The 72,089-nt window shown below is 38.0% G+C and overlaps 2 protein-coding genes across 2 annotated transcripts; both read left to right on the top strand.

The window, feature by feature from the left end:
* The first annotated feature begins 7,987 nt into the window (after window positions 1-7,987).
* On the top strand, window positions 7,988-9,004 carry LOC121740537. Its single transcript, XM_042133276.1, has 2 exons — window positions 7,988-8,132; window positions 8,205-9,004. Exons 1-2 carry the CDS (start codon window positions 8,039-8,041, stop codon window positions 9,002-9,004), a joined length of 894 nt encoding a protein of 297 aa, XP_041989210.1. The 5' UTR covers window positions 7,988-8,038.
* Window positions 9,005-31,442: 22,438 nt separating this feature from the next.
* LOC121740535 (E3 SUMO-protein ligase ZBED1-like) lies at window positions 31,443-42,901 on the top strand. The gene is made up of 4 exons (XM_042133273.1): window positions 31,443-31,545; window positions 31,939-33,892; window positions 39,836-39,930; window positions 42,861-42,901. The coding sequence occupies exons 2-4, from the start codon at window positions 31,944-31,946 to the stop codon at window positions 42,899-42,901; spliced, it is 2,085 nt and encodes a 694-aa protein (XP_041989207.1). The 5' UTR covers window positions 31,443-31,545; window positions 31,939-31,943.
* The last annotated feature ends 29,188 nt before the right edge of the window (window positions 42,902-72,089 follow it).

Here is a 72,089-nt window from a genome sequence, read left to right as displayed (position 1 = left end):
GGCATACAAGCCGGGCAGTAAGTTGATTGCCGCTTGTGGCACAGGACGCATGAGTGCCGAATCCTTTCGTTCCGTGTTGTATTCGGCACGAGCCCATATTATTTCAGAAAGTGACTGAGTACTTCCTGAGACAATAGTGGCCCGCGCTTCGGCAACGTACGGGGCACAATGTCAATGGATGCGTCCTGGCGGTGGTGTTGCTGCAGCAACTGCGACACCAACTCTTTTCTGAACGCCTGGTGTTGTCGGATGTGCTGTGTCCTGTCCCTTTGAAATAAACGCATTTAAAATACTGGCATTTAAAAGACGCTTAAAAATTTTTTTGTACCAAAAATTGTTTGTTTGTTTGAACGCGCTAATCTCAGGAACTGTAGGTCCGATTTGAAAAATTCTTTCAGTGTCTGATACCCCTATAGGCTATATTACAGACCTAACGATAAAGAATGCAAAAATGTAAAAATTAACCAGTTTCGGTTTAGATGAGATGCTAAGATGCAATTTTTTTTTGCAAAATTAAAAAAATATTTATTTATTAAAAAACAATAGGCAACCTAACAAAAATTAATGTGGACCTATATAGACCTAACGCAGACCTATCGATTAAGGTCATTTTGATTTCAAAAAACCTTCGACGGGGTGCAAAATTTGTGCAGGTAGCCATAGCCGAATATAATATGGTGGAAGAGTTGCACCTTTGAATGTAATATGTACTACTTCGCCCGCTGACCCTCCGACGATAATCTATTCAATCTTTTAACATTTATTATTTCTAAGTCGCTTTGAAAAATGCTCATCAGTTCTGTTTCAGTTAATTCTAAATCAACAATTTTAACTACTCCATAAATCGCATTCAATTGGTCTGTGCGTTGACATCTATAATCCTAATTCCTTAAATTTCTGATACTCAATCATTAGATCAGCATCTTGTAAACTTTCAAAGAAAAAAATGAATTTTAAATTGGCTTTTATATGTAATCTTAATAATATTTTTAATATTCTGCGATTTTAGTAACTTCGGCATAGCTATCATTTTAGGAAGTGCAGGTTTAGATGTAAACTGACCTCGTAATATTCCGTAATACCCGATACTAGAAATAACGGTAAAAATTGGAATTAATACCGGTAAATGTTATAACGGTAAATAGGAATTATAACGGTAAATATATATTCTTTGATAACGTTACTTTTTGTAAAATAAGTACTTAATTTGATCAGTCAGTTCAGTATGCAGTATGCACTATAGACGTGTCTGGTGACCAGTTGACCAGACACGTCTATAGTGCATACCACAGACCAGTATATTATAATATATATTATAGGAAAAATGGCGTCTAATGAGAATGGCATGGTCAGTAGTTCAGTAGGTACTCAGTGTATTTGTTCAAATATTACTAATTTATGGTTTGTATAGTAAATTATTGTACTGCTAGCACGTGCGCCGTGCGCTGGCTGTCGGGCGGACTCTGTTGTTTTGCAGACGACGGGGCGGGGCGGGCTTTTTGTCCACGAAAGAATAAAGACCGCGTCTGCCCGTCGATGTCTGCAGCCGCCCTCCCCGCGTAGGTACACAATGCACACGACGGGTGGAGGCAGTTGGTTCAGGACGTTCGTTCTAGTGGAGATAGAGAGAATAGAGCTAGCTGCCGCCCGCCCTGCGCCGCCGCGCCGTCTGCGTTACTGCATGTAAACTGGTTTGTGTGATCCACGGCGGGCAATGGGCATTCCCTTCCTTTCCCTTTCTGCTATCGTTCGCGGCGAAATTGATCGGTCCACCCCGCCCCGTCGTGAGCAAAGCGCCTCCGATCCGACGGGCTACGTTCCTTAAAATATTCTCCGTGTACCTACCTACTCGTACATATTTTGTAAATGCTATCATATAATTTTGTGCTTCCTTTTTTAAATGTGTTGATATTTTTAACTACAGTGTATAGTCATAAAATATATATTATGTATTAAACTTAGAATTCTGGTAATCTATAGACTATAATATGATAATAACATTTATATAAGGTGTGATAACAAGGGTTTACTTTATTCAGATCGATCCTGAAGATGAGAACCAATCTCAATCGATACTGGCACCATATAAAATAAAGAAAAAGAAACTCGACAATTCAGTTGAGGCAAAACCAACAAATAAGTAGATCACGTGTAGGCTTCGATCAAATATTCTGTAATAGTACAGACCGTGCATAGGCACGGTCCCATACAAAACACATTCAGTGCCTTTAACACACCATGTGTGTCCACAATAATCTTCATAGCCATGCCGCGAGCACACCGTGCGTGCTCTCCGTTTTTTCATCAATATCTCAAAGATAATCAGTTTTTTCATCGAAACTCTCAGAGCATAAACTTTGTGCCGTAAGCTAATGAATTTTTAAGTGGTTCCATGATCTGATGGTTTTTTATGTTATCGAAAATAATTTATTATGTAATGCCGCGAACATGCCAGGTGTGTTCATCTACACGAGTTCTCAACCTTTTATATCTGGGTGCACGGTATCTTTATTGCTTGGTCAATTTACTTTAAAAAAGAGGGGCATTTTGTACCCACTTATGTAGCACTTTAAGACATAATATACCAAATGAATGGGCTTGAAAAATTGAACATTTTATTGTATGACGAAAAATTTTTAATAGTTAGGGAGGGAAAGAGGGGATTTTTTGACAAGCTCGAGCGTGTCAGATTAAGCTTGTATAATAGGCTACCGACATGTGTTGGACACAATTTCCGACAAATTATCATGGTATAGAAATTAGATTTCTTACATGGTGGGACCGTGGGTTAAATTGTTTTTAACCGAATTCCAAACAGGAGAAGGTTATACGTTCGGCCGTATAATTTTTTTTGTATGTTCAACTATTACTCAGCCGTTTGTGGTCCGATTTTCAAAATTATTTTTTTTTGCATAGGGTCTAATTAGAATTTGGTATCATGTTCACAAAAAGTGGTGACCTGATGATGGAATCAATGAGTAATCGAGGAAACTCCTCAAAATTTATATGGAAACATATTATATTGGTTTTGGTTTTATGTGAAGTACACTAAGCATATACTACAAAAAGTAAGATTTTGCATCAAGGTATACCGTTGTTGCAAAGGTGCTGACGGAACTCCTGACTCCTTAAATTTACAATCAGTCGCATCATCATCATATTCCCCCTGTTTCTAGCTCACATTTTGTATTGTCTAAAAAAATCATAAATAAGTAACCAAAGGTTGATAGTCATTGATCAAATTACGACAAATACTTACCTCGGAATCTATTTACTGCCATAATTAAACCTTCAAAACCACAAACACTTCAGAAAACAAAATATATCTTTAGTAACACAAAAAGGACTAATGAATAAGCACGTTTTGAAGTCTAAATAACGCTTTTTATGATTTTACCTCTTTACAGTGCCAGTGAACACACCTAGTGTACCGTGTACGCCGGCGTAATTCAGCCTAGTGTGTTAAGAGCCAAAAGTATAGAAAAAAAATTCCCAAAGTATTTAACAATTTTATCTAATTTAAACCTTAAACAGTTGACAAAAGTATGAAATTAAACCATCTGAAAGTCCGTACATAATGTTATCTTCTGGTCGAAAGGAAACAAAACGACATATATCCCAATGAAAGTGTATTGAAAAAATAAACTTAACCTAATTAAATAAAGCTCACAATCGTACAAAAAATTATGAGAATTACATTCTACCGACATTGAACGTAAGGTACTTAGCATGAACATTCCTAGGCGGGACTCACGCGAGTGTGAAAGGGACAGATGCGCACGATACATAAACCGTAAATTGCAAATATTATTATAATATACAGGTATTTATAGACAGTTATTCGCCAACCAGACACTAAAATACGTGTGATCCAGCAAAACATGGCAAACAGTATTACTAAAAAACTATATTTATCGTCACATAACCTAAGATTTGATGACTTACAACAGAATTTGGGTCCAAAGGTCAACAATAATAGTAAAGGAACACAAATCTAACATCAACATTGATGACTGATCGATCGTTCTAGTTCACGCATATATCGCTAGATGGCGCTCAACATTGATGACTGATCGATAATAGTTCACGCTTACACCGTTAGAGGGCGCATACTGACCTAAACAGAGAAAAAGTAATTTATAAACATGGAGGAAGTATTGAAGGCGCTAAAAACTATTAAGATTGACCTAGACGATCAAAGGCGGGAAATAAGGGAAATCGGCTTAACTATTACAGAACAAGTAAGTAACCAAAAATATTAACAGTATTTTAGAAGAAAAAATTTCAGTGTGGGAACAAAAACATGAAAAACTCAATGAAATCGTGGAAAGCCAGGAAAAAAGAATCTACTTTCTGGAAAAACAAGAATTTTGTGTTTTTTGGTATAGAGGAGACACAAACATCATATGAAAGTCTAGAAAATTTTATCATTGAATAGATATAATAATATTTCTCTGTTAAACTTACCTGTAACGATATTGAAGAGGTTAAACGAATAGGGAAGAAGTCCGACAGACAACGCCCAATAGTTGTAACCTTCTCTACTTGGAGTAAAAATTAAAATAATGAAACAAAAAGATGAGCTAAGAAATACACATTATTATTACAAAGAAGACTATCCTAAGGAAGTAGTAGTAGAGAAGAGAAGAGAATTACAAGAGCAAGCCAAATTAGAAAAGGAAAAAGGAAACATAGTAAAAATAAAGTATGATAAACTAGTTATAATAAAACCTAGCCAGAAAAGACAGCTCCACTCTTCGCCTACAAACGATTCCAACCCACAAAATGAAGCAAAACAAGCTTCTAAAAAGAACAAAATGTTAAAAACTCATTCCTCGACGCAAAAATCGAACAGCCTCTCTGAAGGACTACTCAAGCCAAGTATGTTAAATTTTGTTGTAAGCAAAAAGCCACAATCCAATACATTAGATTATGAGACCGTGAGTATGAGCAACAACTTATAACAATCAAGGCCCCGGGTCTCGCACAGACTATATATAGAAACAATCAAACTGTAACAACTAACAAAAACCATCTTCCAACCCGGCTGGTCACCGTGGAAGATTACGACCAAAACCCTCCAAGGAAGACAAGTAACGCATCTGACCCTACATGTAGAGCCACAAAACTCTACATCCTGACATATAATGATAGGACCTTATCTTCTTATGGACACATGCTGGAGCTAATAGAATCACTTAAAAATATAAAGTATGATGTAATCGGACTTGCAGAAACAGGACGGCAGGATACAAAAATAGAAGAATATGATAATTGTATACTTTGCTACACCGGTCATACACAAGGGCAATATGGCATTGGATTCTTGATCAATATACGCCTAAAGAAAAACATTGAAAGCTTTATTGGAATTTCTGATAGGGTAGCACTTCTGAATCTTAATTTACACAATACCAAAATGTCACTAGTACAGGTCTATGCTCCTACAGAAGCAGCAAAGGAAGAAGATATAAAACTATTTTACTCAAAGACGATGGCCCAAAAATGACCCAGAGTCGACAGAAACTTCTTATATGCGGTCTGAGTTGTCTTATAGTGTACATAAAAAAATGTTTTTTTTTACTCCAAGAACCTTGGGGTTTCGATTTTTTATCGTTTATATTTTCTTAGTTATTTATGGACATTTGACATAAGCGTACACTTTTAATCATGAAAATAGCAATGCACCTATATGCTATTGTTATTGTTAAAGCTAGAAAGAGATAGTCTGCCCCGCCGGCAGATAAAGCTAGAAAGAGATAGATAGCCTGCCCCGCCCGGCCGGCGTGGGCGCAGCGGCAGACAAAGCCCCCGGCGAGTCGCGAACTTGCCCACCGACCGGCTTGTACTTGTAGTCTAGTTGAAGCAGTCGACGCAACGCAGTTCGTTTGTTATCGTTGTTATTTGTGTTTTTTTTTTGTTATTATCCGTGAATATCTTCGTTTTCTCTATACTGGACTCCCGATTTCCCTTACCGATTTGATACTGTGGCGTGTTATACTGGACAAAGTGTTGTTATATGATTGGGTATCGTTTGAAATGGCTGAAAATAACCGTTGTGTGACATGTAACCGTTCGGTTCTACGAAGGAGACGCCATGTTTTGTCTCTCGAGTTTTTGGAATCACATCGAGATTTCGTCGAGTACATGTTTACCACTTTGCAAGATCAACAAGAAGTAAGTTGTATTTTTGTAGATACCTAGTTACATCTTAATATCTATACATATAAATACGGTACCATACAGTAAAAAAAACTAGTAGGTAGCTTAGATGGCACTCTCAACGACCAGTTTCATTCCATAGTAAGGAATACTGCTTCTTCAGTTTTGATTCCCACACAGTAGTGTGCATTAACCTCTCGATCTTGACACTTTTGACAAGCAAACAAACGGCAGACTGTGCACCTGTCAAGATGGCGGCACGAGGCCGATTTTCAAATGACTCAATTCTCAAACAATGGTCGCCCATAGAGTCCACCGAGTAAAGTATTATTTTTCGTTCAGAATGTGGCCCATGTATCAAAGATCGTAACTAATCAAACATCGTCATGCAAAAATAATCTCTAACTCAGCGAAATACGTTACATAATCGCGTGGAACCCGGGTTCCGTTTAACGTTTGACGGAATGTCGCAGTTTAAATAACCCGAAACCCGGGAAGGCTTAACCGTACTTCCGCGTGGCGCCGCGGCGCGTTGTGTTATTTGTGAGGAGAGGCGCGGCGCACTGCGACGCGGAAGTACGGTTTAGCCTTTATAGCTCCTGATTAATAGTTGATAATGAGAATCAGGAAGTCATCCTGATTATAAGGAGTAGGTTACAAAGACTTAGGAGGTACTTACATGCGAGATGATAGTATCAATCATTTTCGTTTTTCGTTTATTTCAGATTGCACTTAACGGATCCAGATCAATATGTCATCCATGCTGGCAGCGTATTGATTACGCCTTGACGAATCCGCCTGCACCACCGGCGCTACCAGTAGATAATTCGTTTACTGTATCAGGCTTGACGCGCGCGGCAAACTCATCAAGACGGTGTATGATAAACAATTGTCATAACTTAGACCTTCGTTCGGTATCACATACTATCAAGGCGTATCTATTGAGCTACTATCATTTGTATATGTCGTAGGATGATTTGATAAATCCGTGTTTTCGCGAAATCCCTAGAATTTTCGCGAAAATTCGATTTATCAAATCATCCTACGACATCGTAGGATGATTTGATAAATCGAATTTTCGCGAAAATTCTAGGGATTTCGCGAAAACACGGATTTATCAAATCATCCTACGACATATATACCACCTCTCGCCCGTATCTGTCAACACCATTTGAGGAACGTGACTTCGGAGGATTTTTCGGATAATGTTACCGTACGCCAAGAGAGTTTCAGGGGCGAGAACATACTTGATATGATAGAAATATATACGAAAGCCTTCGAAAATAAAGGGCAGCTTGATTTTGAAAAACTGGACGAGATAAGTCCAGATACCCTTCACTTTTGGACTGGCTTTAGTCATCAGCAGTTCAACCTCATATTCAATGAAACACCTTCTTTACGCGAATATTCGGATGGAAAAACGATGTTGGGAATGTATCTATGTAAACTGAGAACCGGTGAACCTGACCGAAGACTTTCATCAGTTTTTGGTTTGCCTAAGTCAACTATCCAACGTAAAATAAAAGAAGCGAGAGAATGTTTGAAGAATGACTTTCTTCCACAACACCTCGGACTCGACCATATAACTCGCGCCGAAGTTATAGTGAGAAACAGGATTTTGCCCAATCATATTTATGGAACACCAGACCAAACGAGAGCAATAATTATTTTAGATGGCACCTATTTATTTATTCAAAAAAGCTCAAACTTCCTATTTCAGCGCATGAGCTACAGTCTACACAAATACGCTAATCTCGTCAAGCCATTTATGATTGTATGTGGAGATGGCTACATTTTAGATGTGACTGGACCCTACAACGCTCGATCGTCAGATGCTGATATATTACGACAGATTTTGGATAACCACAATGACTACATGGAAGATGCACCAATACGATGGTTTCTTGAACCTGATGACGTGATGATCTTAGACAGAGGATTTAGAGATGCATTGGGATATACCGAAGAACATTCTTCGGTATATCCCAATGCATCGTATATCCCAATGCAATGCATCCAATGCGTACAGACCGTAAATCCACATGGATTTACGGTCTGTACGCCACAGTCGCTTGGCAGGCACGAAAGACAACTGTCCACTGAAGCTGCAAACAAATCTAGATTGGTAACTTTGGTCAGATGGGTAGTAGAAACCGTCAATGGGAGAATGAAGCAGAGCTTTAAGATATTCCGACACAAATATTTTAATATTGCTTTGCCCAATGCAATGATAGATTTTAAAATAGCAGCAGCGTTGATCAACGCAACCATAGAGAGCTACGGTGATAATCCGCTGACTGAAATCTTTATAGAAAAGATAGATCAAAATGTAACTAGGCCAAACCTACTGGCTGATTACGTTGATGAACAACGTCTAAACGCACAAAAAAACGTTGCGTTTCAGAGGATAGAGGCAACCTCAATAGAAGATTTTCCTAGAATGACCCACGATGAGTTGCTTATTTTTTCTATTGGAACATACCATGTAAAGCTGGCAAGGTCTTACTGCTTCCAACATGTACGAGAAACCGGCGTGTATACTATGGAAGTCTATAGACATCCCGATACAGTAAACATCAATGACGAAGAGGGAAACATGTTAATAAGGTGTCGAATTCAATCGAGACACGTTCAAGCAAGAATTTATTATTGCTATATACTCTACAATCGCAATGCAATCACAGAATATTGTTGTAGTTGCATTCATGGCCGCCGTACATTAGGTAGTTGTGCCCACATTATTTCGATAGTATATTACTTGTCCTGGGGCAGATATCAAGGTGACTTAGATGAACCTGCAGGATTTTTAGACTCGGTGTGCATTGAATTAGAAGAATACTAAAAATAAAATATTTAAAAGATATACATGCATTTTCTTTTTTCCCAAGACAGCCGTAGCATGACAACGAAACAACAATAACCCACAATTACACACATGTTTATTTTTTATTTATAATGTATATATAGCTCCTATATCCCACGGATTTCATAGTTGTCTTCTTAGGTACCTTCAAATGTCTATTATAACACAACAAAAACAAACAATTATTACACACAATCACGATATTATATATACATGTAGTACTCGGTCGAGTTAACTCCGTACCTGGCAGCCATAATATATATATTATGGCCGCCAGGTACGGAGTTAACTCGACCGTGTTGTATATATATATTTTTTTTACATATTTATTATTTTATTTATAATGTATATAGCTCCTATAATGCCACGGATTTCATGGTAGTCCCTGTGGTACCTTCAAATGTCTATTATAACAACAAAAACCAACAATTACGACATTATTGTTATTTTTATTGTTATGTATATAGCTCCTATATCCCATGGATTTCAGGGTTGTCCTTTTGGTAACTTCAATTGTCTATTATAGTCAACCCATTGGTATATGTATCATTGCTGTCGATTCTGGGTTTTGAATGTATGAAATCTGGGCCAAGCCCTTTACTAGGAAAAAAATATGAAAAATAAAAAATAAGAGGAAAGATAGTTTCAGCATGGAAGAAGAATGGATACAATCTGGAGACAACGTGGATAATATTTCATATGCATGTAGTTACTATGATGAAGTAAATGAAATCTTAAAAAAAAACGGCAAATAAAGATCTAATAATAGGAAAAATATAAAATGTAATGTAATGTTCTATGTCAACTATTAGTTCATACTGGTGTCTACTATTAGTGATGTTTGTTTTTTGTGATGTTATCTATTAGTTGTTATGACTAAATTTACAAAAAGACCAACAATATATATTTTTTATTGATTTGTCAGAGAATAATTATAATAGTTTTATTTTGTAAGAGTTACTAAAGACATGGAAGAAGTTATCAATCCTCTTTTTTCATAAATATATATTTTATAACATTCAAATGTTTTATGTTTCCTTAAAGCGTCTGCCATTAGTACTTTTACCTTAACAGCATAAAAAATACTATTTCAATAGACGATGATGATGATGCAACCAAGTACATATATTTAGGCAAAGAAATTAGCTTCGATAAAGACAGTAATAACTCTGAAGTTGAGAGGAGAATTCAAAATACTTGGAATAAATACTGGAGCTTAAAAGAAATCTTTAAAAGTAATATGCCAACAAATTTAAAAACTAAAGTCATGTCAAGTTGTCTCCTACCATGTATTACCTACGCCTGCCAGACATGGAAGTACACAAGTAGAGTAAAAAGAAAAAATATTACTTGTCAACGAGGACTAAAACGTAGTATGCTCAATATAAGAAAAACTAAAAGAGTTCGTCATACGAAAATTAGAAGCATAACTAAAGCTCCTGATGCTCTATTACATGCTCAAAACCAAAAGTGGAAATGGGCGGGACACTTAGCAAGATTAAAAGACGATCGCTGGACAGTAAGAGTGACAAAGTGGAACGGTCCATGTGGTAAACGACACAGGGGGAGACCACTAACAAGATGGGCGGACGAGTTGGTAAAAACGGCTGGACCAAACTGGATGAAAATAGCTAAAGATAGAGATAAGTGGCAATCCTTGGAGGAGACCTTCACCTGCGGAGGGGTCCTTTCAAACCACACAAGAGAGAACTAGATGCTAAACTCAAAACTTACTTTATAATAAATAATACTTTAAAAAAAATGTACTATATGTTAGAATTGTTATTTTGTTTAGTTTATTCTTCTACATTAGATAATAATAAATAGTCGTAGTCTCATTATTATGTGTAAAGTTAACCTAAAAAAGTTGTAAGGAATAAAGGCTTTTTTTTTTAATTTTTAATCGTATTATACGTAACACAGATTTTGGTTCCTTTTAAATATTTTTAAAATTAAAATCTATCAAATAACAAAATATTCATAATAAATATACTTATTTAAACCTATAAGATTGAAGGTCTTGAATAGCCCATTCTTTTAAATTATTAATTGTACTCTTATTACTTATCACTCATAATAAAAGTTAATAATAAAACTTATGTATTGTATGTGTTTATTATTTTTTATTTAAACATATTAAGGGGCTGGGTGCTATCGAATCTACCTACGTAATAACAATATCATATTCTCATACGAAAATATGTGACCCAGCAAAGGACGAGACAATATTCCACCTGCTAATTGAATGCCCAAGGTTTGGTAGTTACAGATCTTACTTAGAAATACAACTAGAAATGGTGTTAAGTCAGGCAACCCTCCCTAGAAGAACAAGCCACCAGAGAACTGTTGATGGTATTCATTAGCAAAGTCGTCTCCAGTGCAGCCGCAGCAAATGGCTCAACGTTATACACAGGTCACAACAAATATACTATACACCGAGGCGCGTAATTTCACATACATCAACACAACATACACGAAATCAAACACAACTCACACGAGCACAAACCTCAACGTCCATACAGACACACTTCACATCAACCCATATGCCAGGAGAAACACACGCGCAAATACAATCACAGGTGCACACAGAAATACAACAGGCAGTTTCAACCACAATAATCGTAACACAGAGGACCCTAACACAAACCCAACAATTACTAGGCCGTGGAAAAAACGGAGAACTGAAAATCAAATTGAGGCTGATCCCTCTTTTCATGTCAAATCCAACGGAAACATTAGGCATAACATACAGCCGTCTTTACACACCCAACCACGTCAACATGTCACCGGGACTAGCAGCAATCCTAAACGGGAGTACATCAAAGACGAGCATGAAAATGAGCAAATATCTAGCTCTCCCATCATCTTCGCTGGCCAACCCTGCAAAATACTGCAATCGGGCACCAAAACGATAATAGTATTTGAATGGGACGCGCAAACAGCCTTTGAACGTGTATGTTCGTCTTTGAAGGAGTTGGGAGCAATAAGAACAAGACACAGTACCACTTGTCAACAGTACAGTTGTTTCGGGCGGTTACAATTATTTAGAATTACTTTTGTTTTGCGACTTGACTGCAAAAGCTAGGACGTGTGCCGTTGCTTACTGGCGCTGGATGTCTAATAATATACGCGTTGCGTTAATTGCCAGTAAGTATCGGCTTAGTAATTTTCAGTTTTAACGTCGATAGCAAGTGGTTCCTTGGCCCGAATTTTTGTTTAGTGATGAGTCGTTATGGCCAGCGCATTTCTTGGTACCGAATGTCAATAAGGTAGACCTAGAGTTTGTAAATACAGTCCACATAGTAGAAATCAATCTGCCAGCTGTGCCCGATCCGCTGCGATTCTCATCGTGGCTACGGTTACTAATAGTTCTACTCGTCTACTTATTTGTTTGTAAATATTAAATGTAATAATTTTATTGATTAATAAAAATATTTCGGAAGTCTCTAATTTTAAGTCCTAAGTCCTAACAAATTACAGCCGACCGCGATTAATTACGGCATAACCTGGACCTTTATACCTGGAGGGAGTCCAGTGCGCACTGGGGTGGGGCATGGGAGCGCCTCATTCGAACTGTCAAAAGTTCACTTAAAGTCATATTAAATGAGCGCAACCCCCCCGTGAGGAAGTTCTACTCACACTGATGGCTGAGGTCGAACAGATAGTGAACGGTCGTCCGTTAACACAATATGTGAGCGTGGAGCCAGGGTAAAAGGAGGCCCTCACGCCTACTCATTTTCTTTTAGGTTCGTCGTCAAATTTACCGGTGTTCGACAACTCCGATTTATTTTTACGTAAGCAATGGCGTATAGCGCAACGCCTTGCCGATATGTTTTGGTCTCGCTGGGTAAAGGAGATGCTGCCGCAGCTGATCCCTAGGAGCAAATGGACCCAGGAAGAGACACCTCAGAAAGTAGGGGATTTCGTTTTTATCGTGGACCCGAATTCTCCACGAAACAGTTGGTTGCGGGGAACAGTAGAGGCGGTCATGCCAGGGAAAGATGAGCGCGTCAGAGTGGCGGACATTTGCACTAGGGCTGGAATTCTAAGACGCTCTACGGTCCGCGTCGCACGTGTGCCAATGGGCTAGGAGTGCTGTTCCAGCACTGGGGTGGGGAATGTTGGCGATGCGACCGCCACCGTACTGCACCTTGCCATATTTTAGAAATGTAAAAAAAAAGGTTACTTAGGAAAAGGAAGTTTAAAAGAGAATTGTCGTCGGATAATTTCAGTCTATTTTAGTTTTTTCTGAAAAGTGTATATGTGTTCTTCCGTTAATATACTGTGACTTAACTCGTACATCTAGAATTTTATTCTAAATTCCTCCTCCCGTAGCCTACATATATATATATATATATATATATATATATATATATATATATATATATATATATATATATATATATATATATATATATATATATATATATAAATTTGTCTTATAAAACTTTTTTTTTCAATATTTATAGACGCAACACAGTGGAAAGTTAAGACATTTAGAACATCATCACAAAGATCAATATAATGATGTAATGGAAATAAATAAAAGTAGAAGGGAGCTAATGAATACCAGCAAATAGAACAGCATTTCTGAAAATGTATTAAAAGAATGCACCAACTTGGTGACAGTACATGGGCGTCCTTTTTCTCTGTTCAAAGATAAGGCCTTTAAAAATTTAATATCATTGATCCCGGGAAATGCAGCCACTGTAAATGCCATGAACATAAGGGAAAATGTCAAGCTTCTAAATTGAGGTATGAAATTGGTAATGAACTAAAGGATAAAATGATTTTCCTTAAAATTGATATAGCTTCATTGGGTACAAGAAGTTTTATGGGGATTAACTGTCAATATGTCACAAATGGGCAAATTATTAAAAAAAAATTAGGAACTGTAGAGATATTTGAACGTCATACATCTGAACACATCAAAGACTTGCTAATTTTTAATCTTAATCGTTTCACTATAGAACTTAAACATAATAAGCACATTTATTGTATTACGTACCGATAACGGAAGCAATTTGATAAAAATGAGTAAATTAATTAATATACGCTTGTCTCAATGTTCAATAATATCAAACGTAGTTAATGATAATGAAGTAGCCGGTCCTAGTAGTGAAGATTTTACTGAAATAAGAGATATAGAAAATTTATCCGATTTATCCAATACAGAAGTTATCATGGAGATGGATATGGAAGTTATCATGGAGATGGATAATTTAGAAACTGATATTGATGCGACTGAGCAAGCGTTTACACACCGTATCACAGATGTTTTAAATGCTCATTTTGAGGTAGGTATAGTGAGATGTGCTGCTCACACGCTCCAGCTAGCATTACAAGATCTTGTAATCATCTTGTAATATGCGTGGCTAAATATCGTGAGGCTGTACGAAAACTAAGAACACCTAAGTTTGTAAGAATTTTAAGAGAAAATAAAAAAATATCCCCAAATTAGATTGCGCCACAAGGTGGCATTCGGCTGTTGACATGGCAGTCTTTTAGCACTGAAATAAATTTGTTCGTCACATTATGAGCTTTATTTGCCAAGTTCTACCTGGGATGAAATAGAGACATTTATTCAATGTTTATTGCCAGGTAAGAACCTGACAAAAAAGTTGCAAGAAGAGCAACTAACGGTAGGAGATTTTTATTTGTCTTGGTTGATTTGTAAATTTCAATTGAATAAATTAAATTGCGAATTAGCCCCGAACATCCTTGACTGTATGAATTGGTTTTTGTAAAAGTTGTATATTTTATTGCTGAAATGATTGTTGGAAATTATATAATTTGAAGTCTGAAATGTAGAAGTTATAACATTAGAAATTATTATACTACATAGGCTATCTAACATAATGTAAAATAAGAAAACAAAAGAATATTGTATGTATTGTAAAAGACAATGCGATATAATAGCCATGTAAGAAAGTAGTAAAAGATAAATTACATAAAAAAGAAACGAAAAAGATATGAATAAAAGATAAAAAGCAGCCCTGATCATGTTAGGGAAAAAAAGAACCCTCTGAAGGATCAATCACCGTTACAGCCCATACATCGGCTGAAAACCCTATACTCGAGATCCCATTTACTGACGAACCACTTAACAAATTTCATAGGCAGGTCTGTCTCACGATAGTAGGTGACATAAAACGACGACCGAGTGTACCTAAGCCATTCGACACACACACGTATCCATATTCAATATCCGAGTCAAACTTGGAACAGGATGTAGTAGATGCAATAAAAGAGTATGTTAACCCCAAGATAAAGACAGCCCTTAAAATTACACCTCCCCTAGGTATGTACTCTATCATACCGACACTACAAAATAAATTTAAGTCGTCCTCCATGCATATTGTTTTAGCTAAAACGGAGCTGGAAGACGTGAAAGACTATTTATTATACAACAGGATATTATTATAAGACACTATCACGAAGGAAAGACGAATCATAGTAGTGGAGGAGGGTACTATTTTTGTAGTCACTCGAGCGTCATGGAGACCTAGTAGGTTTTGTACCATTGAGGAAGATGATTCCTATGAAATTGACAGACCAACGTTATTTGGTCGAATATGTCAATTCAATGTTAATTGTGATCTGTCAAACTACTTAGGTCCCAGATTTGAATAGGAATCAACTTCTCTGATAGTACAATAGGTAAAGCTGATAAAAAAATAATAACAGCGTTTGTTTATTTTAGCGGTGGGTTCAGAAACTGCAGCCATTTTAAAGTTTAGAAAAAGAAAATATATTCAGAAAATTGCTTATTTAGGTAAATTATAAATATATTTTAGACAACAAGGACAAAATCATTTAGTTTAGAGCAAAATAAAATATCTGCGAAGCTTAGTTAAGAAAATATGAAGCTTTATTTTTTTTATATTTTAAAATGTCCCTACAGGCTTACCTAACCTTTGAATCGTCAGTGCTTTATATGGAAGCTTCTTTGGGGTGTACTAAAGGCCTGTTTCCCCACTTCCTGATAAGTTTATCCACCAATTAATTTGATAGATCAAGTATGGAAAATCTGTCAAAAAAGTTGTGAATAGCCTATTAGGCGCTTTATCAGAAAGTGGTGAAACTGGCCCTAAACATCCCCTATCTTAATCTGACAGATCCGACGACATTTCAATATAAAAAAATTACCCACCACGTGAGAAATCAGGTTTCTATACCATGATAACTAGACACATGTCGGAAGCCTATGCAAGCTTAATCTATCACGCTCGAGCTACTCCTGAAATCCCCTCTTCCCCTCTCCAACTATAGAGGTATAAATGAGTGCTATTTAGCTTTATCTCGCAAATATTATTGGCCAAAAATGCGCGAAGAAATAACGAAGTATATTAATGTACTATCAGTGAACAATGCTAATATGATATATAAACCCCAACTATTTATAGTATAGTAAGTGCATACCTCGGACAATGTAATACTAGCAATCCGCTATGTATTTAAAACTTAATCCCATAAATAACAATGTTGTTAACTTATAAATCTGATATTATTCCCAGATTATAAATACATATAAAGCAATTTTAAACTTGATATTTAACTTGATATTTTAATATTTCCTAGTAAATAGTATCGATTTGTACTAACTACCAAATACTTGTATCACAACTATTGTTAGTAGTATATTCATGCTACTTAAAGTGAAACATACTATAACTATATTTTTAACCGTTTTGCATGCATGTCTGCATATTGCATTACATATTAACACATTAACTTGGTCGCATGTAAATATTTTATTTTTTATTTTTATTTCTTTTATTGTGACTGTTGTCAATTAGGACTTCTCTTTTTATTGTCTGGTGCAAATGTGCAATACCCTCGGAGGAGTGAAAGGGTGAAATTTAAGTCAACAACTAACATTTATATATTCTCGATACTTAATAATTACACCCGACACTCCGCACCCACAGTCACTCATAAAACTGGTTACAGATTTTATTATCTATATATTAATACGTGAGCCAAAAACTTTGTATCCCTTTTGACGAAAAATGGGGAAACGTAGGTGAATGAAATTTTGCACAGTTATAGTCTATATAGTGAAGGAGTGCATCGAGCTAATATTATTTTGAAATTAAGATTTTATCATTCGTATTTTTAAAAAATAAAACATTACACACACTAGGAAAATGACAGATTTTTGAGTGACAAGCCTATACATACGAATTACAGTCTTTTATTTATGGTTGAAGTCTGTTGACAACAAGGTGACAAATTGAATGGATTATAGTTTTTTTTTATTGAATCTTAGATACTATTAGACAATGCTTACACGGCCAGTCGGAGATCAGTTGAGTCCCAGAGACAAGTGTTGAACTAAATATGATTAAGTCAATATTTTTTTTTACAAAATATAGGTAGTTGTCCTAATGTCGTTGAAAGTAAGGTCGAATTTCGACCACTGGGCGATCTCTAGTTTTATTAATCATTGTCTTCTCACATATTTACACATATTCTTTTAGTTCCCGAAAATCTCTGTCCTCCCATCGGCTTTTACATAAATAAATAAAATGGCCGAAGAATTGCAATACCTCCGGGCACAGTTAGCTACCCTAAAAGCCCAAATGAAAACGGATAATAGACCAAGCATTACAAAGGTCTCTGTAAAATTACCATCTTTTTGTCTGTCCAAAAAGCCCTTTTTGGACAGACAGGCCAGCCGTATGGTACGCGCAGGCGGAGGCCACAAAATTTAGCCATGTCATATCAATTCTGGACCAAGGGTTATCGGTGAGGTTGAAAACTTAGTACTTAACCCCCCAGAAATAGAAAGGTACACTAAACTGAAAAAGCAACTCATTAAAAGACTTTCAGTGTCGGAAGAGCAACGGGTCCGAAAACTTCTTAGTGATGAAGAGCTCGGAGACAGAAAGCCATCTACATTTCTCAAGCACCTTCTCTCTCTCTCTCTCTCTAGCAGGAACACAAAGGACGAAAGCTTGCTACGCCAGCTCTGGATCAGGAGACTACCTCCTAATGTCCAAGCTATCTTGGCAACGCAAGTGGACATTAATCTAGAAAAAGTAGCCGAACTAGCAGACAAAATAATGGAGGTCAGCCAGCCATAGCCGTTCTGTTTCCAGGTCCAGAAGATCATTCGCCTCGGCACAGATGTGTTGGTACCACAGAAGATTTAGAGCCAAGGCACTGAAATGCATCCCGCCGTGTCACTTCATACAAGCGGAAAACCTGAGCAGCAGTCAGTAAAGGAGGACCCCGACTGCTGCTCCATTGACACCTCCAGCCGTCGTTTATTTGTTACCGACAAGGTTGCCAAACGACAGTTCCTGATAGACACTGGATCTGACCTATCGTGTTTTCCCCATCTCTGGCTACCCAAAAAAAGTCAACCCACCAGTTAAAAACTCAGCGCAGCGAATGGCAGTAGCATAAAAACTTTCGGAACTGTCCTGAAATTAGACTTAAGTTTACGGAGAGATTTTACCTGGTCTTTCGTCGTTGCAGACGTCAACTCGGCGATCATCAGATCTGACTTCCTGTCATACTTTCATGTCCCTGACTGCACGAACAAGCGGTTGCTGGATGGAAAAACAGGCCTTGCTTATGTAGCCGCCATCGCATCATCCGAACAAGTAAGTGTGCGAGCAGTGAGGGACGATTTGCCGTATTCGCAAATTCTCCAAGAATTCCCGGACATCACTCGTCCCCCAGGTACTTCCAGAGGCAAGAAACACGACAGGGTGCATCACATTTTGACAACAGATGGCCCGCCAGTACCAAGTCGACCACGACGACTCGCTCCTCACAAGCTCGCCGCTGCAAAGAAGGAATTTGCTGTCATGTTGGAAAGTGGTGTAGCCAGACCGTCCAAAAGCCCGTTAGCGTCCTCCCTGCATGGCCGAAAAAAAAGATCACTCCTGGCGGCCTTGCGGTGATTACCGTGGCCTTAACGCCAGGACGATCTCCGACAAATATCCTGTCCCGCACATCATCGATTTTACTCACCACCTGTCCGGATGCTCCGTGTTCAGCACCCTAGACCTGGTCAAGGCGTATCAGCAGATTCGAGTGGCCGAAGCGGACATTTGCAAGACGGCAATAACAACTCCTTTCGGCCTATTCGAGCTCCATAACGCTGGGCAGACCTTCCAGCGGTTCATCGACGAGGTAGTACAGGGACTTGACTTCTGCTACTGCTACTTCGATGACATCCTGGTCTGCTCGCGCGACGCTGCTGAGCACGCTGACCATCTGCGCCAAATCTTCTCACGTTTCCAGAAGTATGGAGTTACTTTGAACCTTCTCCATCTGCACCTCTTTCACCAGCACCTTCTCCACCTGCATCTTCTCCTCCTACACCTTCCCCATCCGCAACGACCACGCCTATATCTAATCAAGCTGCAAGTCCTCCTCCTTTACCCACTACACGTATACCTCCTACACCCACTTTTAGTTTATTTTTAAATTAAAAACCTCCTTTTGGGGTGCAAATATCTGGTTATCCTTCAAAAGTCCCTCTTTTTACATTCTGCAATGCACGTCACACCACCCCCCACGGAAGAAGACGGCCTGTCATGAGTGACAGCCGGTTTTCCCCCGCGCTCTTGACAGAAGATATTGCGAATTATACTAGTAATCTGTGTTGCGACTCAACTCTGTAGTAGGCAGTAGCTACTGTGTAAATATTTCTCCTTACCAGCTGTTAAAACTAAGGTGCATGTATATTGTATACTGTGGCTGTGTGCAGTAATATATGTGGTACATTCAACTACCAACAAGTTTCATTTGGGGCGACTCCGGTCAACCTATACCTCCGTCGACCTGCTCCCAAAAATCTTTAATCGCGTATCTAATAATATACTCAAGGAAATATTAAAATCTTATTTTTGTAGCCTTAGCCTAAATCTGACTTAATAATTATTAAATAATAAATTTTTATTCGTCATTGTGCTTAGTGTCAATTTCAGGAATTTTAATAAACAATAAAATGTCTGTAAAATCAGATAAATCGGAAACTAAGGTAACAACACCGTAACAACGGAACAATATCCTATCAAAATTTTATGTGATTTTTTTAACAGTTAGGTTCAGATTGCTTGTGCGAATAAAGTTTTTCGGGGATATCGATAGTTTAATGAATTTTCTTCAACAAAATTTTGGAGAAAAAACATCATAATCATCTTTTGTTAGAATTACAGTCATGCAGACAGTCCTCAGATGAGCCTGTAGCACAATATGCGTTACGCATTGAAACTTGTCTCACTTCCCTACAATCAGAAATAATTAATTCCAATTGTTCAAAAATGAAATTCCGGGGCGTATTGCCATGACGGAAGATCTAGCTTTATTTTCATTTTGCATAGGGCTTCGGCCTTCACTTATAGCGCTGTTCGTAATAGAGAGCCTAAAACTCTCAAAAATGCCGTAAATATTGCTATCGAGGAAGAAAAGATACAGAATCATATTTTTTTTAACAGGTAAAAGGCCCACCACACATTCTCACCACTGCAACTCTTGTGCCGCCAGGATCAACAGTGGTAACCAACCACGAAAACCCTTTGATATGAACCCTTTGATGGCGGGATACAGCCAAATTGTAATGACATTGATGTCCGAACAAAGGGGAAGCACCACGGGAAAAAATTAAATTATACTTATACAATATGCCTACTTCATAAAAATGACATTTATATTTTATAGTGGCAAACTTGTGTTCGATTGTTTCCAATAGTATTTATGACAAAAACGTTTGAAAGCACGGAAATTCTTTGCGCCGTCTACGAGGTCATCGTAATATACGAAACACATTGGAGGCTGTTTAACAAATCATATTTCTAAAATAAATTCAATTAAATTATGTTCGTCGTGAAACCGATCAGGACACGCAGAAAAGGACTGTCCGCGTAAAATTAAAATAAGACCATTCTTATCTAGAAATCCTACGACTTCCACTATGTCACAAAATCAAAATGTTTCTAAAGTCATAATTTGCCGGTATTGTAAGAAACCGGGGCACGACATTTCGCAATGCTTTAGACGGAAACAGAACTCTCAGGGTCCTTCCCGCGATAACAATATTCCAGCCAGCATCATGTTATTGCTGAGTCACCGCTCGCCGCTATTTACGAGCGCGGTGAAAATTGTGAACAATGCGAGGTAGATTCGTTCGGACAAAATTTAAACTAAATAATCGGGTATCATCATCGTGCCGCCGATCACCCGATAGTAAGATAGGCACAAATAATACGAATATTTCTTTTAATAATGCTAGTGACGACCCTCAGCCTACTCCTTCTGGAGTCTCTTATTCGCTGAGCCGCGTTCGACCGATATCTTCGAGATGTCACCTGCTAACTCGGACGGTCTCCTGTCATGTTAATAAAAGCATTAAAAACTCCTCGCATCGTAATGATGTTATTAAAGACCCTCAGCAAACTCCCTCTGGAGTCTCTAATTCGCTGAGCCGCGTTCGACCGATCTCTTCGAGATATCTCCTGTCGACTCGGACGGTCTCCTGTCACGTTAATAAAAGCAGTAATAACTGCCCGCATCGTAATGATGTTATTAAAAACCCTCAGCAAACTCCCTCTGGAGGCTCTGATTCGCTGAGCCGTGTTCGATCGATAACTTCGGTATCTCCTTTGTCGAAACCGACGGTTTCTTATCAAACTCAACTCACTCCGCCAGTAGTCACTAATTTGTTGAGTCCTATTAAAAATAAAACTCCTATTTATAAGACGGACACTCCTTCTAATAAAAAAAGAAACAAAATATTTCTAATATGGAAAATACTCCTATTTATGAGTTATTCCCATGCAAAAGTATCCTTGCCTCATGTAATTTTAAAAACTAATTACTCTTACGTCAATCAAATTTAGAACGTAAACCTATTTTAGTAGCTGAAAAAATTAAAATAAAGGGTTTTAGCGATAATGGCTCGTATTATGAAACGTTAGGGTCGATGAATATTGCTTTTAATTATAATTTGGCATCTCGGTGCTGAGAATATTCCTCGGCATTTGTTAAAATGTTGAAGAACTTTCGGTATTAGGAAAGGCGGTGAGAACACCCAGGCGAGTTGGTAGTTCCAGATCAAAAGTATCGAGAAAAATTGCGACTCGGTCTCGGAGATCTAGTGTGCAATAGTCTGGGACTACATGAGCGCGAGAAGAGGCGAATAGGTCTATTTGGGGAGTCCCACATTTTTTGAAGATCTTTTGTGTCAATTGTGGGAGCAGATGCCATTCCGGTAGGTTGCGAAGTCTTGACAATCTGTCGGCTTCGACGTTGTAAATGCCTGGAATGTGATGAATCGTAAACTGAATTTGGTAGGAATCGAAAACATTCAGAACTTCGTATGTTAGTTCTAAAAGTGCCGGGGAGACTGTTCCCCCTTCATTTCTCAGGTACGACACCACAGTTTTGTTGTCGCTTTGAATGTGCAGAATAGCTTTGAATAGGTTCCTGGAGTAATGCTGTACTGCTTTCAAAATGGCAAGCATTTCTTTTTGATTGCAATGATGTAATTTTTCTGCCTCTATCTATATCCCTGAAATATAGACATTGTTTATTTAAGTGCCCCAAGCTATGTCGGAGGCGTCCGTCACTATGAATGCCGTTGGAGAAGGCATGTGAATATCGGATTTGATCTCGAGGTGGTCTTTCCACCATTTGACATTTTCCAGAGCTTCTGCGATGTCTGGTCGGAGGATGGTCGACTTCTCGTGTAGTCGGCTGATACATAGGCCTTGTAAATGACGGTAATTCAACCTGCCGCGTGGGATAACGTAGTTCGCAAAGTTCATTATTCCTACTAAATCTGAAGATCTTTCAGGGAAGCAGTCTGTTTGGTTAAGGTCAAGACGGTTGTGAGCCGATCTTTCAGCTTTATTAGCTTCATTACTGGAAGAGATTTTTGATTGGTTGCAGTGTTCCAACAGATTCCAAGATACTCAACAATTTGACTTGGCTGTAAAATTGACTATTCCGTGTTTATTGCCCAGCTTATTATTAGGTATTTGAGTAGGTTTACAGTGATCTCGGTGTGACGGATCAACTCTGTGATATCCTGATTTGCTAGTAAAAATCGCCTAGGTAGACAACCACCCGTATTCCGCGCTCTCGTAACTTTTGTGCAATCCAATTGCTTAGGGATGCAAAAGTTCTTGGTGCCGAACTGATACCGAAGGGCAGGCAGTTTTATTCTGAATAAAAAAAAATTGAGTTTGAGTTAAGTTTGAGTTTGAGCGATCTCGATTAAATTGTCCACGTGACACCTTATGACACCTACGTGACTTAAGCCTAAGTTACAACTCACAAGTGACTTTCGGAATTGTTTACCATTTATACCATGTGTCAAGTTAACTGATAAAATTATTCTTCTGGTTAAAAAACAAAAGTCATTTTATGGATTTAAGACTTAAATTGATACTCAAAAGTATCTATCTTTGATTTTTAATTCATTTGAAAACTTTGAATGTCAATAATAAATAAATGAGTTTAATTAGTATGAACCATTTTAAATAAGTACATACATACAACTCAAACTAAACACCTTCGGTCGCAAACCACTTAAAACAATTAAATTAAAAAGCGTCAACCCCGGCTGACGTGTACCAAGCGAGTGTATAGCAGCTTGGTATCGCTACCGCGCCTCTATCACCCCGCACGGCCCGCACGATTGCTCTGTCTAGACGTGTGCGTTGGACTACTGTATCTATTTACACTGTGGTAGAACTGTCACAGTGAATTATTAGTGCAGTTTAAAGTAACTATACATAAAGTGTTGTGAAGAATTTGGAAGTGAGTAATTAAAAGGTGATTTATTATAATTAGAGTGTTTGATTTTATCACAATGATTACACGATCAGTCTGGCATCAGTTCAGTATATCAGCCTGATCCATACTGACGAAAGAATATCGTGTAACCGTGAGATTGACAGACTGATATTTTTTTTTATTTTACCTATTGAAAATACCTCCTCAACCTTAACAAACATTATTACAACTGAACAAACTACCAATACTACTTCTCGTACCGTACTACGTCTGCTGATTTTGCTACACCTAAGCCAGTCTTTTCTCAACCAGCTGCTAAAAAGAAAAGAAAAAAAAGGACGATGCCGACAAAGTATTAATAGACTTCTTGTCTCAGCGAGAAGATAGACACTTGTCATTTCTTCGTGGAATTTAACCTTCATTGCAAAACTTTGATGAAGCAAAAACTAGAAAATTTCAAACAGCATTTCTCCAAATTATCGACTATCTTGATGATAATCTACCAGCATTTTCGTAACATCAATTTGCAACATATTATGATCACAGTGAAGAAAATAACCGGAATAAATATTCTCCAGCTACCGTAGCACTTGTTACCGTATACTCCTGAAACTGAAAGTAATACCCAAAGTCCAAAAAATCTTCCATCGGTGTCTTCAGCTTATAATAATTTGACAGATAATGTGTATTTTGAATAAATAAATAATATAACAAATATTATTACTTGTTTTTTTAAATATGCATTCATACCTCAATATTACTGCCAACGTTTCCTCCGGTGATATAGGATCTCGCATATTAGTGTTTTTTTGAAAAGAAGATTTCATTTTTAAAAAGTTCTAATTACTAGTTATGGACATTCTAAAATAATTAAAGATTTTTTTTCGTCCTTTAATTTACTAATAACTAATAAGAGTAACAAATAATCCTCAACGATCTCTATTCTGAATCAGTGGATGCACCCAGAACCTTTTGAATCTTTTTTCTTTATTCTTCTGTAAAGTAAGTATACCGCACCATCTCGTTTTTGGTGTGTCCATGGCGGCCTGGATCTCAACTGATCGTGTCTGCCCGCCTTGCAACCGCCCGTCTTGTGATTATCGCCCGCCGAGTTTGCGTTCGTTGACCGCAACCGCGGCGGCTGCGGGCCCGCACAAATCAGCGGTCTCGTGAGTTCTGAAATAAAACCGCCGCACCGCAACCGCGGCGGGCGCGGGCGAAAACCGCGCCATGAGTTCGGTCCCGTAAGCTTCGCATTTGAATTTTCAACAGCCATAACTATACTGCTTATCACACTCTAAGGCAGTTAAATCAAAATGACGGAGTGGTGACTATTTACGGTGACGGTAAAAAATTGTATTGAAGTTCGAGTAGAAAAGATAAAATTAAATCCGCATGATTTAATTTTATCTTTTCAACTCTTACTTCGATACAAATAATTGCTTCTAACTTTAACATACTTCGAATATATAGATCGCCATCTCAAAAAAACGGGGAATTGTTTATTAATTCTCTAGAAGCCTACCTTCATAAAAGTCAATCTCAGAAAAATATTATTATTAAAATTGATATTTAAACAATAACCTTTTTTAAAAATTCAACAATTCCCTTGATCGACAAAATAGATTGAGCTATTTGAGCCTATTACACATGCATGGGTTTTAGGTTCATGGGTAAGGAATAGTATAAGCTTTATGAAAGATAGGCTCTGCCCCAGGTTTTAGCTTTTGATTTGCTTTCAAATTTAATATATGGGAGGACCGATCCTTCTCAAACATTTTCTTTAAATTATTTCTTACCTCATTGTTATATATGGACAATGCGGGTAGTGACTTGTTTATGTGTAAAAAGTGAGGTAGTTGAAGAAAGCAGTCTGTCATCGCGATTCCAGCTCATCAACTAGGCTAGGACTCTCCAATCGTAAGATATATTACTCATCAATCAATTTCTTAATTAAATGTTTTTCATTTTCATCCCCTACAATTTTCTTAATTTCAAAATACTTTTGCCAACTTGGAAAAATAATCTTTAGCCAATTTCTACCAATAAGAGGTTGAAAATACTTATCACAATCTATAACTGTCAAATACAATTATTTCCCGTCACTCTAACTTGATAGATCCCATAACCCTTAATGGCTCTCCTGATACAGGTTTTAACTTATAATTACATTTCCTGAGCACATTTTTATCAAAATACTTTTCAAAATCACTTTAATGTATGACTGTTTTGCAGGCACCAGTATCCACTTGTAGTTTGATAGATTTTCCATTTTTGAGTCATAATGTTACCCAGGCAGCCTCTTCTTCAACCATAATATGCTGAATACTGCCCAGAACTACATTCTCCTCCTCAGGTTGCTCTATTTCCAAATTCTTCACCACATTTCTGTCCTTCGGACGAAAATAACATTTTGCTGCTACATGTCCCTGCCTTTTGCAAGTGTAACAAGTGTAACACGTCCACGTTTTCTTATAACATTTGTCAGCAACATGGTTTCCCACGCATCGACTGCATTCAGCCTTTTCCTGTCTAGATGGGGAACGCCTCTGCCATGTAACTGTGGCATTAGTCCTTTTTTTCTGTACTATCTGAATTTCGCGCTCTGCTACCTCTGGCTGCATATTTTTTGATTCTCTTTCGGCACTCTCATATGCTGTGGCTATTTTTACCGCTTCCACAAAAGAAAGAGTGTCGCCCTCCGCCAATAACTTTTTTATAACTTTTTCATCAGACAATCCACAAACCAGTCTGTCCCTTAAGGCTTCGTCCAAAAATGATCCAAAATTACACAACGCCGACTTCTTTTTTATTTCGACGATGAAGTCATTTATACTTTGATTTTGCCTTCTTTTACAATTGTAAACCTCGTATCGACCCGCAATGGCTAGTTTCCTCACAGTGTAGTGCTTTGATAGAACTGATATAATTACAGTGTAACTTTTCTTCGCAGGTGTTTTCGGCGACACTAAATTTTTCGTTATAATATTATGTTTCCGGCCAGATTAACGTGAGGAACATCGGTACTTTCATTTTCTCTTCGACAGCATTCACGATAAAGAATTGTTCCATTCTTTCACTGTAATCATTGAAATCCTGTTTGTCTGGATTAAATAGTTCCATTTGCCCAATTGGAGCCATTTAGTCATTGCCGTTTTTCTCGTCGCCAGTAAAATATAATGTGTTAGTAATAAAACCAATGTAAAATCTTCTGTTCTTTATTTTATAACCATTTTCTGTCCACGTGCCACAATTTATCTAAGCGTGATCTAAACCACAGATTACAACTATTGACAACGTGACTTAAAACCAAAAAGTTGCCATACACAACACTTCCAAGCAAATGTGACGAAGATAATCCCATTCCTTAGGGCCGTTTTGTAAAAATTCCTCACAGTATTTTTTTAGCATGCCATCCATTTTGTTTTTTTCTGCCGTAAAACGCAAAGTTACATTTTTGGCAATTATAACGCCCATCGATAGTTTGCTTTTTTACATAATATTATTATCTGTTTTCTTTTCCGGGTACTTTTTGGTCCGTTTTAATGGGTTCTTTCACAATAATAATAATAATTGTCATCACGTCTATATTATCTTCAACTAGCTGTTGCCCGCGACTTCGTCCGCGTGGACTTTTGTTTATAGTTGTTACTTGTACCCGTACATCGATTGAATCGTTTACGCGCAAATCAGAAAAGTATATTGTGTGGGAACCGCACATTTTTCCGGGACAAAAACATTCCTTGTCCCAGATTCAAACTAGTATCTCCATACGCCATGCCAAATTTCATCAAAATAGATTAAATAGTTTAGGCGAGAATCATAAAAGTTTATTGTGCGGGAACCGTACTATATTTTCCGGGATATAAAGTATCCCTTGTCCATTCCCGAGACTGAAAATTTTCATCAAAATAGATTGAATAGTTTATGCGCAAATCATAAAAGTATATTGTGCAGTAACCGTACATTTTTCCGGGACAAAATGTATCCTTTGTTCTTTTTCGGGACTCAAAGTATCTTTATACCAAATTTCAGCAAAATGGGTCCAACCGCTTACGCGGGATGTCGTTACCACGCGTTAAATACGTTCAGCGCGGCTTCCCCCCGTAAATGAGATATTTCACAGACAATATATAATAGCCTATGGTCCTTCACGTGGTCTATTTCTTATCTGTGCCAAATAACAGAAAAATTGCTCCAGTAGTTCGTGGGATAAGCCCTTTCAAATAATTTCCTCAGTTTTTTTCAACATTTTCCTCTATTTCTTCACTCCTGTTAGTTTTAGCGTGATAAAATATAGCCTATAGCCTTCCTCGATAAATGTGCTATCTAACACTGAAAGAATTTTTCAAATCGGACCAAGCCCTTTCAAATAATTTCCCCCGTTTTTACACATTTTCCTCTATTTCTTCGTTCCTTTTAGTCTTATGTTGATAAAATATAGCTTATAGCCTTCCTCAATAAACGCATTTTTATAAAAAAAAGGGACTTTGGGTTGATGCTGTAATAGAAACACATGTAAAGTATCTTTTAGGAAGAACGAATGTTGTGAATTCCGAAGTAGAAAAGTGTTTTTCTCCAAAAGAGTGTTGGGATAATGAAGATAATAAAGAAAAAAATTATAAAAACGATACCGATAAAGCGATAATGATAATTATTCCAGCCCTTACCAAGAAAAATGTGTTTACTGTAAAACTAATTTAAAATACGTTGAATCACACTCAGTGGATGATAGTGATGATATAGAGTCGAATAACAGAGAAAAGCTTCACGCTATTGTTTTGGATAATCAATATATAACATTGACGAACACCTGTCCATTCGACAGCTCATTTCAATTATTGTTGCTTGTTGCTGCATGTGATTTCCCTCACATTCATGAAAAGGTATTTAAGACAACTTTTTTATAATACAATATTCATAAAATTGCTTATTTACGTATATAATAACAAGTACACATTGTTTAGGGTGGTTGCACCAACTTACTCTAACTATAACTTTAACTGTAACAAAATGTCAAAATATGAATTGTCAAGTCTCTGGTTAAAGTTAATAAAGGACGATTATATAACGATAACCCCATTGCGATAACCCTAACCGCTCAATTTTCCTCGGTTAAAGGCACATTGTTGGCATATCAAATTATTTTCTCCTCTAAATTTATGGATAATTTATTTTTTATACTCTCAACCCCATTAACTTGAGCAATTGACATCTACCAAATTTTATGGTCATAGTTATTGTTAAGGTTAGCTTGGTGGAGAGGAGGAAGAAGAAGCCCGCCGCCCGCAACCATCGCGGCACCGCACTATATGTACCTGAGCTGCGTCTGCGGAGCGACGTCCCTGTGACGCCTCTGTACATATCCCGCCTGCACTGGTCCATGGAGGTCGAGGACGTCGTGGACTACATCCAGAAGAAGACGACACTGCGCCTGAGGGTCGAGCGTCTGCAGTCTCGCCACAATGTTAACTTTAGCTCCTTTGTGGTGAGAGTAACGACGAATCTTCTGTCGACTTTCGAGGCGCCGGAGTTCTGGCTGATGGATGTAGTCTACCGGAGGTTCCGGGGGAGTCTCCGGAACAAAGCGAATCGTGTCGCCTGCAAAATGTGACAGTGTTAGTTTTTTAAGTATATATAAAATATGTATGTTAGTTTTAAGGTATTTATTATATAATTAATATGCTGTAACGGAACGTTACTTACACTCATTTGTTATTATTATATTTTACTTAATACTAATATATTAATTACATTTTTAATAATTCATAATAATATTTTATTCGAAAAAGGTATACTTTTAGTTGTAAAGAAGAACTAACGTTCGATTTGCCTTTACCAATTTCTGTTCTGTTTAAAAAAACAAAAATTTAAAAATAAGAATTGTATTAATTCATTTTTTTTATTTGAAATATTGGTTCTCAGGCTTACTGCTTTGATTTCGGGAGATAAAAAGAAAAACGACTCGAGGCCGTTGCCAATGCTTAAATAAATTATTTTATTTAATAATGTACGCATAATATTTTGCTACCTGTCTAATAGTTCATATTAATCTAGTTGAGATAATTTAATTGGAGAAATCCCCGTCTTAGGGTAAGTTTTGTTAGCACACATTTAGCTAGTACTATTTTATAACAAAACTCTTGTATATACATTTCAAAATTGTATTTAACTTGATTTCCTGACGGCCTACCACGGCAACACCGCTACCGCTGTAGATAGAGGGCGCTCTTCTCGGTCACTGAGACGGAGTTAATATGGATTCCAGGTATCACTGCTCCGAATTTATTTGACTGCGTCGGCAGTCGCACGCTCCTTCCTGGCTGTTGGGTACGCGCCGTATGCGCATTAACTATAGATAGGTAACATTTTGTACTTCGCGATCGCTCCGTGCGAATGCATACAGTCTAATAAATCAGTTCGTTAACCGCCGCCCTTGTTTCACTACGTATCTAACTCTGGCCAACTTCAATGCAACGCTGCGGCTGTGAGGAAGAACAGTACCTCCAGCGTCCCAGCTTCACACGAATATTCCAGGCGAGTAGCCCTACGGTCCACAAGTGACAGTCGAGTAGGCACTTTACCACGACCTTATAAATTTTGTGTCTCACCTACCGGGTATGTTTAATTTATATTTTTTTAATATACCTAGTCTTGCCATAAATACTGATACAAAGAAAAACATTTTTTTTCTATTGCAAATAAATTTTATTACTTTTACAGTTTAATACATAAATATAAAACAATTTAAAATATTAAAAGCTAATTCAAATTGGCCTTCATTAGCTACAATAACGTCCTTTAAACATTGTGGCCAGTTATCATTAGAAACACGGACTCTTTCCATGAATTCTTCACTGCCAGTCGTATGGATTGTTTTAGTGACTCCAAATTATCACGGCATTTACAGCCATACTCTCTAAAATAGAGATGGACGATATACATCGATTTATTTAAAACACTCGATGTATAGTAACGATGCATCGTATAAACCGATGTATTGTTAATACTTCAACATCGAATATATATCGATGTTTTTCATTCGATACATCGACCAAGCAAATTAGGAATGAGTATACTATGAGTGAAACGAAACGTTATAATCAGTGCTGCCAATATAACAAACGCGCCTATCAGTTATTATAGGCTGAATCGGCTATGTTTCCATTGCCGCGGAGCCGGTATAGCAAAATTAAAAGTATTTAAATTAAACCAACAAAACAAAACAACAATATGGCCGAGTTTTTGGAAGAACGTGAAAGAGTGATGTTGTGTTTTTATATTATTTTCCTAAAATTGTGTTATCTGGGTTTTTAATGTGTAATATTGGTAGGACATTAACCATTAAATATTCATTATCGTGCACAAGTGTGGGAAAGTGATGTAATAACCAGAAACGTGCTTTTTTGTGTTCCCTCCAAAACTCCATCAAAAGTTTCAGTAAAGCGTCCTACCACTTTACTGAATCGACCGACTTGACTTCTTGACTGTATTGACTTTATACTTAGACTTTGACTAGACTTTAGACCTGACTGACCTGACGATAATATAGAAAAAATTGTATAAAGAATATTGTTTTCCCGCCATAATATTATACTCGACACTGGCCATGGTTATAGCCGAAGTGCCATTATATGAAAAAAAAAAAAAAAAACAATATGGCCGACCGAGTCTCTGCTGTGGAAACGTGTGTTGTGTTTTAATACGATACAAGTGTTTGCTTTGTTTGAAACTAAAAAGAAACTTTGATTTATCAACAGGTATGTGTATTAATAAACAGAATAATGTATTTAGTGATAATGGGTTCGAAATTTTACTGGTAATATCACATTGTTTTGTTGTCAAAAAGTAGAAAGTAATTACTTATGTTGAAAATATTTTACGTTTTACTGCGCGTGCATATAACTAATTAACATATAAAAGAGAAGATTACGTTACGAAGTTTGCATTAATTTCGCAATGTAATACGATTTGATTGGAAGGTTATATTTTTACCCTGAAATACTACCTACCGTAGTGATTCCAAGTTATCGATACTATATTATCGATTATGATGCGGCATAAACATATTTGTATTTTACTAGGCAGTTAATAGGTATTATTATAAATACCACGTAAACCGTGCTATAAAGTATTATTTTTTTAACTTTCAGTTATAATGGGACCCAAGAAAAAAAGTTCAGTTTGGCAGTTCTTTAACAAAATTGATGATAAGAAAACGAAATGCAAACTATGTCAAAAGGAAATTAAGTCTGCTGGAAATACTACGAACTTAATTGGGCACGTTCGTAATGTTCATAAGGCTGCTTATCTTGAAATTCAGCCAAAACAAAATACATTAAATGCAGAAGAAATATCGAATCCTCTAAATACCAAGGTAACGCCTAACGATAACATTGATGATGGTTTACTTCAATCTGAACCGATTCCTAGTACAAGTGGCAGTGGCAATAAAAGATCCTGTGAGCCGTTACCGAAAACCGTAAATGAAACTATTGATTTAGACTTAGAAGAAAACGTTACCCCTTTAAAACGCCAAAAAACAATACAGGCCGCCTTTAAAGATATTTCTTCTTACTCAGAATCTGGACAGAAGACAAGGAAACTGAACAACTGTTTATTATTCATGATTTGCAAAGACCATCAGCCTTTCTCAATTGTTGAAAACGAAGGCTTCAGAACTCTAATGAAAACAGTTGCTCCTCAATATAAACTCCCGAGTAGAACAACTCTAAGACGCTGGCTGGACGATAAATATGAAGTAATTTCAGAGACAATTAAAAAAATGCTATCCTCTATAGAAGATATAACCCTAACAACGGATATTTGGTCGGATACCTTAAATATGAAAAGTTTTTTGGGCATCACAGCGCATTTCGGAATAGACATTGAACTATACTCAATCACTTTAGGCGTGTACGAATTGGATGAAAGACATACATCAGATTATCTTTCTGAAATTCTCTTAAAGGTATGCCAAGACTGGAAAATAGACCAAGAGAATGTAACGGCTGTTGTTACTGACAACGCAGCCAATATAGTAAAGGCGATCGAATTAGCGTTCGGTAGAAGGAAACATATCCCATGTTTTGCCCATACTTTGAATTTGGTAGCTGAAGGCACAATGATGTGTACTGAGTGGAGAAACATTGTTTCTAAAGTAAAAACAATAGTGACTTGGTTTAAACAGAGTTGCGTAGCTAGTGACGAGTTACGTAAAGCCACTGCTGCGGCTATGGAGTCTCCTGCTGGGGTAAAATTAATACAAAGCGTGGATACTCGTTGGAACAGTACATACTATATGTTACAAAGATTTCTAGAACTCCGCAGTGTCATAAATGATATTCTCTTCCGCCACCCCAGAGCACCTGCAATGCTCAGTGCATCGGATATATCTACTGTATCGTCTGTCATCGTGGTGTTGCGACCCTTGGAAGCGGCTACAAAAGAAATTTCGGGTGATAAATACTGCACAAGTAGTAAAATTATTCCCTTAGTTCGTTGCATGCTCTCTAAAATAACTTCAGCTGTTATAGAAGATCCCGTAGCGAAGGAGGTGCAAAAACTTGCTATTAATGAAATAAATAAAAGAATGGGTTCTATAGAACATGTGAGTGCTCTTGCTATCGCAAGTATTCTAGATCCACGGTTCAAAAGAATACATTTCAATGATGCAATAGCTTGTTCGAATGCTGTTTCGAAAATTAAGGATATAATGAAGAAGAATTTGCAAAGCAATGAAGAACCTGAGTCAGATTCTGATAAATCTGATAAAAATGAAGAGGTCTTTTCATTATGGACTGATCACCATAAGTTAGTGCATCGTAACTGGAAAATTAACAAATCTGAAGATGTTTTGTCTGACGAACTTTCAGTTTATCTCAGAAGTCCTGTTGGAAGACTGAACGAAAATCCGTTAGAAATCTGGAGGGATTATAAAATACAATTCCCGAAGCTGTACAAAATAGCTTTCAAGTATTTGACAATAGTTGGCACGTCAGTACCTTCAGAAAGACTTTTTTCACAGGCAGGGCTAGTTTTGACTGAACGAAGGAACCGATTGAAGGGGAAAAGATTAAGTAAACTTTTATTTTTACATAGCATTGACAAAAAATATTGGAATATGTAAAAAAAAATGTGTTGGCTGTGTGATTTTGAATTTGAATAAATATATTTCCTGCTTTTATTAATACATATTTTTGTTTTAATTAAGGCCTAACCTAACCTAAAATACGTCATGGCGAAAACAATCGATGTTTAAGAAACATCGATGTATTTCTCAATACATCGTATTACCATCGATGTGACCGGTCGATGCATTACATCGAAAAAAACATCGATGTATATTTTAAATGTCCATCCCTACTCTAAAACCGACCAAAAATCATAATCCGGTGGATTAAGTTCGGGACTACACGACGACCAGTCAGCTCTGATGAAGTCCGAAACGTTCGTTTCCGACCAAAACCAAACCGACCGAGCTTTATGAAGGACCATTCTTGATTATTGAACTTGATGTTGAACCTTAGAACTTAAAGCATAAATAAAACCATTTTGTTTGTTAAAATATTTATTTATTTAAATTAAGGACACCAAACAGTACATGCATTAAAACCTTGTTAAACACAATAATAGTAATCTGTACCGATGCATGTACCTTAACAGGCGACACAGCATTCACGATTATAGCTCTACAAATACAATATAAAAATCGATTTCTTAACAAAACACAATTAAAACAATAAAATATGATTAATAATGATTATGAATTAAATAAAATTAAAATTTCATGCAAATTAATTATAACAGTAATAACAAGCTACATTTCATAATAATAACAATAAATAACTTAAAACTACGACAATACACCTAAATCGCAACTAAGATCAGTTAAAATAAAATAAAATAAAATTAGAAAATACAAACACAATTTTAAAAGAAGATCAAATGGGCCACATCAGTAAAATTATTTAAAATTTTAAACAATATTAATAAATTTTTCTTAACAATAATTAATAAATTAATACTAATGATATTATATTAAAAAAAGGGAAGAATCTATGAAAATTTAAATTACTTAAAGCAAATAACATCACAGTTTACGTAACTTAATCGATATAGAGTTCATTAAAAGGAATAAATAATAATAATTATTTGATAGAGTCATTGTGATATATTATATACATTCATTATTATCGTCTTTCGATGTCATTTACCACATATAAGTGCTTGCAAATTTTGTTTTTTAACTGGCTAAATGTATCATGAAAGATATCGATATCGGTTAATGCGTTGTTGATCGTACAATATTCACTACACATTTTGGAGATAGGAGCATTTGACCCTAGATTGGTTTTGGAATTAGGACCCCGTAGGATTTTAGTAATAGGTTTACGTGGTAAGTTGTAATGTACGGTCAGCGATTTATGATGTAGGAGTTCGGTACAACCTGTATGGATATTGACAATTTTGTGGAGAAGTAAAAGACAGTGAGCAGTTCTCCGCATCTTAAGGCAAATAATTTTGAAGAACCCGAGACGTTGGATATACGGTGCCCTGTGAGATATAGCGCTGCTTGTGAAGGCTAAATGCCTTGTAAACGACCTTTGTATTGCTTCAATTCGCTGCGACAGAACCGCGGTAGCAGGGTTCCAGATGGAGCTAGCGTATTCGAGATTACTCTTTACTAGTGAGTTATATAGATATATAAAAATCCCATCATCTGCGACGCCTTTTTAACGATATTATTCACGTGAGAGTTGAAGGTGAGCTTCGTGTCCAGAGTGACACCGAGGTCACGTATTTCATTGACTTCCTCGAGAGTACACCCATCCAACAAATACTTGGAGGGATATGGTAACTTTTTTCTAGTAAATTTAACATGAAAGCACCTTTTAGGATTCAATGTCATTTTATTGTCAGAGCACCATTTGCTAATACTGTCTAGATCCTTTTGCAGAAGTAGCGACTCCCTTGGTACAATCATATACAATTTGAGATCGTCGGCGAACATTGAACGCATACAGTATTTTATCACCTGAAAAATATCGTTTATGAATACTGAGAATAGTAAGGGACCTAGATGGGATCCCTGGGGAACTCCAGATAGAGCAGTGATTCAAAACCATCTATACAAACGAAATGTATTCTGTCTTTAAGGTATGAAGTAAACCAGGCTAGTAGAGCACCGAAGATACCACATGTCTCCAGTTTACAAATCAATAACGCGTGATCCACTCTGTCAAATGCGGAGGAAAAGTCGGTATATATTGCGTCAACCTGCAACCTCGAGTCGAGGTTAATTGTAAAAAAATCTCATCCCTAAACAATCATTTTTTGTGACCTCCCTTTGCGTACCGCTTCAATTTTTTTTTCCCAACTTTTGAAAAAAAAAATCTCTGGATTCATACTAATCTGAACGATATACCTTATCATAAGAAAATCGTTATAACTTCTAAACTATCTGACTTAAAACATTGAAGAAAAATAATTTTAGAAGATAAAATCTTTCTCTATCTTTTAAAAATAAAAAAGAACCAGTTTAATGTGCTAGATTTTTCACAAAAAGCCATTAATAAAAAATACACATTTTTTTTCTCAAATTTGGGTTTTCTATGTTTAACTCCACGAAATTTATAATATATTGCCTGTGTAAGCGTAGTCCACAAAAGCTATCAAACGAGATCTTTTTTATCTTCATAGGATATTTACAAGAGCATTTCTAGTCAGATTAGTGTGAAAGCCCGAGAAAAACTAAAATGGCCACCATTTTACAACCTTGAGAGAGAAAAAAAATTTGAGCGCCAATTTGTCGACAAAATATGCCATAAATAACAACATTAAAGGATCAGACACCGGTGTCGGGACACATTGTATAACTTGTTTACTAATTTATGCATCATTTTTAGGAGATTTCGTGTTCTTTGAACCTTATAACGGATCGAAGTTCAGACAGCGATTGCATGCTATACCGCTTTAATTTACTCGGCCAACAGACAGTGAAAAAATGAAACTTGTCGGAGTCGTACAGTACTTACCTCCGACGATTTTAGAAATAAAAAAAATTAGCATAAAAAATTGCGATGACCTACTGGATAAAGAAACCGAAGTAAAACGAAATTCGGAAGCGCAAGTGACATTGATGTTGTACGTCGTAAAAAAATGAGAAAACAAAATATTATGTTGTCGTTGTCACGCCGAAAGCGTAAATGAACGCTTGAAATATACAAAAGGAGTGATTTTAAGTGTTAATAATGTCTAATTTGGTAAAATGTTCAAACTGTAACATTGTGATAAATGAAGTGCTTGCCTACATTTGTAATACAATTAATATCATGGATGAAGAAAGTATTAGTCGTGTTTGCATTACCGCTTTCTCGGAAAATGACATCAGTAATGCAAAAAGGTTATTGTACGAGTCAATATCAAAGACTATGAAGACCCGAAGACGTGATGGGAAGAAGCTTCGTGACATAGATGATGTTATTTCTACCTTAAAAGAACATGACCCAGAAGCGCTGCCAATATTTGTAGCGAGGGAATTACAAAAACTCTCTCCTATACTTTTTTATCATTTCGCTGTTACACAAATTCTTAAAAATCAAGTGCTAATGTGTGAGGAGATTAATCTTCTTGCTAATATTTAGGCTACTAAAAATCAGTTGGACCTTGTTCAAAACGAGCTGAAGAACCCAACACAATGCTTCACGATAATTTTACAGGATATGTAAACACAGCGAGGTGCATGTCAGCTTGATGACATAGAATGTCACAGTGGTCCTATGGGATTGCCTCCTGTTAACAATTATATGATGTCAAGTAGCCGTTGTTTCGTAAGAACATTTTCAACTCCGATCCGATTTTCAACAAATAACGTCTCACGTCTGTTGAGGGTAGTGAGAAAATACAAACACCTGAGCCCCCGACCTTTAAAAGCTGTTAATAGATTGCCCGTGCGGCCGATAACGCCGGAACCGGTTTGCGGCTGCCGCACTCGACGTAATATACCACAGATAAGCATAGCTAATGTGACCAGACGTCCCGGCTTGAATGGGATTGTCCCGTTTTATAGCTACGTGTCCCGGTGTCCCGGAAATGGTCTCTGGGACGCCAAATTGTCCCGTTTTCTGAAGCCGCGTTAAAATTTGAGTAGTCGAGCCGGCTGGACGCGAGCGGTGAGCGAGAAGAGCGAGACGGCGTCGTCGGTCGATGCGACGCGACGATAGCCGGGAGCGGCGAAGACATCATCACTCATCGGCCATCACTCGCGCGCTTTGTTTACTAATCGTTTAACAGATTTTTCGTTCGCCCACTTCTAGATATTTGTTTTGTTGTTGTTTGATGCTCGTGTGCCCTGTAACATAAAATGCCGAAACGCAAGTGTACGTTCAATTTTAACTTACAAGCAAAATATCCGTTTATCATCAAACAAATACTCCCTCAGATGTCAGATGTGAAAAGTATCGTGCAGAATTAAGCGTTTGCCATAGTGGTGCCAGTGATATTGAACAGCATTTGAAGTCTGAAAAACATAAAAATGCCGATCGCGCCGCTGCTTCGAGTTCTTCGGTGTCAACCTTTTTCATAAAATCGGATACACCAACTTTACAGATCTGGATATCGCCGCGGCAGAAGGTGTCTGGGCTTATAACACGATACAAGAAAACCTCAGTTTTCGCTCTTCGCTCTTGTGCGTCGAAATTAATTCAATCATGTTTTGATCCCAAATTTACTTGCGCGCGCACGAAATCAAAAGCTATTGTAGTGAATGTTTTGACGCCTGCAGCGATGAATGAATTAAAAGACGATCTTGATATGTCCAATTGTATTACAATACTAAACGATGCTTCAAACCACGGTAACAAAAAAAACCCTATTCTAGTACGCTTTTTTCAACCTTAAGTAGGTGTGCAAGTAAACATTTTAGAACCAGGTGAGACTTCTGACATCATTGTCAATTTTTAAACCAAGTGTTGACAGACAATAATTTTACAACAATTATCGTGGCATTTTGCGGAGACAATGCCAACGTTAATTTCGGAGGCGCGGCTAGGCGAGGAAACTAACAATGTGTTAACGAAATTACAATCATCTCTGAATAAACCATTGATAGTGAACTTAATGAATGAATGAACATTGATAGTGAACTTAATGAATGACATCGACGACATTCTTTCCATTAACTGCTGTTCTGTAGACAAACTTGAAGATTGTGGAACAGCTCTCGCAGGGTATAACTTTAGAATTTTATCGTGCAATGTGAGAAGTCTGAGCCACAAGGAGCCACAGGTCAACTCGATGTTATTCTGAAGCGACTCGATATTTGCTTCGACGCTCTGGTTTTTACAGAATGCTGGTTTAATACTCCGGATCCTCATATCCCAACAATTTATGGATATACTGCTTTCCACACTAAAAAGGTAATAAATAAGTGTGGTGGAGTAGCGATATACGTCAGAAACCGCTGGTCTGCGAACGCACATGAGCCGATTTTAGACGATGCTAATTGCCTCACCGTCAATATCGAAAAACTCGTAAATATTATAGGCATCTACCGATCCCCGTCGACCAAACCCCAGAATTTTATAACTTCCCTAGACCTAATACTAGAATCTAACAAAGAGACAAGTAACACCGTAATTGCAGGGGACATAAACATTAATCTTGTAGATGATACATCAGATACTGTAGACTCATACCTTAGCACGTTGACCGAATTTGGCTTCCTCCCTGCTATCTCCATTCCAACTCGTATCAATTCATGCCTCGATCATATCTTTATAAAACCGTACAAAAAAGCGTTGGATATCGTATGTAACTCGTCTGTAACCGATCACAGCTTGAAAATGGCTGGTATTAGTCTTAGAGAAACTGAGCTGAGACAAGCGAATAAGTCCAAGCCTAGGGTTAAGCTGAAAACAGACTTCAACGGAATCCTTGATTCTCTAAAATCAATTGACTGGAGTGATGTACTCAACGCTAACAACGTAAATGACGCAACAATGACTCTAAATAAAACTCTTACAACACTAGTTAACAAATTTTCCACAGAGGTAAAAATCAGCCGAAAGAAACACAATCTAAAGCCATGGATCACACCCGGCCTCATGCGCTGTATGCGGCACAGAGACCTTCTGCACCTAAAGGTAAAAAAAGACCCAAAGAACGAAATTGCTAAAACGACGTACACGAGATACCGGAACTTTTGTAACCAGCTACTGCACAAACTTAAAATAAATTATGAAAACAACATACTAGCGAAGAACCATCGAGACCCGAAAAGACTATGGCGCGCTATAAAAGAATTTAGCGACATACCCCACTCCAAACCGGACTCACAGGTATTAATTAAGAATCACACATGTCCCCAACAAGCAGTAAATTCTTATAATACTTTTTTTGCTCAAGCAGCTTCCAAATTAGCTTCAAATATTCTGGAAAAAATGTCCAACAGCGAAGAAACTCTTCTTAAAACCTTAAAAGTAAACACTATTTCCCCCGATTCAATCTTCCTGAGTCCGGCAGATCCGACTGAAATTGAAAATCTTCTAGCTGAAATAAAACCCCAAGGCGCTCCGGGTTCAGACTTACTATCACCATTCCTGCTGAGGTACATTAAATCTAGCATCGTATCACCACTGACACATATCTGCAACCTTAGTATAGAAACTGGCACATTTCCCGACTGCTGGAAAACCGCTATAGTATGCCCAATTCACAAATCTAGCCCAAAAGACAAAATTGAAAATTACCGTCCAATCTCACTCCTACCTATACTTTCCAAAATTTTAAAAAAAGGTGGTAAACAAAAGACTCGTAAGCTACCTGGAAAAAAAGGGATTAATATCTGACCGACAATTCGGTTTCAGAAAAGGTCGTTGCACGGAGGATGCCGTGGGAATGTTGACTTCCACTGTAGCCGGAACTCTAGACGAGGGGAACAAGAATATTGGTGTATTCCTGGACCTCGCAAAGGCCTTTGACACAATGTCGATCCCACTGCTACTTCGCAATCTTGAAGGCTTCGGCATACGAGGCAACGCCCTCTCTTGGCTTAAAAGCTACCTCAGCAATAGACGTCAAAGGCTGAAACTCGGGAACTATTTGAGTGAGGAAGAAAATAACACTTTCGGTGTCCCACAAGACAGCATCCTCTCCCCAACCCTGTTTCTCCTTTATATAAATGGAATCCTAGATAATTCCTAATGCAGAAATTCCTAATGCAGAAATAATTTGCTACGCAGATGACACAGTTGCAATTTTTCGAGGTAAATATTGGCGTAGTACTATTTGTGCGGCAGAAAGAGGTATGGTTTTAATAAATAAGTGGCTCAACCAAAATCTCCTCTCTCTTAACACAGCGAAATCAAAGGTTCTATTTTTCCACATCACTGAAGCTACCAAACCTATAGGTGAACCCATTAGATTACATTGTGAAAATTGTCCAACCGTATTTTTCCCTCTCCTGCAAAAGTGCAGCTGTGAGTGTATTGCTCGTGCCACGTCAGTCAAATATCTAGGTGTCGAGGTGGACGAGAAACTCACGTTTAACCCCCACATACTATCCGTAGCAAAGAAAACCCGCAAAATAATATTTATAATGAAATCCCTTAGACCGATTGCTAGCTTTCACGTCAATAAAATAGTTTACTCAGCGCTCTGCCAATCTCTCTTACAGTACTGCATCGGTATTTGGGGCGGTGCTGCCAAATCTCACATGATTACGCTAGAAAGAGCCCAACGCGCTGTAATTAAGTCTTGGTAAGCCCCGTCGTTATCCAACTGCTTTATTGCTCCAAGAGTTTAACGTCCTTAGCGTAAGACAACTCTTCGTCCTCCGTAGGATAAAAAAATATGCAGGAATGGGCTCTGAAGCAATTTTGCCAAGATTACCGCCCTATATCTACGATATCGTTCTTTCGTCGGTAGCATCAGACCGAAATATCACGATCGAATCTTTAGTTAAGAATTCACCACACGCAAGTAAATTATGGCTTCTGTCCAAAAATTGTCGAAGTCCATAATTTGAAGAGATAAACACATACACAGAGACACACACACATACACACATACACACACACACACACACACACACACACACACACACACACACACCCACACACACACACACACACACACACATACATACACACACACATATTATATTATTAATAAGTACTTACCATCCTACCTATCCATTGAATTTACCATTACTGCTAAGAAATATTAATGATTGTTTATTATTGTAATTTACTATCGTAATTTTGATTTGTTATTTGTAATTTATATGTAACTAATTGTAATTTTAAATACACTTTGACAATTTTCTATCCTATCCACTATTGTACTCATAAAAAATAATAATAATAATTGGTAACTTCCCAAAATTGCATGTTAAATTGGTAGTATGTATTTAGTCTAAACGCTTTGTTTAATTGTAGATGAAACCTCGATTTCTGTCCTTTGTCCGAAAGCGCGTCTAATAGTTGTTTGTGAAATTGATTGTGTATAATACTAGGACCACCAAGATACAGGCTTTGCCTAGTTTGAGGTCCACAGATAAATCCTGTACAATGTTTTATTTCGCAAATAATTGTCATGTTATTAAGATAAGTCTAGTGTGCTATTAATTCTACATTAATCTTGACTGTAAGTTTGTTTTGAAATGTATTGTTGTGATGGGTAACAAATAAATAAATTGAAATTAAATTGAAAATTGAACAGGCTAAAGGAAGTTATATTAGAAAAAAGTTTGTCGTGGGAAGGGAAAGTTAAAACCTGTGTTCAGTTTATTTTTGAAGAGGTTGTGTCATATATTTTGAAGTATGTTTCAGAGTTTCCGTGTTTAAGCTTTTTAAACAAACATGGATAGTACAGCATTTTACAGACCTACAAATTGTGGCACTACAGCTTTTTCGACAGTCAATATATTACAATGGAATGCCCATAGTTTACGCTCTAAATCTGCTATCTTTGAAGCTCTGTTACACCAAGAAAAGATACATGTGGCAATCGTGAGCGAAACTTGGCTTGAGCCTGGAAGCACTTTTCGTATCCCCGGATATAATATTTTTAGGTGTGATCGCGAGGATGGCTGGGGTGGAGCAGCTATACTAACGCATTGGTCAATGTTAGTTCCGACGACTGGGACCAAATTTTTTCGCACCTAGATCAAAAAACTCTTATTGCCGTAGACCTTAATACCCATCACCTGAACTGGTCAACATATTTGAATGCACGTGGCAATCAAATTATTGAGTCAATTTTGGACAATAATTTTATTCTGTTAAATGATACTCGCTTAAAGTTAGTCGACGGGGTTATTCAAAAAACTTCACCAGACATATCGCTGGCTTCCGCTGATATAGCCCTTAAATTTGATTGGAAGGTGATGTACCAAAATTTAAATAGCGATCATTGCGTGATTAAAATAACAATAGACATAATTTCCGCAAGTTCTGTTCAAAGTCGTCGTAACTATCGTAAGGCTGATTGGCTTAAGTATCGTCAAAAAATTGAAGAAGAGCTAAGTCAATATGTAATACCAGAGGATAACCAAATGGCATATGACAGTTTCATAAAAATTATAAATCATTCTGCTGATAGTCATATACTAAGGTTGCTACAAATCCACTTAATGGAGTATAATTTAAACCTAAAAGCTATTGGACATCGAATCTATCACGTTTAGTAGCCTTAAGAAGAAAAGCACTCGTTGATTTTCGCAGGAACCCTACTCCGGCAAATTTGCAAGTTCTACAAGAACGAGTAGCAGAGTCGCAACGTCATATTCGTCAAGCAAAGTGCAAAGCATGGTAAGATATGTGCAACAGTATGAGCAATGTAACATCGACGAGAGAAATGTTGATGCGCATGAGGTGGATTAAGGGTTATAAATCGAGTAGGACGCCTATTAATCGCAATGAACTTGAAAAACTTCTAAAGTCATTATCTCCTGATTTTGTTACTCCTGACAAGCCTCAATTCACCTCTAGCAACCAACATTTGAGTAGCATGATTACGGTCCATGAACTCGAAAATTGTATAAAAAGCTCAGATACAGCTCCAGGGGCTGATAACATTTCGTATTCAATGCTAAAGAATCTTCCCGAAATAGGTAAGCTAGTTTTAATTACATTATATAATAGATTCTTAAATTCTGGATTTGTTCCTAAGCAATGGAAAGCTCATCTGGTGTCAGACCAATAGCCCTACTGTCTTGTCCTTGCAAAGTGTTTCATACAATTATAACGCGAAGGCTCGATTGGTTTTTGAAAAAAAAAATGACTTCTATTCAGAAGAAACTGTAGGATTTAGACGTTCTAGATCTTGTACTGATAATTTATCAAGATTGGTATCAAGAATTCAAATTGGACTTACCAAAGGACACCCGACTGTAGCTTGCTTTATTGATATCGAAAGTGCATACAATAATGTTAATGTATCTTGTTTGATGAAAATGTCAGATGAAATTGAAATAGGGTCTGATATCTGTAATTATTTGTGGCAATATTTGCATAACAGAACTTTATGTATTTGTTATTAATCATACTGGAGTTATAGTCAGATCAACGTTATTGGTACAACAGGCTTTAGATACTTTCATTACTTTAGTAAATAATATAGGTCTTAATATTTCGAGCAGTAAGACAAAAGTTATAATGTTTAGAAGAGGTTTGTCGAAAAACAATATTAATTTGAATGTTAACGGTGAACGTATGGAAGAGGTATATGCTGTGAAATATGAATGAAATATTCTTTATTGTGCACACTTATAAAGATACAAATTAAGGAGTACAAGAAAAAGGACAAAATATTCAGGTGTCACAATGGCGGCCTTATTACTAGGTAGCAATCTCTTCCAGGCAACCACCACGGGCAAAGGTGAGATTGCAGTAAAGAAGAGAAACGTGCATGTGCAAACAAAAGAATACAAAAAAAAACAACATGCATAATAAAAATATACAATAATACTATACATATATATTATAAATATAATAGAATGATACTGTATTTAAATTACTAATAGATATAATAATTATAGCAGACACGGATAGTAATTAATAATTTAAAGTGTAATTTAACTCACAACAAATGCATGGATTATGATTAAGTATTATTTTTACAGATAGCTAAATAATGCGACTTGACGAAACTTTTGAAAGCATTCAATGTTTTTGCAAGTCTGATATGCTTTGGCAACGAATTCCAGAGCCTTATACCAGTAACAACGAAGGAGGAACCGTAAAATTTTGTTTGATGCACGGGTATTTCTAGTTGATGATTCGACGCAGATCTGAGCTCCTTAACAGTAGCTTGATGAAATACAAATTTTTCTTCAGTGCCACCGACCCGCCCGGAGAGTCCATGTAAATTTTATTCCAACGCCGTAGACTCGCCCGGCGAGTTCAGTGTTTTTCCTTTTTTTTTCCAAAACGCATTGCAATTTTTTGCTTAAAATAATATTGAAGACTAAACATACACTATTCTAAAGAATTACGTGGTGGGCCGGGTGTGCAGACCCAGTTTATAATCGAAAGAAAATAAATTATTCTGCAATGCCTTGAACTCGCTAGGCGAGTTCACTGTCATAGATTCTCAAACTTTTATTAATGAAAAATTTATATGGTAGACATACTTTTATTTTTAACCGACTTCAAAAAAAGGAGGCGGTTATACGTTCGGTTGTATATATATAAATATATATATTTTTTAATTTTCTGTTTAGACTTCTAACGGCGGTTTTCAATATCCTATCTATCTTAAAATTTTCTTATCTATCTTAAAATTTTGACAGATTTTGTAAGAAAATGTGTCAAAATTTCAAGATAGATAAGAAAATATTAAGATAGGATATTGAAAACCGCCGTAAGTGTTTGAGTGTGTTCTTGCGGTTTTTTTGAAAGAAACGTACAAAAAACACAAACTCAACTCTCGGTCTATTAAATTAAGAGTTGTAATTGAAAGAGGATACCTTTGCATTGTTAAAAAATAGCCGGCAAAACAAAAGACGGGCAGGATGATACGTCTCTTTAGCAAATTCTGTTTCTTGCGAATGCGAATGCCAATATATGTACGTACTTTTATTTAGCGTATGTTTTTTAGTAATCAATAAAAAGAATCATGTTATATCTAAGTTTAATTAAGAAAGGCATCCTTAGAGGAGGAACATATATGTATTTCTAAATTTAAATAACTACACGATTGCACAAACGGTCTAGGTACCTACTTTATTTACTGGATTTGTGGAAAACTCTCCAAAAAAATTAAACCCTTTTGACGGTTCATTTTGTAATGGACATTATTTTTTAGTTCCATTGTTCGCTGCTATGCCTGCCAAACAATGGGTTTTCTCTATTTTTTCTGCTGTGACCGGCCGTTCGTCTAGCAAGTACCGTATACACTTTCGTTTAAGGTTTATTGTTGTTTGAAATTATGAACCGTTCAGTTGTATGCGTCGACGCATCTTGTTCAAGTCCTCACTTCTGTCTTGCTGCCCTTAGTAAACAGACGTGCTCTCTCTATCTCCATACTGCTTATTTTATCGACGACATTGGCTTGTGCATTAGGACTCCGTGATTTTACATTTGTGACGATTGGCTTGTGTTATTGGACTCCTGAATTTGCCTTTGTGACGACTCTGGCCTGTTTACCTGACTCCCGAGATTTGCTGCTGCGAGAATTGACATCGTCTTTCACTGTTTCTACGTGGTTTTGCCTTAAAGGTAAGTTTTCTACACTAATATTATAAAGAAGAAATATTTATTATATTATAAATTTTAATTGAACAATTATATGTGAAACTTAAAAACAAAAATTAAAAACCACTTATGATCCAAGTAAGCCGTTGTCTTGTTAACTAGTGAACACGTGCAATCAATAAATACCGAAACCTTTTGTTTTCTCTTTACTCACTTCTTTCACAAAATATGTAAGTAGAATAATTATTTAAAGAAATAGTAAAATGGTATTTTTTTTGTCCAAGGTAATATGGATCCTTACGAGAACCCCGTACCTGGAACTTCTCATTCCTGGGAAGACCCCGCTTGGAACACGCTCCATATAGAAGAGGCACTTGTGATGATGGATTCATTAAATGAAGAACAAAACAGAGAAGACACGAATTTATTCATCCATTTACCTCAAAATCCAATCACGGATTCCGAATTATATGGAATATTGTCAGAAAACATAATTGATGAATTGCAGACCGATAATGATGGTGTCTCTGATTTCGAATTTGTCGAAGATATTCCACAAAACTATGTTGCACCTGATGAAGCATGGATGCCCGGAAATCCTCAAAACTCCAACGAAATCCCATTCCTGAAGTCCCCCGGACTGAAAGAAAATATTGCTGATGAGCCCATTCATTATTTCGACGCATTATGCACATCCCAGCTGTTGGAAATGCTTAAAGACTGTACCAACGAATATGGCGAAAAAGAAAAAACCTCGGCAGCGGGTACAAGAAGCAGAAAAATATCTTGGAAGCCTGTAACATGTGCAGAAATGAAATTTTTTTTTGGTCTCATATTTCATATGGGATTTGTTAAACTAAATCGCTTTAATGATTATTGGAAAAACGATGAATATTTTAATCAAACAATATTTAGAAAAGCAATTTCGAGAAATCGATTCATGTTAATTTTAAGAATGCTTTGTGTGTATGTGGGACAAGTGACGTGTAGTTATGAAAAAGTAAAAAATATTATAGACTACTTTAATGAAAAAATGATTTCTTTATATTACCCAACACAAAAATTAACAATTGACGAATCAATGATGTTATGGAGGGGGCGATTAGACAGTACATGAAGGGGAAGCGTCATAAATACGGTCTAAAGTTCTACGCACTGGCTGACCAGCTTGGGGTTATTATAAAATTACATTTATATGGCGGTGCATCTGATCATGTTGTAGGCGGCAGAAATCACGTGCAAAAAGTTGTTGACCATCTGCTTTCAAATTTTATAAATGTCGGACACAATTTATTCATTGACAACTTTTATACAAGCGTCAGTCTAGTTGAAAAATTGTATGTCAATAAAACCTTTTGCACAGGTACGCTTCGAGAGAAGAGGCAAAATAACCCTAAAGAAATCGAAGGAAGTAAATTAAAAAAAGGAGAATTATGTATTGTTCACAAGAATAATGTTTGTGTCTTAAAATGGAAAGATCAAAGAGATATTAGGGTCATATCTAGTAAATATAATGGAAATTTGGAATACACGCGAAATCGACGAGGTACATTAAAAATAAAGCCTCAAATGGTTATTAAATATAATAATAATATGAAAGCAATCGATCGTCATGAAAAAATGCTCTCGTATTATTCATGCGAGCACAAGTCTATACGATGGTATAAAAAAGTGATTTTCCATATCATGCAAATTTTATTGGTCAACTCCTTTCTGTTGTATAATAAATGCAGTCCAAAAAAATTAACATTGTATGATTTCCGCTTAATGTAATAAAATCAATTGTAGAACCTCATTTGCCTTCCGAAATACAAGTGCCCTTAAGAAATAAAGTACATTGTATCATGAAATTAGCTACAGATACCCACGGCAAAACAAAGCGAAGGCGCTGCAATCAATGTTGGCGCACATTAAAAAAGAGGGTGCAAACCATATATGCATGCGAAGATTGCCCTGGTCAGCCTGGATTGTGCATTAAGTGTTTTAGGCCATATCGTAAATATTAACAATAATTACACGAGTGTTACCAAAAATTTGTTGATTTATTTTGAGTTGAATTGTTTATCATATAAGTTGTGTGATAATAAACGAGTTTCGATTAATTTAATGTTTTATTTACTTAACGAATTTCCTCTTAACAGACATAATATTATAGATTTATTTTTCATTAACATAGCCCTTAAACTTAACTCAGTCTTATAGATCAAATAATTCAGGTAACTAATCAACATATTATTAATAAACTATTTAGTAACAAACTTTCATGACTGCGGTTCAGTCAATTTATAAATTTTGTGCCAGTTATCAGACCTTAAATATTTTCTGAATTATTTTCAATCAGTTTAATTATCTGATACATAATAAAACGCCTTTTAAAAATAGGCACATTTTGGAGTTCACATCCAATAAAATTGCCAAAACGTTCGTTGGCCCTCTGTATATTATTTATATTATTTAAATTATCGATATTTTTAGTTTGAGTGCTGCTTTCAGTAAGATTTAAGTTAGTCGTATTTGTTGAGATGTCACGTGTTTGATAGTTAACATTGTTGTCTTCCCAGTCTTGAGAATTATTTTCAAACAGCATCATAGAGTCCTCTTTAAATTTTTTAGAATGATCTGAAACTATTCATAGTCATGAATGCAACCAGTTTGAGTCGGTATGTTGTGGAAAGAAATTAATTACATTAAATGTTTGAAACTGGTTAAAGTTAAGTAAGTAAATGAAAATTCCATAAAAATTGGTTTAGCCAAATAAAAGATAGCCTCGGAAAAACATACACACATATAGTTAAACTGAGAACCTCCTTATTTTTTAAATTTGGTTAAATTAATATGTTACCTTCGATGCATTGTCGCTTTATTGGTATCTCCTCCTCCATCTGAGTTATATCGTCGTCGTAAGGCTCTGGTTCTGGTACAAATGTCACTAAAAATATATCAGATACTTCTTAAAAAAATTTGAACGCAATTAAAATAAAAAGATTGACAGCCACTGCATATTACGAAACAAACTTACCTTTTCTATTATTTATAGTGTTTCTTGCCATTTTTGTATGTTAAATTACACCGTAGACCAGTTAAACAATTTTTAATTGCGTTAAACACGTAACGTACACTATCACGGCCACAAAAATAACATATTATTGTTTTTACCCTAACGCAATGCCACTGAACTCGCGTGGCGAGTCGATTCAATTCGTGTTGCAGCGCCGGCGACTCGCCTAGCGAGTCCAACGTAAAATGTATGCGGCATTCCAGTACGAGTGAACATCGTGAAAATCGTAGTGGTAATGAATGTGTTAAGTAAATAGGTGTCGTAGGATCATTTATGATATTGTAAACGAGTGATAGTATACGAGCATCTCGTCGAAAGCGTATGGGCAGCCACTTCAAACTCGTACGAAATTCAGACACGTGGTCGAATTTTTTTAGCCCGAATATTATAAATCTGATCGCAAGGTTTTGAAGTCTCTCTAGCTTATTTATTTGATCATCGGTCATATTCGTCAAACAAGCGTCAGCATAGTCGAGGATTGACAGGAATAGGGACACAGCGATCTTAATTTTGGTTGGGATAGGCAAGAGGTAACGAAGGCGACAAACAGAGTACCAGGTTGCAAAAATCTTTTTACTAGTTTCTTTTATGTGTTGAGACCAGGATAATGATATAAATATCTTGGTATGTGGTTGGATTTAGGTTTAAGGTGGGGAAATCATATTCAAAGAATTCGCGATAAAACTTTAAAATACCTAAACTTATTTAAAATACTTGCAGGGACAGATTGGGGTATTCACCCGAAACATTTTAGGCAGCTTTATATAGCGATTATTCGAAGCAGACTCGATTATTGCTGTTTTTTATATGACACTAGTGCTGATTCACATTTATTAAAATTAGATCGTGTTCAAAACCAAGCAATGCGAATTATAGGAGGATTTATAAAAAGTACACCGACACATGTAATGGAGAACGAGTTGTGTTTACAACCACTCCATATACGCAGAACGTATTAGCAGCTAAGTTTTGGTTTAAGTCAAAGTCGTTACAAAATGAATTGAATATTCGGATATTGGAACAGCTCGAAAGTTGTATGCAAGAACCATATTGGCGTAGAAAAAAGATCCCTAAATTAGTTTCAATTAATTCTATGTTTAAAAACTATGAAATTAAAACTGTACCTAAATTATGTATGTATTTACTAGACTCGTGGATAAGTAGTTATGATTTAATCAAATGTATTATAACGAATGTGGAAGGAATTGTAACTTGCAAAAGATCTGTTGATAGGAATCAATTTGTGAGAATTATATAGATAAGAAATACAATGAATGTTATAAAAATTTTACTGATGGGTTTAGGACGACGGAAGGACCGGTGCAGCGTTTTATGACCCGCAGACAGATATATAGATATTAAATATAAAATAGAATGCAATAGTATATCTATAATGAACTGCTTGCGATTTATAAAGCCTGAAGGTACATTCTTTCGAAGGATTTTAATAGATGTGTTTTATTTACTGATTCAAAGAGTGCGTTGTTACACCTGGCTAGGTTAACCTCGAGTTTTCGATGTCACCCTATAGCCTATAGCATTTTAGAATTTATTAGTAATCTGCAAAAAGATAACCGTCATATAACGCTGCAATGGATCCCTTCGCACGTCGGTATCAGGGGAAACGAGGAGGCAGATCGCGCGGCCAAACAGGCTTTGACTGAGGGAATCGTTTATCGCTGTCTTGCCTTGCACAGTGAATTGCTAGGTAAAGTTAAAGTACAATGTCGACAACTATGGCAAGAATATTTTGATGAGCGGTCGCTGAGTAAGGGAATATGGTACAAAACAATACAATGGGAGCTTCCTCGTACCCATGGTTTGATAGATTATCTATGCCTAGAAAAGATATAGTAGCAATGCTAAGATTGCGCTCCGGCCACATTCCATCAAAAGTTTTTTAAATTTATGATGGGTAAGGTTGACCCTCCAAATTGTGCATTATGTGGAACACCTGAACATATACAACATGTATTGATGGAGTGTGGTCGGGGCGAATCCCGACGTAGTAGCCTCGGTGATGGTCTTTTAGGAAATATAGGAGTCTGTTATCGTTTTCTAGCCTCACCTAATTCAAGGGAAGCCCGTATCCTACTAGACATATATTTAGATTTCGTTGTAAGTAATATTTAGGTATAGATAGTATATAATATTACGTCGCGGTTGATTTGTTTATAAGCTTTATGGGGGTGGCATTGTCGGTCACCGACAAAACCCCTTAAATAAATTGATTAAAAAAAAAGTGAACCTCATTTGCATAATACATTATTCAGCTGGATAATATCCGGTGCAATATATCATGAATTACTAAATGATAATGCTGGTCATATCCAGTGTAATTATACACAAACGACAGCTGCACTATTACGACAATTTCGGGAACTTGAGGAGCTACCCAAGCGTCAGGATGCGCAGACTGATGAAGATCAGATATGCGAAAATAACCTCCTCACTACAACAACGCGAAACAGTGATAGTAGGTTTTGTGTTAACTATTCCTTTTAAACAGTCACCTGAGCCTTTGGGAGACACGTTTCCTCAGGCAGAACGACGTTTTCTAGCACTAGAAAGGCGATTACAACGTTCAGATACATACAAGCAAATGTATTCTGATTTTATTCATGAATATGAGAATTTGGATCATATGACCAATTCTTCTTCAAATTCCTCTTATGGCAAACCTCATTATTTTATGCCACACCATGGAAGTTCTTCGTGAGTCTGGTTTGACCACAAAGCTACACGTGGTATTTGACGCTAGCATAGCTTCTAGCTCTGGGCTATCTGTCAATGACATACAGCGTGTAGGCCCACCTATACAAGGTGATTTATTAGCCATTCTTCTACGTTTCAGGCAGCATCGCTTCGTGGCATGCGCCGACGTAGCGAAGATGTATAATCAAGTCCTGGTGCGCGAACAACAGCGCGTCCTGCAATTGATTCTCTGGCAAGACACTCCGTCGGAGCCTCTAGGGATATATCGCCTAAATACAGTCACCTACGGTACTGCATCTGCACCCTTTCTTAGTGTACGCTATATAAAGTAGCTAGGCACCGAATCTAATGACCTTGACGTTCAGAGAATTATCAAGGAGGATTTCTTTGTAGACGACTTAGTAACAGGAGATGATAAGTCTAGGTCATTATATTTATGTAATGAAATCGCTCAAACATTACAGTCAGGATGTTTCCCATTTTTAAAGTGGACATTTAATTTTATGCACAATTATTTAATGTCATCTCATGATTCGCTTGAGCATTTATGTTTAAACAATAACAGTAGTTCTAAAACTTTAGGCATAGGCTGGCTAAATATGTCAGATGAATTTAATTTCAATACGCTTTATGATTTTGATAGTAATTCGCAAGTAATAAGCGCTATAGTTTGTCACACACTTCACTAATATTTTATCCTATTGGATTAACGCCTCCGTGGTCCAGTGGTTCAGAGCTCGGCTCTTGACTCGGAGGTCGTGGGTTCGATTCCCGCGTTGGAAACATGTTATTTCCAAGTTTGGTTAGGATAATGCAGGCTGATCACCTGATTGTCTGACAAGTAAGATGATCCATGCGTCGGAAGGGCATGTAAAAAGTCGGTCCTGCGCCTGATCTCTCGCCAGTCGTGTCGGTCTGCCGTCCCACTGGGTAATGAGAGTAAAGGAATAGAGAGTGCTCTTGTGTACTGCGCACACATTTGGGCACTATAAAATTACTCCTGCGTAGCTGGCCTGGTTTCAACGAAACCGGCCACCGTCACCGAAACCGGTGTGGGAGCTATTATTATTATTATCCTATTGGATTAATTAGTCTATGTATTATACAGGCTAAAATTATTTTGCAGCGTCTATGGCTGTTAAAAATTGATTGAACGATCCAGTTCCAAATGATGTCATTGCTGTATGGAATAGGTTTGTGTCGTCGTTAAGCGTTCTTAATAATACGAGTATAAGAGTGCCGCCCTGTGTACTAGGTGATAGTTCAAATTATTCGAGTATTGAACTGCACATATTTACGGACGCTTCACAATTAGCGTACGATGCTTGTATTTATGTTCGCACTATAAGCGATAATTCCAATATTTCTGTGCGTTTATTATGCGCGAAGGGTAAGGTTGCACCTAGGGTTACCAACTATACTGTTTTAAACAGTATTATACTGTTTTTCACTCAATTATACTTTTAACTGTTGAACAAAAATAAAGTATACAATATACTGAGTGTTTGAGGGTAGGTGCCAAACAGTGAATACGCAATTTTACATCTAAGTTTAAATTAAATATTCTTTTTTTAAATATAAATCAAATTTAATGTCAATTTACAAACCTCTTTAATTTACACATCGCCGGCACTAAATTCCTTTATAAGTTTCGGTAAATCACTACAAAATTATGGAGTCAGTTAAGGAGACACTTAACTCTCTATCCGAAGCCTTCCACAAAACTATGGATTCCTTCCAAGCTGAACTACAGAAAGCATCAGCAACAGCACAGATCTCTCCAGCCCTTCCAGAAGATTTTAAATCATTCAGGACATTCATACTCTCTGCCTTGACTACCATCCAGCAGCAAATACTGTTACTTGGTAGGGAAGCCGAACGCCAAGAATTGTATAGGCGCCGTAAGACTCTTCTTTTTCACGGAGTGCCAGAAGAGAAGACAGAAGATGCAAGTGGTAAGGCTGTTGACCTCATCAGCACCAAACTTCAGGTACCAAACTTTGATAGTTCCTGCATTAGTCAATGCCATCGGTTGGGACGTATGAGTAGTAAACCCAGGCCCTTACTAATAAAATTCTCAAATAAGACTGTTCGTGATCGGGTTTGGTTTTCCAAAACCAAGTTGAAGGGTTCTGGTGTTACGCAGTCCGAGTATCTAACCAAGCCTCGTCATGCAGTCTTTCTTGAAGCCAGAAAGCGGTTTGGAATTTCAAAGACATGGTCCCGTGACGGCTACATTTATGTACTTGACCACGAGGGAAACCGGCATCGAGTGGAGCAACTGACTGAACTCGACCAAGTCCCTAATTCAGGTATTGCTGTACCGTCGACTTCGAAACAACTCCCACTTGACAAGACAAATGTAACTCGTGCAAGAAAGCAGAAGAAATAACGCCTTTTAGTTATATATCACATTATTAGTATCATACTCTCTAGCTGTTTGCATCTTAAGTCCAATTTTTGTGTTTCCATTTACCCAAGGTATGTTTAAAAACTTTTATTTTGATTTTGAAAGCTCCAACACATTGAAATAGGTATACGACATTTGAGTTTTGACACTGACAACAACTGACAAGTCGATCACTGTCATGACCAGTCATGACATTTGAAGTTTTTTTTATTTTTGTTGGTAATCACGTTGGCATTGGCTTGAGGGTTGTTTGCATAGACTTAATATATACTGTTGTTTGTGATACGATCATACGCCTTCATTTAAATATTAATATTCCTGATCAGTTAATATTATGTACTTTATATTATATTGATCAACATTAATGTGTTATACCTAATAAGGTTGATTTTTATTATTTTTTGTTTTGTAATATTTTTTATTTTTATTTAATTATTATGCTTTTAGTTGCCTTTGAGTTGTGGTGCTTTAGTATTGGTGATGTTCTTGTTTGTACTATTGTTATTTGATTTTATTTGTTTTCATCCAAATCATTCTTTTTCTTTTTGTCGGTGATGGTAATATGTACTTAGTAGATTTTTATATTAATTTAGAATACAATATAGTTTTAGTCTTAGTAGCTTTCTTTGTGTATTTTATTTTATTTTTTATACTTATTATTATTTACTCAATGGCAGTAGCAAATAATATTAATCTGAGCGATAGCTTTGAATCCAGTTCTGAAGAGTTCCAGAGTTTATCCAGTAACGACAGTTTCCAAAGTATTCCCTCTCTTACTGAAACTCTTTCGTCCACTTTCGCAAATCTTTCCAAAAAGTTTAACGTGACTCATATTAATGCCCAAAGCATTCCAGGACACTATAATGAATTTGCCTCTTCCTTTTATAATCAAAATATACACGCTATTTTAGTGTCCGAAACATGGTTTAAGTCGTGACATCCATCCGTATTGTTTTCACTGCCGGGGTATACCTTAATCCGACATGACCGTTCTAGCAGAACGGGCGGTGGTGTTGCCATTTATCTGCAGTCCAACATACCTTATAATGTTGCTCTAACTTCTCCACAGCCCGAAAATGGACCCGAGTACTTGTTTATCGAAGTCACCCTTGCAAATACCAAATCCCTTCTAGGAGTGTTTTACAGTCCCTCGCTTCAGATTAATTATTTTGCAGAGTTAGAGAACATTACTGACAAGTTAATCCCTGTATACGACAAAGTCTTAATAATGGGCGATTTTAATACATGCCTCATAAAAAATGACTGGCGGGCGTCAAGACTTAGATCCATTGCCACTGCAGCAAATCTGCAAATTTTACCATCGTCCGCTACGCATTTCTTTCCCAATTGCGAACCCTCACTTCTTGACCTTATACTGGTTTCTTCCTCTTGTGCAATTGAAAAGCATGGTCAATGCAATGCTATTGATTTCTCTTACCATGATCTGATCTATGCGTCTCTTTGCATATGCCCTCCCAAGCGTAAATCAAAAATGGTCATGCAACGTAACTTTTCTAAGATTAATCTTGCAATGCTACAGGAGGATGCACAGCATGTAGACTGGTCCTTACTTCTAGCAGCTCAATCTGTAGATCAGCAAGTGAGCTTATTAAATAGCACAATAATGCGGTTGTATGACACTCATGCTCCAGTTCAACCCATTAAAATTCGGCATCGCCCAGCGCCTTGGCTAACGGAGGAGATCAAATCTTTGCAGCAAAAACGAAATAACGCAAGACTTAAATTCAGGAAGGAACCGTCTGATGCAAATAAGGAAACATATCGTCTCATTCGTAATCGTTGCAACAAAGCATGCAGGGATGCTCGGCGGCGATATTATCATAAGGCTGTTATAGAAGAAAAAGATCCCTCACGCGTTTGGCGTTTTCTGAGGTCACTTGGTATAGGTAAAAATAGCACCAGCTCTCCACTGACCAACCTGGACCTTGACGCAGCCATCCGTCATTTTTCATCTCCTCCTTCCTTTGACAGCGCAACAAAGGGCAATACACTTCAGTCTTTATCCAATACACCTGTCCACGATGTCCCTATGTTCACCTTCAATGACGTTACTATAGATGATACAAAGCGTGCGATTAAATCTATTGATTCTGATGCCGCAGGTTGTGATAGCATTGGACGAAAAATGATTATTCCAATCCTCGACTCTTTAATTTTTCCGATAACCTGTATCTTTAATACCTCCATCCGTACTTGCACCTTCCCTTCTATGTGGAAGGATGCAGATGTTATTCTTATCCCAAAAAAGTCTAACCCTTCCGTTTTTACGGACTTCTGTCCTATATCCATCCTTCCCTTCCTGTCCAAAGTTTTCGAGCGTTTAATTTACAATCAACTTAACCGTTTCCTATGTACTAACAATCTCCTTAATCCCTATCAATCCGGTTTTCGTTCAGGTCATAGCACAACCACGGCCTTGCTAAATATATCAGAGGACATACGCAATAATATGGATAAACGTCTCTTAACCATCCTAACCCTTCTTGATTTCACAAATGCTTTTGGAACAGTTGATGTTGACATATTACTTGCCGCTTTGAAAATACTAAACGTTTCTCCGTGTGTTATAAAATGGTTCGACAGCTATCTAAGGGGCCGCAGACAGCGTATTCGCAGCAATGACAGCTTTTCTTCTTGGATTGACCTATTCGCTGGTGTACCACAGGGAGGTGTACTCTCTCCTTTATTATTCGCCATATTTATTAATTCGATCAGTTGCCGCTTAACATCATCCTATCATCTTTATGCTGACGACCTCCAGGTATACACGCACTCTCTCATCGAGGATCTGAAGGAGGCTGTTGATCGCGTCAATAAAGACCTCCTCTACTTAGCCAGCTGGTGCAAATCATTTGGTATAAGTGTTAACCCCAGCAAGAGCCAAGCTATTATTATTATTGGCAGTCCAAAGCTTCGCTCCCGAATAATTTGGCAGGAACTTCCCATACTGAGCTTCGATGGCTCCCCGATTCCTTTTGTGGATAGCGTTAAAAATTTAGGAGTCACATTTGACGTTAACTTATCATGGAAGCCTCACATTGATGCTCTTAGCTGTAAAGTTTTTCGGGCTAATGCATCTCTCCGTATACTTGGTAACTTTCTGCCAATCTCTACGAAGATTGCTCTGGCGCACACAATACTGTTACCTATATTGGACTATGCTGATGTTTGTTTTATCGATTTAACAGAAGAGCTACTAGATAAACTGGAAAGACTTCAAAACGTTTGCATTAGATTTATTTTTGGATTACGGAAATATGACCATGTTTCGGAATTCCGCAGAAAGCTTTGCTGGCTTCCTATTCGTTCCCGACGTGACACTCACACTCTTTCACTCCTTTATAATATCCTGTTTGACCCTTCCACACCTTTATACTTAAAAAAACGCTTTAATTTCCTACGTGACACCCACCAACTATCGTTACGCTCTTCTAACAATCTGACCCTTGAAATCCCCTCCCATTCCTCTTCCCTATTTTCCAAATCCTTTACTGTTCGTGCTGCAGTACTTTGGAACTCACTGCCACTGGAAATTCGTCGCGCTGATACGATTAATATTTTTAAAAATAAGTTAAGACACCATTTCTTAAATAAGACATAAATTTGTTGCTACTTTTATTATTATTATTGTTTTTCAAGTTAATTGTTAATTAAGTAAACTTTTCTCTGTTTATTAGTTTTGTACACCTACACGATATTTGCAATCTCTTTTAGACAATCCGATAAGCAAAAGGTTGACTGGAAGAGATTGCTTGTTAGCAATAAGTTCGCCTTTTGTGCATCATCAGTATATGCTGTCATATGTAAAATGATTTTATTTTGTATTTTTTTGGTGTGCAATAAAGTGTTATTGTATTGTATTGTATTGTACTGTTTTCAGCATCAACATGCAAACACATTAGTAATATAACGCCTTTACAAAACAGACGACTTGGCAGCATGGGCTTAGATCCCTTTGCCTTTCCCGTATAATGGACAATTATTTAAAAAAAGACTGTCACTCATTGTCATGCGATTCATGCGATTGCGCGTTTTCGGAACCTAACCTAAGTAATTTTTTTCGCGTGGCCCTTGTTATTTTAAAGCATAAACAGTGATAAGTTTAGTGTATAGAAGATGGAAAGTGATCACGAATCACCTTCTCCTCCTGCAACGCCAAAAAAGAAAGCCAAACTATCGAAGGTAAAACAAAAATATAGGCACGAATGGGAATGACTGGTTAACGAGTGATCCTTTATGCGAATTTAATGCAAAATATGTGCTTTAACATTTAGTATTTCTCACGCAGGTGTCGGGCAGGTAAGGTTTGTTTTTTGTTAATTGTTTGGTACTTTTGTTTGCGCCTTTGCTTCAAGCAAGTTGCTTGCTTGATATTGTCTCTTTTCTGGTATGCATAAATTAATTTGATATCCTAGGTACCTAAGTTGCATAAAATATATATTTTGTTTCTGTGTTTTTTTAGGTTAAACAGCACTTGACCAGTAAAAAACACCGAGCAAAAACGGATATGAGAAAATCTAGTGGATTGTTACAAAAGTTTTTTCCTAAAACTTCTGCTTCTACATCAGGCTTGTCTTCCCCTTCTAATGAAGATATCAAGTTGACAGCGGCCGAGTTAGCGATGACATACCATACTGTCAAGCATAATTTATCGTACAATAGCCAGGACTGTAGTATCAAATTAAATAAGATTATCTATGTTGATTCCAAAACAGCCACCAACATACGATTGGCTAGGACAAAAATGGAGGCATTAGTGACTGATGTTCTTGGCCCACACTCATTGCAGTCTGTTATTGACGAGTTAAATAAAGACAATGTATTTTATTGTCTACAAACTGATGCCTCAAATAAAAAAATATTAAACTGTTTCCTCTGGTAGTTCAATATTTTACCCCTAAAAATGGGATACAATAAAAATTAATTGATTTTTATGAAAATCCAGATGAATCAGCCAATGGGATGTTTTCAGCAATTAAAAACTCCTTAAGAGTCTTATCAACTTTCTTTTAGTCAATTAGCTGGTCTTAGTGCTGACAATACAAATGCAAATTTTGGACATAATCATTCATTATACACAAACATGTTAGAGGTTGTGCCAGACTTGTTAAAAGAAAATTGTCATGCACATATTGTACACAATTCAGTAAAACATGCTATGAATAGTTTAAATTACGACATTGAGAACATTGTTTTAAAAATTTATAGCCATTTCTCTGTTTCTGCATGCAGAAGAGAAGAATTAAAAAGATTTGTAGCGCTTGCTGAAGGAGAGTTTCATGAAATAAAACGACACATAGGGACTCGTTGGCTGTCTCTTCTACCAGCAATCGACACAATTTTACTTAATTGGACACCAATTTGTAACTACTTTGTTAGTTTGGATGTTGACTGTCCAATGGTTATTCAAAATGTATTAATGCTGGATAATAATGTACAAAATAAGGTTGTTCATAGTTACCTTCTTTATGCGAGTCATATATTAAATGTTTTCAATAAAACCATTAAAAAATTAGAAGGCAATAATATAACTATATTAGATGTTTATAACATTATGACTGGTTTAAAGACCGAGCTAATCCAAAGAAAAAATGATAAATATTTTGGCCATGAAACAAAAAAAGTATTAAATGCTATTATAGGGTCTTTCCAAGAAGTTTTTAATAGAACTATTAATTACTTCATACTTTTTATTGATAAGGCTAATTTGTATTTAGAGAAATAGTTTGACTTCAGTCAGACTAACTGGCTTTCTTTAATAAGCTGTTTGTCATTAAAGTCTTCAGTCGCATTTTATGATTTTGAGAAAATTATAGATAATCTAAATTTGTACAGACTAAATATTGGCATGGATGATTTATATTCTGAATTAACAAATTTCAAAGTCATTTATGAAAAATATCAGAAGACAAAGATTTTCTTGAAATGAGTACTGGCCAAAAATGGAGCTATTTGTTAGTGAGCGCTTCAGAAGAATTTAAAAACATAACTAAAATTGTCTCATATCTACTTTCTGTTCCTGCCACCTCATCATTTACTGAAAGAGTTTTTTCAGTAATGAATGCTAAGTGGCAGGAGGACAGAAATAGAGCATCGATTAATTTAATTAAGAATGAGCTACAAATTTACTTTAATTTAAGCTATAGTTGTGGTGAAGCGTATGATATTTTTAAAAATGATGATAAATTATTGAGCTGTGTGAGGAGTACTAAAAAATATATGTTTAAAATAAATAAAAAATAAAAATACTGTTCATATGTCTTCACTTCACTTCACTTCACAAACACTCCGAGCTTATTTTTGACCCTGATACACAGCTTAAACGTAGATCAGATAAGGTCTGCAGTGAAGAAAACAGATGATGTTTTACAACAATTTGTAAAACATCATCTGTTTTCTTCACTCGACTTCTGCCCTTCCTCGCACCACATATGTATAATAAAATGAATAAGATATTAAATATTTACGATAAAACAATATATAAATGTAAATCAATTGTGCAAAAGTGGCTACTAAACCTTAATTATAATGAAACTGAATTACTTCTATCAACTGTATCGTAAAGTACACACACACACACACACGCACGCACGCACGCACGCACGCAAGCACGCACGCACGCACGCACGCACGCACGCACGCACGCACGCACGCACGCACGCACGCACGCACGCACGCACACACACACACACACACACACACACACACACACACACACACACACACACACACACATATATATACACACACACACACACACTTTAGACAACCATGATAAATATTAATTTTAAGTCCTCATATCCGCGGGTGAGACCTGGAGACCTGAAACACAGGGTATCCTATATGTTAAATACCTACTATGTTAAGTTGTGTGAAAAATAAATTTTATTTTATTATTATTATTTTATTATTATTATGTCTGAAATACTGTTTAATTTTCTTCGTAAACCTAAATATACTTTATTTCTTGAAAAAAAGTTGGTAACCCTAGTTGCACCCCTAAAACCGGTAAGCATACCGCGCGTAGAATTGTGTGGTGCATTATTAGAAGCTAGATTATATGATAAGGTAATTTCATCGATTAATCGTCAATTCGATTGTGTTGTTTTCTGGTCGGACTAAACTATAGTATTAGGATGGTTGCGCATGTCTCCTGATCTGTTACAAACATTTGTCCAAAATAGAGTAGCTGAAATACATGAACTCTCGGGAACCTTGCCGTGGCATCATGTTAGCGGGAAACACAACCCGGCGGATTTAGTGTCACGTGGCGTGACAGTCGATGAACTCGCTAAATCTAGATTATATTGGTCAGGGCCTGAGTTTCTACATGACAAACACTTCATTAGCATTAATATATCTCACCCTCCTCATGTTTTACCAGAGTTGTTGCCGGAGAAGAAACGTGGTTGCCATCTGTCGTTTGTAGCTACAAATACAATATTTATTAATTTTGAAAGGTTTTCAAATTTTCTACGCATGGTACGCGCTATAGCTTATATGTTACGATTTTTGCACATTGTTCGTAATAAAAATAATAAACGTACGGGTAAGTACTAATGAAATTATATAATCTCTTTACTTTCAAATACCAAAAAACATTCTATTTTGTTAGGTAGTAATCATCATCATCATCATATCAGCCTATAGTCGTCCACTGCTGGACATAGGCCTCTCTCAATGAACGCCAGTTCATTGAGAGAGGTAGTACTCATAGTTTCACTAAATTGTTATTCCGCTATGAACATGTTAAATTGTTAAGCCTAGGTTACACGGTGCGAGCTAGCATGCGAGCTGACCGTGTCAGTTACTGAGGTGCAATAGCTCGCACTGTGTGACCGCATCATACGAGTAACTGTTATGTGCGAGTGGGACAGTTGCTCGCAAGCGAGTTACTTCAACATTTTTTGTTTTTACTCGCAACTGGCCTTCCCCCACCACGCCACTCGCACGTCGCTCGGTCGTCAACTCGCATGATTTCGCGAAATGACAGTAGCTCGTACGCTCGGGCCCACGCCGCCGGTGCAGTGTTTTTGTAGGTTTCTTGCGTTGACATCAAAATGGCGGAAAGGTGGACATCCGATCAAAATATAAAGTTCGTGGAGCTATACAAGAATCAAACGAACTTATGGAATTGTTTGGATCCTAATTACAAGAACAGAGATTTGCGTAAAGCGTCGTTAGAACACATCCGCTTGGAATGCAATTTACAAAACATGAATGAAGTTACAAAAAAAATCAAAAACTTACGCTCAACGTATAACCGGGAGTTATTGAAAATTGAAAAGAGCAAAAAAAGTGGATCTGGCACTGATGAGATCTATAAACCATCTATCAAATGGTTCGATTCTATGGATTATATTATGAAAATAATTAATCTTAAAGAAAAGGAAACATCAAGTAATTTGGTAAGTATTTTATTACAAACTAGATGTCCCGCGCGGCTTCGCCCGCGTAAATTAGGAATTTTACGGAAACCGTACATTTTCCCATAAAAATAGCTCTTATGTCCCTACTCCCTTCACATGGTCTACTCTATATCTGTGCCAAATATTGCCATAAAAATTGCTCCAGTAGTTCGTAATTTCTAATATTTCCCCCGTTTTTCCCACATTTTCCTGAGTTTCTTCGGTCTTATTAGTCTTAGCCTATAGTCTTAGTTCTTACTCGATAAATGAGCTATCTAACACTGAAATAAGTTTTTAAATCGGATCTGTAGTTCCTCCGATTCCGTTCAAGCAAACATACTCTTCAGGTTTATAATATTAGGTAGGTATAGATTTTTTTAAATTATCGCTTGACAAACTCGAGTCTCGATCTAAAAGACTATGAAAAGTACTTACCAATAACATGGTATAATATGGTAGTGATGATGATGACGATGTTGATGATGAATGTAATTTGCATAGAAGCATATGCTTTCCGTTCTTAAAACAACGCCGAAACTCCCAAACTTGTATCTATAAAGAATCAGGAGTTCTCTCAGCACCTTCCGAACCACGGTATACCAGGTATACCTCGGTTCAAAATCTTACTTGTTGGTAGCATATGCTTAGAATACTTCTCACGAAACCGAAGTCACCACATATTTCCCTATAATTTTTGAGGAGTTCCCTCGTTTACTTATGGATCCTTCATCAGATCACCACTTTTGTGAATATAATACCGAATTGGGATGATACCCTATATTTATGATGATACCCAAAAGAAAAATTTTGAAAATCGGTTAACAAACGACGGAGTAATCGTTGAACATAAGAAAACGAACATAACACCTCCCCCATTTTGAAAGTCGGTTAAAATTGTAGCCTATGTGTTATTCTGATGTATAAGCTATATTATTGTAAAGTTTCATTAAAATCCGTTCAGTAGTTTTTGCGTGAAAGAGTAACAAACATCCATACATCTACATATACATCCATGCATCTATACATCTGTGGGATAATGCGTGGCGACGCTAAAGGAAGATCTTCCGACCGAGCGAGGTGTTATGCTCGGTCAGGCTGAAGCCCACGTGATACATTTCAGCTGTCGTATATATACCGACGCGCTCAGAAAACTTCGATAGCGCGATGCAGGAATATTAGGCGATTTGTGGGTACCGCCACACATCCAAAATTTTTCTCACCTTTTAAACCTTCCCTAGACCTCCACGAATAATTCAAGACCAAGATAAGATAAATCCGTTCAGCCGTTCTCGAGTTTTAGCGAGACTAACGAACAGCAATTGATTTTTATATATATAGATTATAATTACAAAGGCACAAGGCACATTCCAAACCAGTCAGGGTCCACAAAATTTACTATCCTTTATTTTTCTCTTCCCTTTTATATTCTAATAACTACTAGGTAATTATAATTACCTAATCATATAATTTTGCCATGCAACTGCTCCGTCGTCATTGAAATAATTTTTATATTTATCACGCATTTTCTCTGCTATTAATTTCGATCTATTATTAATTCTCGAGCGACGAATACTCGGTAATTCATTAATTTCGGACCTCCACTGGCCCTGAATGATTTGAAAGTTTATGATGTCTTCATAATCTGTAGTTCCTGGTGGTGTATAAGTATTTGATGCAGTAGTACGTAACCAGTTGTGTAATGTACAAGCACATGAGACGATCTTTATCGTAGTTTCCTCTGTAACTTGAATTGGCTTTCCCAAAACACGAAAACGAGATGCTAGAATGCCGAACCCATTCTCCACAATCCTTCTTGCTCTGCTCAACCTATAATTAAAAATCTTTTCGGCGGTGGTCAATGTATTTTTGTAGGGCTTTAGTAAATACGGTTTTAAAGGGAAGGCATCATCTCTAACTAGAATACCATTTTCAGGCAACAATAAATTGTTTTCTAGATAAGGATACAAAGAGCAGTTTTGGAATACCCCACCATCTGCGTTACGACCATATGAGCCTATATCTACATATCTGAAAGTATAATCGTGATCCCCAACAGCCATGAGCACTATACTATTTGTTCCTTTGTAGTTATAATATTCACTGCCACAATTTGGTGGTGCTTGAATTGTTATATGCTTCCCATCGATAGAGCCACAACAATTAGGGAAATTCCACCTCGAAGCGAATCCTATTTGGATATCTTGCCATTCTTTCACATTCGGTATCTGAAAAATAAAAGAGTAATGTTAATTTCAGGAACCATATCATCCATCAACGTCAGGAAGCAACGTCGCATCAGCGTCAGGAAGCGAGGAGGCCACGAATAACGTGGACCTTGATGCTAGTGACAATAGCAACAAAGCTGCTCATATAAAAGTGGTAAAGCCACCAAAAACTCTAAAGTTAAAGACGAAATTATCATCAGAACGGTCTGACATTCAAGCAGCCGTAAATGAACTCAAAGAACTAAATAGTAGTTTAGTAAACGTGTCTGCCCCGATTACAAGAGAATTAGAAGATGAATGTTATGTTATTGGAAGACATGTAGCACTGCAGCTGAAACAGTTATCTTCGATTGATAGAATTGATGCGACAGATGAAATACAGGCGATACTCTCTAGATACCGTAAGAGAGCCCTCTGTGGTAGAATTGTGTACACACCTTCTAATTACAGTTCCGAATGTACGCCATCACCACAGCCTACAGTAAATTATGAAATGTCTGCACTCTCTATGCAAGTGGAACAATCTTCACAATCTATACTCCATAATGAATGTACGCTATCACCACAGCCTGTAGCCTACCAGCTTGTAGAGGTCGCTACTGAAGCTTATCAACCTGTTGAACCTACAACATCTGCATTCTCTGCGCCACTGCTGGATCAATTTGAATCTATACCCCAATCTAATGATGTACTTGCTGCAGCAATATCAATCTCTAATATTAAAAAATAACGAACTAAGCTATGTAGTACTGTAGTTATTAAGTATTAATATTGTTACGTGCTAGGGTTCGAGGATTTGGAGAGAAAGACCTGGTGACTCTCTTGAAGACTTTATTAACACTGCACTAAACACTAGGTCACAACACTTAGCACTAAGTCCAAACACTAATCACTAGGTCCAATCACTAAGCACTATCACTGTCCTAGGTCGTAGCCAAGTCGCAGGTTTCACTGGTTCACTCACTATTGATCACTTGATGTCGCCTTGAAGATCGCTCTGATTGAACTGAATTGCCGGGCCTGCCTTGCGGCTCTTTTTATATGGCGAGACGAATTCCAGAAATTTCCCGATTCACGTAAACAAGTAAACAACCGTGGGAAATTTCTAGTAGCCTCGGGCATGTGCCACAATAAAACTGCCGTCCTTGCGATAAGTGCAGTAAGTTGAATTTAATTTAGACCTTATGGACTCAGTCATAAGGTCTAAATTCAAACACGCTAACAAATAAAGGGTAAACACGTAAACAAACATTGGACCTTTTTAGAAGGTTCGAGTATGTACTTGCGCACCACGTGTCCGTATACCATGTACCGTAACACTACTCCCCTCTTAGAGATGCTCGTCCCGAGCATCATTGTTACTGCCATGGTATCGCGCCAGACGGTCTATGTGTACCACTTTGAATGTCCCTCTTGGTTGCTTTTGAATCCTGTAAGTCACATCGTTCAATCGGGTAACCACTTTGTATGGGCCGTCCCACTTGGTCTGCAACTTTGGAGATTTGCCTTTTCGGCGAGTTGGGTTATGCAGCCACACCAGTGACCCTTCTTCGAAGCCGCTTGTATTCGATTTCCGGTCGTATCTGGTCATCATGTTCTCACTTGACTGTAACCCATTTTCCCGAACCATGGCGTGTATATAGCGCATCTTTTCCCTTAAATCGCAGACATAATCTGGTACGGTCGTTGGTTCTTCCGGTGATCCTCCTGTCAAGAGGTCTACTGGTACTCGCAGTTCTCTACCGTAATTGACATACGCCGGGGTAGCTTTTATGCTCTCATGCTCGGCGGTACGGTACGACAGAAGGAAGAGCGGTATATACTTGTCCCAGTCCTTTTGTTTGTCATCTACCAATTTCGCCAAATGCCTCTCAAGGGTCTGGTTAAATCTCTCAACCATTCCATCAGACTGTGGATGGTACGCGGTGGTCCTCGTTTTATGCATTCCCAAAATTCTGCACACTTCCTGGAAGACCTGCGATTCGAAATTCCTGCCCTGATCGGAATGGATTTCTAGAGGCACACCAAAGCGAGATATTACTTCTTCGACTAGCTTAGAAGCAACTGTTGTAGCTTCCTGGTTTGGTATGGCGAACACTTCGGGCCATTTGGTGAAGTAATCCATGACAACCATGAAATACTTGTTTCCTGATTCCGTTACAGGAAATGGCCCAGCTACGTCAACTGCGATTCGTTCCCACGGTGCGCCAACGTTATACAAGCGCAGGCTCCCACGGCTCCTTGTCTGTGGTCCCTTCACTGCAGCGCAAGTAGTGCATTTGCGGCACCAATCCTGTACATCGTCTCGACAATGCAACCAGTAGAATCGTTCTCGCACTTTTGTTAACGTCCTCTTTACTCCTAGATGACCTCCTGATACGCCATCATGCATTTCACGGAGAACATCCGGTACTCTCGTTCTTGGGACAACTATCTGAAGATGGAACTCTCTGCCGTTGGTCTTCTCCCATTTCCGGTAGAGTATTCCGTTTTGAAGTATCAGACTGTCCCATTGCGCCCAGTACGCCTTAGTGACAGCGCCAGTGGGTGCTACCTCACTCCAGATTGGTTTTTCATCACGCCGTTTCTTCCATGTGATGATGTGCCGAAGGTCGTCATCTGTTTCTTGAGCCTCCCTCATAGCATCATTCTCCCATGGGCCCAAAGGACTTGTTTTCGTTAACTTTAATGTTACTTCATTAGATTCCTGCTTAACACAATGTTTGCAGTCTTCTGAACACGGCCTTCGTGAGAGTGCGTCGGCATTCCCATGCGACTTTCCGCTGCGGTGTTCCGTCTTGAAGTCATACTCCTGGAGTTGTTTTATCCATCGAGCTACTTGGCCTTCTGGGTTCTTGAATTGTAGTAGCCACTTCAAGGCTGCGTGATCAGTTCGCAGTAGAAACTGTCTGCCGATGAGATACTTACTGAAATGTTGTAGCGTCTTTACGACAGCCAAGAGTTCTCTTCTTGTCACACAGTAGTTTCTCTCTGGCTTAGATAAAGATTTGCTGAAATATGCAATTACAACTTCTCTTTCACCCTGTTTTTGAGATAACACCCCTCCAATGGCCGTGTTGCTTGCGTCCGTGTCGACTATAAACTGACCTTCAAGTTGTGGATACCCCAGGATTGGTGTTTCACACAGATGTTTCTTTAGTTTCTGAAAAGAATCTTCGGAAGTCTCGTCCCAAATAAACTGTCGTTTATCTTCTGTCAGCCGATGTAATGGCTTGGCTATCTCAGAGAATCCCTTAACAAAACGCCTGTAGTAGGAGCATAGGCCGAGAAATGCCCGCACTTCGGTTTTGTTCTTAGGGGTTGGCCAATTTTGGACTGCTTCTAGTTTCTCCGGGTCCGTCTGAATTCCATCACTGGAGATAACATGGCCGAGATAGTTCACCTTACTCCTGAATAAACGACACTTCTTCGGATTCAACTTTAACTTGGCCCCCTCTATTTTGGCGAAAACTCGTTCTAAGTTTCGCAAATGGTCCTCGAAGTCGCGGCCAACAATGATGACGTCGTCCAAATAGACTAAGCAAGCCTCTCCAACTAAGCCTGCCAGTACACACTCCATGAGTCGCTCAAATGTGGCAGGTGCGTTGCACAATCCAAAGGGCATGACGTTAAACTGCCATAGACCTTTACCGGTGGAGAACGCTGTCTTCTCCTTGTCTTTTGGATGAATTTCCACCTGCCAGTATCCAGATTTCAGGTCCAGGGTCGAGAACCATTTCATGCCACTCAAGGTATCCAGAGTGTCGTCGATTCGAGGTAATGGATAGCTGTCCTTCTTAGTGACATCATTGAGACGTCTGTAGTCCACACAAAATCTTGTGCTGCCATCTTTCTTCTTCACTAATACAACCGGTGAGCACCACGGACTTGCAGATGGTTCAATTATCTTATTCCTTCTCATGTCCTCCAAAAGGCCTTCAACTTCTTTTTCCTTTGCAATGGGTATTCGTCTTGCTCGTTGACGAATTGGGTTCTCGCTTCCGGTATCTATCCTGTGCTGAACCATCGACGTTCTTCCAAGGTCGCCTTCCTGACTGGAGAAGATTTTCGCGTGGCGTTGTAAAAACTTCTTAGCTTTCATGCTCTGCGAATAAGTCAGATTACTCTTGCAGTCATCGAGTAGCTCAGTCACTATTCCATAGTTGCTGGTGTTTGCTGAGTCTGAGCCTGTGATCGAACTACATTTTCTCATCCAGACAACTTCCTCGCACTTTCCAATGACGTCACCTTTGTTCAAGCAGATCTCGCGATCACCAAGATTCAAAACCCTGACCACAGCGTTACTGCTACCACTAACAAGGGTTCTCGCCGTCATTAGTTTTTGCGCTGATATCTTGGTAGGTAAGTCTTCGATCAACACGCATCTATTTAACTTCTTTTTTCCAGCTGGCGGTAGTTTCACCAGCACTCTAGCTTCCGCTCGTCCAGGTATTGTGACTTTCTTTACACATTCAACTTTCCCGCAAGCGCCTCCAAGGATGAAAATTTCTTCTTCGCCACACTTGAACACTCCGTCGGCGACATTAATTCTGCAGTTGTGCTTCTTCATGAAATCCAAACCCAAGATGCAATCATCCATAATCTCAGCCACGATAACGTCATGAGGGTATGAGGATCCCCCTACATTAATCGTAACTGATATTTCTCCCAGGACGGGTATTGGCTGACCGGAGGCAGTAAGGAGCCGACAGTTAATTCTCCTCTCATGTCTTCTTGCGGCTTTTACCAGATTTGGGTTCACTATCGTTCTAGAGGCTCCTGTGTCTAGAGTCATTTTGCAATCCGTCCTGTTAATAGTCCCCTGAATCACAAGACTGTTCCCGCTGCATGCTTGGGAGATAACAGTTATCGGGGCTTTCTCCGTGTCAGCCAGCACTCGCCCCTTAGTCCTGGCTTTTATTCGTTTCCCTGATCCCGGGCAGGGAACGAGGCCCCTTGCTTTTGCAGCTCCTCCATTTGTTCCAGACGTTCCTCGAGCATTTTCATCCTTGCCATTTGGGTCTCTTTCTGCGGGCAGTTAAGCTGAAGATGGCCCCTCTCGCCGCACTTGTAGCACATGGCTCCAGAACTTCTCTTCGTAGGAGCCTTAACCTCCTTGACTTCCTCAGAGACCTCGCGGATCTTATATGTCTGCCGTATGTCACGCCGAACAGCCTCGACCTCTAAAGCATGCGCCAATGCTTCCTTAAGCGAGGTGTGGTGACGTAGCCTCACTGCAGCTCTGACCTCCAGGTCCCTGATTCCGTCGACAAATGCTTGCACAATATTCGTGTCGACCATCTTGGCGTCAGCTCCTGGGTGTGCCTTCTTGACGAGTTTTTCAATTTCCAACGCCCATTGTTGTAGTCCTTCTCCTGGGCGTTGGACTCTGTCACGCAGTTGGGCACGGAACACGTGCTCCAGGTGTCGCTCCCCGTATCTGGATTCAAGTGCCTCCATCAGGTCTTGAAACCCATTTCCTGTATGCGCTTCTAGGACCGACAAAGCTTGCCCTCTGAGCGCAACAGTGAGAGCGGTCAGGCGTTGTTCATCATTCCATCCGTTGGCAGAAGCAACAGTCTGGAATTGCTGACGATAAGCATTCCAAGAAGTAGTGCCATCGTATGGTGGCACTTTAACTCTTGGTCCATGTGCCACTCCAGAATTTCCACTACACGTCGCGACTCCTGTGGTTTCCAGGCGCACTACTTTTTTCTGTAGTTCAGTGAGGCCGGTTTTCACATTTTCCACATCCACTCCCAACCCGGTAACGCGTTCGTCCATTACGTCGACGTCTTTACGAAGCTTAGTCACCGTGTCACTAACATCCTTTATAGCCAAAAGCGCTTTTTCTTGGAGGTCCTTTTGTTGCTCTTGTGACTCCTGCAAAGCGCCGAGTTTGCGTTCTTGTAACTCTTGCAAAGCGCCGAGCTTGCGATCATGTGACTCTTGTGACTCTTGCAACGCGCTGAGCTTACGGTCTTGTGCCTCTTGCAAAGCACCGAGCTTGCGGTCTTGTGCCTCTTGCAAAGCACCGAGGTTGCGGTCTTGTGCCTCTTGCAAAGCACCGAGCTTGCGGTCTTGTGCCTCTTGCAAAGCCTGAATCAACTCAATTATGCTTTCCAATTGAAGAGCCATTTGAGGGGCTGCAGAAGCTACGGGCGAGTCAAGGTGGGTAGAGCCAGTGGTCGTGTCTCGGTGGGCTGGGCCAGTGGGCGTGGCCAGAGTGGGCGTGGCCTGGTGGGCGGAGCCAGTGGGCGTGGCCACGCCCAAAGTGGGCGGAGCCTGGGGGCGTGGCCTGTGGGCGGGTCCCGGTGGGCGGAGCCAGTGGGCGGGGCGTCACCCAAAGTGGGCGGAGCCTGGTGGGCGTGGTCAGTGGGCGGAGCCTGGTGGGTGGGGCCAGTGGGTGGGGCCTGTCCCTCAGTGGGCGGAGCTTGGCCCCCAGTGGGTGTGGTCTCCGCAACTCCTCTCTCGGAGTCAATGGCAGCAGCTCGCTGCGCCCTTGTCCTGACACTCCCCTTGAAGTCCTCTCTCGGAGTCAATGGCATCTCCAAATCGCACTTCTGACACCAGTTGTTACGTGCTAGGGTTCGAGGATTTGGAGAGAAAGACCTGGTGACTCTCTTGAAGACTTTATTAACACTGCACTAAACACTAGGTCACAACACTTAGCACTAAGTCCAAACACTAATCACTAGGTCCAATCACTAAGCACTATCACTGTCCTAGGTCGTAGCCAAGTCGCAGGTTTCACTGGTTCACTCACT

Source organism: Aricia agestis, chromosome 3 (genome assembly GCF_905147365.1).
Source record: "Aricia agestis chromosome 3, ilAriAges1.1, whole genome shotgun sequence".
Taxonomy (NCBI): domain Eukaryota; kingdom Metazoa; phylum Arthropoda; class Insecta; order Lepidoptera; family Lycaenidae; genus Aricia; species Aricia agestis.
The sequence above is the reverse complement of the archived record's forward strand: the minus strand, read 5'-3'. Positions and strand labels throughout refer to the sequence as shown.

Coding starts and splice junctions, on each gene's coding strand:
- LOC121740537 (XM_042133276.1), top strand. CDS start 8,039: ATGGAAGATGCACCAATACGATGGTTTCTTGAACCTGATGACGTGATG. Junction 8,133..8,204: donor ATTGGGATATACCGAAGAAC/ATTCTTCGGTAT, acceptor CCGTAAATCCAC/ATGGATTTACGGTCTGTACG.
- LOC121740535 (XM_042133273.1), top strand. CDS start 31,944: ATGGGACCCAAGAAAAAAAGTTCAGTTTGGCAGTTCTTTAACAAAATT. Junction 33,893..39,835: donor TTATTTTTACATAGCATTGA/CAAAAAATATTG, acceptor AATTTTCCACAG/AGGTAAAAATCAGCCGAAAG. Junction 39,931..42,860: donor GAGACCTTCTGCACCTAAAG/GTAAAAAAAGAC, acceptor TAATATTTTTAG/GTGTGATCGCGAGGATGGCT.